The 62,498-nt window shown below is 47.6% G+C and overlaps 2 protein-coding genes across 2 annotated transcripts in view; both read left to right on the plus strand.

Annotated features, from left to right (window-relative positions):
* CCDC88B (coiled-coil domain containing 88B) overlaps positions 1-23,536 on the plus strand; it is a 34,220-nt gene extending 10,684 nt beyond the window's left edge. Inside the window, exons 8-24 of the mRNA XM_032238348.1 lie at positions 725-806; positions 2,339-2,497; positions 3,178-3,324; positions 4,118-4,250; positions 4,989-5,146; positions 6,322-7,170; positions 8,158-8,261; positions 9,859-9,940; positions 11,090-11,251; positions 12,741-12,991; positions 14,004-14,147; positions 15,615-15,801; positions 17,183-17,328; positions 18,700-18,795; positions 20,014-20,150; positions 21,615-21,899; positions 23,229-23,536. Coding sequence (XP_032094239.1) covers positions 725-806; positions 2,339-2,497; positions 3,178-3,324; positions 4,118-4,250; positions 4,989-5,146; positions 6,322-7,170; positions 8,158-8,261; positions 9,859-9,940; positions 11,090-11,251; positions 12,741-12,991; positions 14,004-14,147; positions 15,615-15,801; positions 17,183-17,328; positions 18,700-18,795; positions 20,014-20,150; positions 21,615-21,899; positions 23,229-23,275 — 3,169 coding nt within the window. The 3' untranslated portion in view covers positions 23,276-23,536. The remainder of the gene's footprint in view (positions 1-724; positions 807-2,338; positions 2,498-3,177; positions 3,325-4,117; positions 4,251-4,988; positions 5,147-6,321; positions 7,171-8,157; positions 8,262-9,858; positions 9,941-11,089; positions 11,252-12,740; positions 12,992-14,003; positions 14,148-15,614; positions 15,802-17,182; positions 17,329-18,699; positions 18,796-20,013; positions 20,151-21,614; positions 21,900-23,228) is intronic.
* Positions 23,537-31,200: 7,664 nt separating this feature from the next.
* RPS6KA4 (ribosomal protein S6 kinase A4) lies at positions 31,201-60,615 on the plus strand. Its single transcript, XM_032238349.1, is given in 19 exon segments — positions 31,201-31,457; positions 39,598-39,672; positions 40,916-41,134; positions 41,238-41,353; positions 42,289-42,396; positions 43,301-43,381; positions 44,038-44,141; positions 44,739-44,889; positions 45,999-46,011; positions 46,014-46,159; positions 48,901-49,026; positions 50,201-50,333; positions 51,929-52,065; positions 53,330-53,500; positions 54,547-54,738; positions 56,386-56,542; positions 58,417-58,503; positions 58,506-58,579; positions 59,956-60,615. Coding segments are annotated over 19 exon segments (2,346 nt in total). The 5' UTR covers positions 31,201-31,408; the 3' UTR covers positions 60,163-60,615.
* The last annotated feature ends 1,883 nt before the right edge of the window (positions 60,616-62,498 follow it).

Consider the following 62,498-nt stretch of genomic DNA (forward strand, 5'->3'; position numbering starts at 1 on the left):
TTTCTTCCTTCTTTACTTTTTCTCACACATTCCCTTCTTCCCTCCCTCCCTCCTGCTCTTCCTCCCTCCCTTCCAATTTCTCACACAAATTTCCTTCCTTCCTTCCTTCCTTCCTTCCTTCCTTGATTCATTCATTCATTCCCCACACAATTTCCTTTCTTTCTTTTCTTTTTTCTTTCCTTCTTCCTTTCCTTTTTCTCACACAAATGTCCTTCCTTCCTCACACAAATTCCTTCCTTCCTTTCTTTTCTTTTTCTTTCTTTCTTTTCTTTTTTCTTTCTTTCTGTCTTTGGCTTTCTTTCTTTTTTCCTTCTTTCCTTTTTCTCATACAAATTCCCTCCCTTCCAATTTCTCATACAAATTTCCTTCCTTCCTTCCTTCCTTCCTTCCTTCCTTCCTTCCTTCCTTCCTTCCTTCCTCACCCAAATTCCTTTCTTTCTCTTTCTTTCTTTCTTTCTTTTTTCCTTCTTTCTTTTTTCTCACACAAATTCCCTTCTTCCCTTCCCTTCCTCCCTCCTGCTCTTCCTCCCTCCCTTCCAATTTCTCACACAAATTTCCTCCCTCCCTCCCTCCCTTCCTTCCTCTTCTCCCCTCCCCTCCCCTTTCTTCTCACAAATTCCTTCCCTCCCTTCTTCCCTCCCTTCTTTCTTTTACCTCCTTTTTGGGTCTCCGTGACGCCCATCATCCCCTTCCTGAGACCTGACTTTCCAGTCCCTTGTTTCAGGGCGAGGAAGATGGAGGAGCTGCTGGATCAACAAGAGGAATCCAGGAATTTGGAGCAGCAGCTTCGAAAGAGTCAACAAGAGGTGCTTTTCTCTATAACAAAACCTCACAGGCTTCATTGGTCTGACTTTGGAATCTTAAATGGTTTAAATGATTGGTTCGTAAGTTGAGGAGGACCCAATAATGGTCTGTAGCAGAGGAGGGCTGCTGTCGGTGTTACTACATGCCTATGCGCTGTTCAATGTCAATTGTTCTTCGCGCATACGCAGAAGAACACTAAATCACTACAATCCAAAATGGGAGCAAGCGGTAGCGAGGGAACCATTTTGTGGGCGTGGCAGGCCTGGGTCGCTGCCGGTTCTGTGACCCAGGCCCGAATTCCACTAGCGGCTCAGCCGAACTGGGCCAAACTGGCAGCAACCCACCCCTGGCTTGTAGGAAGAGCCCTTGGGAGATGAAGAAGACTCAAAAAAAGCCATGGGAAAAATTGGATAAGAGGCAGATGAGCCCTCGGCTGCACAAGGGATGGAGAAAGAGGCTCAGAAGGGACCCTCCCTAGTTTCTCAGGCTGTAAAGGAGACAGTGGAGATTTGTACTTTCAGATGCGCTAGATTCCATTAATGTAGCTTTAGGCAACAGGCAGATAAGAGGCAGCTGAGCCCTGGGCTGTACAATGGATGGAGAAAGAGGCTCAGAAGGGACCCTCTCTAGTTTCTCAGGCTGTAAAGGAGACAGTGGAGATTTCTACTTTCAGATGCGCTAGATTCTATTAATGTAGCTTTAGGCAACTGGCAGATAAGAGGCAGCTGAGCCCTCGGCTGCACAATGGATGGAGAAAAAGGCTCAGAAGGGACCCTCCCTAGTTTCTCAGGCTGTAAAGGAGACAGTGGAGATTTGTACTTTCAGATGCGCTAGATTCTATTAATGTGGCTTTAGGCAACTGGCAGATAAGAGGCAGCTGAGCCCTGGGCTGTACAATGGATGGAGAAAGAGGCTCAGAAGGGACCCTCCCTAGTTTCTCACACTGTAAAGGAGACAGTGGAGATTTGTACTTTCAGATGCACTAGATTCTATTAATGTAGCTTTAGGCAACTGGCAGATAAGAGGCAGCTGAGCCCTGGGCTGTACAATGGATGGAGAAAGAGGTTCAGAAGGGACCCTCCCTAGTTTCTCAGGCTGTAAAGGAGACATGGGGAGATTTGTACTTTCAGATGGGCTATATTCTATTAATGTGGCTTTAGGCAACAGAGAGATAAGAGGCAGCTGAGCCCTCAGCTGCACAATGGATGGAGAAAGAGGCTCAGAAGGGACCCTCCCTAGTTTCTCAGGCTGTAAATTTCCTTCACTGCCGCAAGAAAGGTTGCAAAGTGGGGCAAAACTCACTTAACAATGGTCCTGCTTAGCAACAGAAATACTGGGCCCAATTTTGGTCGTATGTCGAGGACCAACTGTATCTTCAAGGACCAGTTCAGCTATCTATGGGGTCAAGAAAAGGATGGGGCTGGAATTTGCAAAGAGCCAAGACGATGTCAGAACGGCCGGCGTCTCCTGACATCATCGGCAAGTATGACATCCTCGGGATGATGTCATCTCCAGTTTGCTCCTTCTTACCCAGAACCGCACGTTGGCAGGCGAGGTGCGCCAAGCCAGGTTGTACCAGGACGAATTGGATGCCTTGAGAGAGAAGGCGTTCCGGGCGGAGCGGCTTCAGTCGGAGCTGACGGCCTTGCGGGAAAGGATACCAGCTCTGGAACGATGCCGGGCGCAGCTCAAGGTGACCATTTCATTTTGGCTTTGGGTCTGGCATGTGAGAACGACTCTTTGAGAGACAGGTGGAAGGGCTGCAGACCAGGCGGGAGACAGATAAGAGACGGCTGAGCCCTCAGAAGGAAAAGGGATGCATGGGAAATATCTCCGGAGGGACCCTCCCTAGTTTCTTGCAGCATAAAGATAAGAGGGAGGGGAGAGGGACTTTGAGATTTGCAAAATCCCGCCCCTGTAATGGTCTCTATAGGGATGTGCTCAGTGGCTAAGATGCTGAGCTTGTCGGTCAGAAAGGTCGGCAGTTCGGCGGTTCGAATCCCCAGCGCTGCGTAATGGAGTGAGCTCCCGTGACTTGTCCCAGCTTTTGCCAACCTAGCAGTTCGAAAGCGCGTAAAAATTGCAAGTAGAAAAATAGGAGCCACCTTTGGTGGGAAGGGAACAGCATTCCCTGCCCCTTCGGCGTTTAGTCATGCCGGCCACAAGACCACGGAGACGTCTTCGGACAGCGCTGGCTCTTTAGTTTTGAAACGGAGATCAAAGCCGAAGGGGGCCTCCCGGAGGCTCAGGTGCAGGAGGCTGAGTAGGCCACGCCCACCATGGCCCACGCCCACTCCGCAACCGGGCAGAGAACAGGTTGCTAACATTTTTCAATCCCACCCCTGGGCTTAAATAGGTCCTCTTGATTCTCAGGAGGAGCGTGACTTCACCAAGGCTTTGTTGGAGGCAAAAGCCATGATGGAGGAAGAACTAGACGCCGTTCACGCCCGAGACCAGCGCCTGAGTCTAGCAGAGAAAGAAAACCTGCGCCTGCAGAACCACTTGAACCAGATCCAAGAGGTGCGGTTGAAAAAGAATCTTATTGTTTGCCTCCGTATTATTGAGGTTGAAGCTGAAGTAGCTGTTGACACACAATGTTGTAGCACACAATTTTGTGTGCTACGCTTAGGTCAGACTGTAGGTGGAGTAGTTCCAGGTTGTCCAAGCCCAAAATTTCAAACCTGGTGGCATAAGGGATTCTGTTGTGAGCAGAGGAGTGGAATATGTCAGGTTTCCCAAAAATGCCCTAGTTGATTCACGAGCCTCGGAGCAAACTTCAACAGAAAATTAGTCACTTATTAGGAGCATTTATTTTTGGCAAGATCTTTTTGCAGTCGGATCTAAGCTTTGTTTGAGTTATGGCTGAACTTTATCCCTATTCCTCCCTCTCCCCTCAGTCTGTGTCATAAATCACATTCCCCAATGAGGTGCACCCCTCCCAAGCCTGCTGCGATAATCTGAGATCCGACTTTAGCCGACAGAATGCGTGGAATGCACTCCCCCCTCTTCTCTCAGGAGTTGACAGAATACTCTTCTCGTGAAATACCCCTGGACCCTCTCAATCGTAATAATATCCACTATACAATGTGGATTTCCAGGCAGACGAGCTGTATTCGAGGATTGGTCTGGCAAAGGCTTTGTATGCCCTAGTTAGCAGTACAAAGTTATTGGAGAAGAAGTTAACAACTCTTAATGCCTTTTTGGCAATGCTGTTACAGTGAGCTCTGGGGCTTAAATCGTTTGAGATGAGGACTCCTGGGTCCAAATGGGGAACGATAGACTCAACGTTGTGGTTAAAATTTCAATTCCTCAGGAATGGGAGCAGCTTTCTTGCCAATCGGAGGAGCTTTCGAGGGAGAATTTCCTCCTGAAAAAGCAGCTGGGAGAAACTTTGAAGAATGCTCCGAGAGAATCGTGGTCTGAGTATTCTCACCTGGATACAAATGGTGAGTTTTACCTGTCCCGATATTCATTTCTCCCAGATCACCCGGCCTTCCTTCCCTACACATTTGCAAGCAAAAAATTATATATACCGCGTTTTTTTGGCGTATAAGACCCTCCGAAGTATAAGACGCACCTAGCTTTTGGAGAAGAAGACAAGTAAAAAAATATCTGCCTCTGCCTTCCAGCAATTTGCCTCCTTGCAGTAAACAGCGTGTTTCAGTTTCAATTTCGGCACAGCTTGATGACCACAAGCAGCTGATTGTCGGTATGCTCAGCCTCCTGACGATCAGCTGTTTCAGGCTGCAGGGATTGTCATAGCCTATTGCCGCTTCTGCACGCCCCATTTTCAGCCTCTCCGCGCCCCATTTCCCACCCATTCCAGGTAGCAGGGATTTGGAATGTATGGAAAATGTGGCACGCGGAGGCCAAAAATGGGGCATGCAATAGGCTATGGCAATCCCTGCAGCCTGAAACAGCTGATGGTCGGGAGGCTGATCCAACCAACAATCAGCTGCTTGTGCTAATCAAGCTGTGCTGAAGCTGAAACTGAAACAGGCTGTTTTCTGTTTGCTGCAAGGAAGCAAATTTCTGGGAGGCAGAGGCCAAAGGGTGGGAGCCAGTGGGTGGGCGTGGTTACATTTGGTATATAAGATGCCCCCAAATTTTCACCCTCTTTTAGGGGGGGAAGTGTATCATACTCTGAAAAATACGGTATATTTTTTTCTCCCTCCTGGTTGCAGACTTCCCCGAAGTTCCCCTTTTGCTGCACTGTGAGATGAAGGAGTCCGATCGATTGCTAGCTGTGGAAAAAGAGAACCGGGAACGTCGTAGGATGCAGCTTACGTTGGGATCAAAGAAGATGGAAGCAGAGCTGAAGGACGCCAACCTTGATGGGCTGGTATGGAAGAGAGAGGGAGCTGTTGGACCCGGTCCTATCATTAAGGAATGGGCGCAATGGATGGTGAGAATAACCTTGAGGGACAGGAGGAAGAGCTGCAATCAAAACAGCCGGCAGATAAGAGAAATCTGAGCCCAGAGTAGAAATGTAGTTTGAGGAAGCGGCTCCGATTTTGACTCTCCCTGGTTCTCCGGAAGGCAAACACAGGGAGAAGAAAGGGGTCCCAACGGTGCTTTTTCAGGAGGCTACTGGACTTTCTTTTAAAGACATTTCGCTTTTCATCCCAAGAGGCTTCTTCAGCTCTGACTGGGTGGTGGGGAAAGAAAGGATTTATGCTCCTTGCAGACAGCTGGTCATTTGCATCCTTTTGAGAGGGTCGTTGAGGCCACTTGGAGGTTTATTTGTATCTTCTTTAAAGACCTTTCACTTCTCCTCCAAGAAGCTTCTTCAGTTCTGACTGGATGGTGGGGAAGGGAAGGATTGATCCTCCTTGCAGACAGCTGGTCATTTGCATCCTTTTAGAGAGTCGTTGAGGACACTTGGAGGTTTATCTCTTTCGCACGGGTTTGGGATTCTGCCCAGTTCGGTGAACCCCCAAAGGCCACCCTTGGCTGTCCACCCCACCAATCCCAAACCACCCTGCCACTCCCAGGAGTCTCATTATAGCCCCTTTATCATGCCAGGTATGTGCAGGGCTATCGCGGAGTTTCGGGGAGGGGGGGAAACGGGCCTCCTGGAAGTTCCAGAAGTCCAGATACGGGGCTCTGGAGCTCAGGGGAAGCGGTTTTCGCCCTCCCGGAGTCTCGAGGAAACCCTCCGGAGCCTGGGGAGGGTGAAAAATGCCTCCCCCCCCCACATCGTGGTGCAGGAGGCTGACTAGGCCACGCCCACCACTGCCACGTCCATCCAGCAACAGCGCAGCAAACCCGTTGCTGCAATTTTGGAAGCCCACCCCTGACCGGAGTAGTGCAAATGAGTGTGGAGAAAGCTCAGGCGACCCTGAGGATACAAGATAAACCTCCGAGTGGCCTCAAATGACTCTCTAAAAGGATGCAAATGACCAATCCTTTGCAAATCTACCCTCTTTTTTTGCGGGGGTGGGTGGGCAGGAAAGGCATATCTTTTGGGGCAACGCATTCAGCAGCAATCCCAACTCTCATTTCTGTCTCACTTAGCCAGAACGGCGGCCCGGCCAGGCAGAAGAAGAGAACTTCGATGATCAAGCACACAAACCAGGGATTTCGCCGCACCGAAAGACCGAAAGGGAGGAAGGCCAGGCCCCGAAACAGGAATCGGAGACCTCGCTAACTGAAATGAAGGCTGCCTTGTCCAGTGCTCAGGCTCGACTGCGGGAGGCCGAGCAGGCGCGGGAGGCTGAATCAAGACGTGCCGCGAGCTTTGAGGAGACGCTGAATGGCATCCAAGGTGCGTACGCCGAAGCCCAGAAGGAATGTGAGCGGTGGCATGCGGAGGCCGGGCGCCTGGTTGAAGAGATCCAGGCGTTAGAGCGGGAGAAGGAGACGTTAAATGCCGGATCGCGGGTTTTGCAAGAAGCAGCCACCCGCGCTGAGGTCGACTTAAACCAGGCGCAGCAAAGCCTTCAGAAGGAGCGTCTTCGGGGCGCCCAGTTAGACCAGACGCTCCGACGAAAGGACGAAGATTTGGCCGAAGCTCAACAGGAGCTACAGAACCTGCAACGGAGCGTGGAAGAGCTCAGGGTCACCTTGGCTCAGCTGGAGGTCGAGAAAGGGGCTTTGGAAGAAGCGTTGAGCCGGGCCGAGAGCGGCCGGCGGCAAGCGGAGAAGGACGGCTGGCGGCTGGCAGCCAAAACTCAGGCGCAAGAGGAGGCGCTGGCTGAGCAGGGACGCCAGCTGGCCCTCCTGGAGGCTCAAACACGCCAGCAGGCCGCAGATCACGCCAGCCTGCAAGGGGTTCTCCAAAGTCTCGGGGAGCTGGAAGAGGAGAACGTGAACTTGAGAAAGCAACTGGAGGATAAGGAGAAAGCAGCCACCATTTTGGAGCAGGTAAGCGGGACTGTAGGCTCCCCCAAAAAAGCAGGAGGCAGATTCCTGGTCCCGACAAAACCCCTTTTATGAAACGAACGGGAATTCCTCTCCTTCACTTTCAGCCAAGGCCTGGCAAACAGACTTTCAAAGGAGTATTTATGACCACAGACCTTATCTATCTTGGAAAGCTGCCATGTAAATATTGTCCAGATGCAAGGAAAGACTTGGGCACAGAGTCTCTGAGAGTCACGGACAGATCTTCACACTCCTGAAACAAATGAACGAAGGAACCAATTGTCTCCTGCAAAAAAAACCTCCCCTATCCCTCTTCTTTTATGTCCTCTGGGAGGGGCCATTCACCGTCCACCTGTGGCCTTACTCCCAAGTCGACCCTGATTTCTGAGCTGTTCTTTTCTTCTGGCAGCTCTGTGCATGCTCACACTGGGAACAGGCTCCAGCTGTTCCTCTGCCTCACTGCTGTCTAGCTCCGAAGGCAGCTGAGAACTGCCAGACGGCCTCGGCCCTCTCTCTGCCGAGCCCTCGTCCGAACCTTCCCCAGCCTCTAGGAACATGGCCCATGCTCTTCCCCAACCTCCTCATTGTCTGACTCTGCTGCCAGATCCGCTGGCCGCTGGTGGGCACTAGTCCTTGGCTTGCAACTACAACTGAGCCCCCAAACTTTCTGTTGCTAAGCCAGATAGGTTTTAAGTAAATTTGGCCCCGTGTAATGATCTTCCTTCCTTGCTCTGGTTGTTTGACCAAACACTGCTGTTGGTAAGTGAGTCATAACATGGTCGTTAAGTGGAACTGGCTTGCCCCGTTGACGGAGGTTTGCAAAAGGGGATCCGGCAGCCGTCGTAAACATGAGTCTGAATTTCAATCGTGTGGCTGCGACGGTCGTTAAGTCTGAGAAAGAGTCTTTTGTCAGCGCATTTGTAAGTCATTGAACGAGAAAATGGTAGGCCAGGCCTTTCGCTCACAGGTTGATGTCTGATTCTGCTGCAGGAGCTGGCGAGAGAAAGGGCTGGGCCCTCCAAAGGCAATGCAGCTGAGCCACAAGGCCACCCGCCGGAGGAACAGCAAAAACCTCAGCCAGAGACGGAGAGCAGGTTAGGCGGGGCTGATCACCGGAGGGGGTTTGCCAGTTGCTGGCAAGGAGGGGGCTTGGGGAAGAGGCGGCTGAGGTTGGACGCAGGGAAATTCTATGGGGATATGTAGGGGTCTGGGGAGGTTTGTCCTGGTTTTATGGCTTGGGGGTGATGGTGTTGTCATTCCATAAAATGGGCAGCCATATCAGAAGGAGGGAGGGAGGAAAGAAAAGAGGGAAAGGAAAGGAAGAGAGAGAACAGAGGAAGGAAGGAAGGAAGGAAGGTAAAAAGAGAAGGGAGGAGGGAGGCTAAGAAGAGGAGGAAAGAAGGAAGGAAGGGAAGACAGAGGGAAAGGAAGGGAAGAGAGAGAAAAGAGAGGAAGGAAGGAGAGAAGGTAAGAAGAGGAGGGAGGAGGGAAGGACGGAAGGAAAAGACAAAGCAAAAGAAAGGAAGAGAGAAAGAAAAAGGAAGAGACACACAGGGAGGGAAGGAAGGAAGGAAAGAAAGAAAAGACAGGGAAAGGAAAGGAAGAGTGAGAACAGAGAGGAAGGAAAGAGAGACGGTAAGAAGAGGAGGGAGGCTAAGAGGAGAAAGGAAGGAAGGAATGAAAAGACGGAAAGGAAGAGAGAGAACAGAGAGGAAGGAAGGTGAGAAGAGAAGGGAGGAGGGAGGCTAAGAAGGAAGGAAGGGAAGACAGAGAAAAGGAAAGGAAGAGAGAGAACAGAGAGGAAGGAGGGAAGGAAAGAAGGGAGGAGGGAGGCTAAGAAAAGAAGGAAAGAAGGAAGGAAGGAAAGAAAAGACAGAGGAAAAGGAAAGGAAGAGAGAGAACAGAGGAAGGAAGGAAGGAAAGAGAGACGGTAAGAAGAGGAGGGAGGCTAAGAAAAGAAGGAAAGAAGGAAGGAAGGAAAGAAAAGACAGAGGAAAAGGAAAGGAAGAGAGAGAACAGAGGAAGGAAGGAAGGTAAAAAGAGAAGGGAGGAGGGAGGCTAAGAAAAGGAGGAAAGAAGGAAGGAAGGGAAGGGAAGACAGAGGAAAAGGAAAGGAAGAGAGAGAACAGAGAGGAAGGAAGGAGAGAAGGTAAGAAGAGGAGGGAGGCTAAGAGGAGAAAAGAAGGAAGGAAGGAAGGAATTAAAAGAGAGGGAAAGGAAAGGAAGAGAGAGAACAGAGAGGAAGGAGGGAAGGAGAGAAGGTAAGAAGAGGAGAGAGGCTAAGAGGAGAAGAGAAGGAAGGAAGGAAAAGACAGAGGGAAAGAAAGAAAGAGAAAGAAAGAGACACACGGAGGGAGGGAAGGAAGGAAAGAAAGAAAGAAAAGACAGAGGGAAAGGAAAGGAAGAGTGAGAACAGAGAGGAAGGAAAGGAGAGAGGGTGAGGAGGGGAAGGGGAAATCTGCATCCAAAGCCCATATCTGCATTTCTAGACATTTCTAAAGTTGAGTGTCAACAAAACGGCTCTAATTAGATCCACCCTGAATAGATTCCTGGGCAAAGGAGTGGCTGAGGGAGCTCGATCCACTTTCAGCCCAGCTGGCCAATCACACCCTCAATTTTGGTCTGTGTGTGTGTGTGTGTGTGTGTGTGTGTGTGTGTGTGTGTGTGTGTGTGTGTGTGTTGCCGTTGCAGTTGCAAAGGCCGGCCTGAGGGCGCCCTCGTCAGGCAGTTCGAGGAACTGCACCTCCCCAAGGAGCCACTGCTTCAAACACAGGTGAGGCCTTCCAAAATGTAGGTTCCTTTCAGCCCGGCAGGGAAACACAGGTACTCCTCGACTTGTGACCACAAGGGAGCTTTCACTGCTAAGCGAGACCCTGGTTAAAGGGAGCTTTGCTCCTGCTTGAGCAGGGGGTTGGCCTAGAAGACCTCCAAGGTCCCTTCCAACTGTGTTACTGTCCTATTCTGCTATTCTTTTTCCTTCCTTCCTTCCTTCCCTCCCTCCTTCCTTCCTTCCTTCCTTCCTTCCTTCCTTCCTTCCTTCCCTCCCTCCCTTCCATCTAATCCTTCCTCTCTCCCTTCTCTCTCCTTCCTTCCCTTTCCTCTAATCCTTCCTTCTCTCTCCTTCCTTCTTCTTTCCCTTCCTTCTAATCCTTCCCTCTCATCTCTCTCCTTCCTTCCTTCCTTCCTTCCCTTCCCTCTAATCCTTCCTTCCCTCCCTTCTCTCCTTCCTTCCTTTCTTCTTTCCTTCCCTCCCTCCCTCCCTTCCTCTCCCTCCCTTCTTTCCCTTCCCTCTAATCCTTCCCTCCCTCCCTTCTCTCTCCTTCCTTCCTTCCTTCCCTCCCTCCCTTCTCTCTCCTTCCTTCCTTTCTTTCCTTCCTTCCCTCTCTTCTCTCTCCTTCCTTCCTTCCCTCCCTCCCTTATCTCTCCTTCCTTTCTTTTTTCCTTCCTTTCTTCCCTCCCTTATCTCTCCTTCCTTCTTCTTTCCCTTCCCTCTAATCCTTCCCTCCCTCCCTTCTCTCTCCTTCCTTCCTTTCCCTCTAATCCTTCCCTACTTCCTTTCTCTCCTTCCTTCCTTTCTTCTTCCTTCCTTCCCTCCCTTCCCCCACTCCCTTCCCTTCCCTCTAATTCTTCTCTCCCTTCTCTCTCCTTCCTTCCTTCCCTCCCTCCTCTCTCCTTCCTTCCTTCCTTCCTTCCTTCCTTCCTTCCTTCCTTCTCCATCGCTGTGGGTTTTCAAGAAGAGATTGGACAATCTTTTGTCCGAAATGGTATGTACAGGGTCTCCTACTTGAGCAGGGGGTTGGACTAGAAGACCTCCAAGGTCCCTCCCAGCTCTTATCCTGAACTAAACCCTGCAACACCCTTTCCCCTAAATGGCAGGAGAGCTTTTCAAAAATTTGGCGCGCTGCATTGTCTTTCCTGCCAGGAGGCAGTTCTCCAGGCTGAGAATTTGGCGCTCACCGGACGCCTGACCCAACTGGAGTCCCTGGCCAGCAGCCTTCAGACGGTGCTGGCAGGCCTGACGCGGCAACAATCAGAAGGCCAGGAAGGAAACGGGGGACCCCAGCCTCAAAACAGCCCCTCGCAGGTGAGGTTCAGACCAGCAAACTCAATGCGAAGGGGAAAGCTGGATTCGCTTAAGGACTGCACAATTCACTTAACAACCGCACTGATATTTTGCTTAACAACTGGAGCGAGGAAAAGCTTGTACGATTGAATGTGACTCGTTTAACGACCTTGTAAATAAATTTGAGGTGGTCCGTGACTTGTGGCCACATTTGGGAGCAGGGCTAAGCTAGGGAGTTCTAACAGCGAGATGGAGCGGCGTGTAAATTTTAGAAATTAATCGATTTTAAATAAATGTATTTATTTATAAATAAACTCAGCCCAGAGTTACCTTGAAGTAAGTAATATATTTTATAAAGATAGAGATGATAGAGAGATAGACAGGAGAGTGAGGGGGGGGGAGGAGAGAGAGAGGGAGAGAGAAAGAGAAAGATGATATGGATGGATGGATGGATGGATAGAGATAGATGATAAAGACAGATGCTAGAGAGATGATGGAATAGACAGATGACAGAACAGCGATAGATAGGTGATAGATAGACTAAAGAGATAGAGGATAAATAGATAGACAGACAGACAGATGATGGAGAGGATAGATAGATTGTTGATATATATAGGATAGAGATAGATAGATAGATAGATAGATAGATAGATAGATAGATAGATAGATAGATAGATAGATGATAGATAGATAGATAGATAGATAGATAGATAGATAGATAGATAGATAGATAGATGATAGATAGAGATTAGAGAGAAAATAGGTGATAGACAGAATAGAGAGAGATAAATAGACAGACAGACAGAGATGATGGAGAGGATAGTTAGATAGATAGTTGATATATATAGGATAGAGAGAGAGAGAGAGAGAGAGAGAAAATAGGTGATAGAACAGAGAGATACAGAGATAAATAGACAGACAGACAGATAGATGATGGGGAGGATAGTTAGATAGATAGTTGATATATATAGGAGAGAGAGAGATTAGAGAGAAAATAAGTGATAGACAGAATAGAGAGATACAGAGATAGATAGACAGACAGACAGACAGATAGATGATGGAGAGGATAGTTAGATAGAGATAGATAGATGGATGGATGGATGGATGGATGGATGGATGGATGGATGGATGGATGGATGATATATATAGAGAGAGATTAGAGATAAAATAGATAGGTGATAGACAGAATAGAGAGATAGATGTAGATATGTAGATATTAAATGGATGGCTAGATAGGAAAGAAAGAAAGAAAGAAAGAAAGAAAGAAAGAAAGAAAGAAAGAAAGAAAGAAAGAAAGAAAGAAAGAAAGAAAGAAAGAAAGAAAGAAAGAAATTCATATGCTGCCCATCTTCATGTTACAACCACCTTGCTTAGCAACCAAATTTTGGTCCCCATTCTACTGAGGACCGCCTGCATTTGAGGCTGCTGACGCCTCTTTCGCTCCGCACTGTGATTTTTAAGCTTAAATCTTTGACTCTGGTGACCTGCCTTCCTATCCCTACGTCCCCAGCGGCCTCTCCTGCTACGGCAGCTGTCTGAAGTCCGGCAGAGGTCGGGGCACCACGAGGCCGAAGTCCAGACGCTCCGGCTGGAGGCGGAGGGATGGCGGAGACGCTACGAGCAACTCTGCCTGGATCACGATCGCTTGATGCTGCTACACCGACAGCAAGGGGACGAGATGGAGAGGACGCTAAGCGAGCAAGCGGGACTGAAGGCAGCGCTGCGCGGCCTGGAGAAGGAACAGCGCGAACTGGAGGGCAGGTGCCGCCGCCGCCGCTGGGGGATTGTGGGAAATCACAGCTGGGCCACGCCAGCGATGCCCTCGTCCATTGCAGATGGACGGCAGTTTAATTAAGCCATGACAGGCAGTCCTCAACTTATGACCACAATTGAGCAAGGAAGTCCGTCAAACAGGGCGAAATTCACTTAACCAATGTCTCCGTTAGCAGCAGACATTTGTGGTCGTAAGTCAAGGACTAAATGTAACAATGCGTTGATTGCCTGAAGCTCAACCAGGAGTAATGTGGTGGCCTAGAGGTAGAACTCTGGCCTCACAATCAGGAGACTGTGAGTTCGAGCCCAGGTAGAGGCAGATATTTCTCTCTCTGGGCTCGATGAGAATATTATCTGCTGGGGAAAAAAAACACGGCTCTAGTGACAGGGACGGCATCCGGCCAGTAAACACTCAGCTCCATTCAGTTGCCCAAGACTCCACCCCACAAGGGATTATGGGGGTCGTTAAAAGGAGATGAATCAATCAGAATAGAGCTGGAAGGGACCTCGGAGGTCTTCTAGTCTGAAGAGAGAGTGGGGCGGTGGCCTAGAGGCGGAGCTCTCACCTCACAATCCGGAGGCTGTGAGTTCAATCCTAGGTAGCGGCAGATATTTCTCACTGGTTTGCTTTGGTTTGGTTTATTGGATTTATATGCCGCCCTTCTCCCAAGGACTCAGGGCAGGGTACAACATAAAAAAACACACACACATATTACAAAAGTTTAAAAAAAATTAAATAGAATATCCCAAACAAACCCAATTAGGATTAACAATAACATTTTTTTAAAAAAAATCAATTAAAATTAACAATGAGGGCACAATACTGGGCACAATAAGAATATATCTGCTGAACAAAACTCTGTACTGGTGACAGGGACGGCATCCGGCCAGTAAACACTCAGCTCAAATTCAGTTGCCCAGACTCCACCCAGCAAGGGATTATTATGGGGTCGTTAAAAGAAGATGGATGATTTGCTGAAGCTCAACTTTCTGCCTACAGGCACAACCAGCTGTTGGGACAGAAGACCAGCCTGGACCTACAAGAGGTGGCGTTGCAGGCCCAGAAGGAACGGCTCGAGCTAGCCGAGCGACGGCACCAGGATTTGGCCGAGCAATACGCCAAATTAAAAGAAGAACATGAACGGTAAGGCTGGGTAAATTTATCTGGAGGACACCAGCTTTAACAAGCCGTTTTTAAGCCATTTGATGCTTGCGGGAACTGGGCCTGGCTAGTCTAGTGAAGAGAAGGACCAGGGGAGATAGGATAGCGTTATTCCCAATATTTGAGGGGCTGATCCAGAGAGGAGGAGGGGGGTCGAGCTATTCTCCAAAGCACCTGAAGGCCGGACAAGGAAGAATGGATGGAAACATAACAAGGAGAGATTCAACCTAGAAATAAGGAGGAACTTTCTGAGAGTGAGAAAAAAATCAACCAATGTTGCCTTTGGAAGTCATAGGAGCTTCATCACTGGAGGCTTTCAAGAAGAAACTGGGCTGCCATCTGTCAGAAACGGTGTAGGTAGGGTCTCCTGCTTGGCAAGAGGGGGGGGTTGGACTAGATGACCTACAGGGTCCCTTCCAGCTTTGTTCATCTGAATCTATCTAAGATGATCAAAGGCCACCTGGAGGCTAAAACCTACGATGAACGGTTGCAGGAACTGGGCATGGTTGGTCTAGTGAAGAGAAGGACCAGGGGAGACAGGAGAGCATCTTCCAATATTTGAGGGGCTGCCACAGAGAGGAGGAAGGGGGTCCAGCTATTTCCCAAAGCAGACAAGGAAGAATGGATGGGAACTGAACAAGGAGAGATTCAACCTGGAAATAAGGAGGAATTTTCTGAACTATCAACCCATGAAACAGAAGTTGCCTTCAGAAGTTGTGGGAGCTTCATCCCTGGAGGCTTTCAAGAAGAGACTGGACTGCCCTCTGTCAGAAACGGTGCTGGGTCTCCTGCTTAGATGGCGGGGTTGGACTAGATGACCTACAAGGTCCCTTCCGTCTCTGTAAATCTGAATCTATCTAAGATGATCAAAGGCCTGGAAGTTAAAACAAGACGATGAACGGTTGCAGGAATTGGATATGTCTAGTCTAGGGAAGAGAAGGACCAGGGGAGACAGGATATCAGGCTTCCAATATTTGAGGGGCTTCTCCAGAGAGGAGGAAGGGGTCAAGCTATTCTCCAAAGCGCTTTTGAAGGCCAGACAAGGAAGAATGGATGGAAACTGACCAAGGAGAGATTCAACCTGGAAATTAGGAGGAACTTTCTGACAGGGAGAACCATCAACCCATGGAACAGGAGTTGCCTTCAGAAGTTATGGGAGCTTCATCCCTGGAGTCTTTCAAGAAGAGACTGGACTGCCCTCTGTCAGAAATGGCGTAGGGTCTCCTGCTTGGGCGGGGGGGGTTGGGCTAGATGACCTCCAAGGTCCCTTTCCAACTCTCTTTATTCTCTTTCTGTTACTCTGACTGGCAATTCCTTCGTTCTCTCCTTCGTATGATTATATTGTGTGCGGTGGATCATTGAAGTCGATTCGAGCTGCGAGGTAGGAACAGGAGCGAGGACGAGAAGTTGCTTTTTGGTAACAGGGTGGCCCTTTCCCAAATCCTGCAGGGTCCAACGGGCATTGGCCCAGACCGAACGAGGCCACGATGACCTCCAGGGTGAGCTCCAGGGGACGCAGAACCGGATGACCGGCCTGCAATTGGAGCAGGCAAAGCTGGAAGCCGAAAACGCTGCCTTGAAAGAGCAGAACCAGCAGCTGGACACGGCCTTGGGGCGCCTGAGCACCCAATGTGAGGTAAAAACTACCCCTTCCCACACATGCCCAATTTGAGTGGGGTGGGGTGGGTGAGAGAGAGAGAGAAAGAAGGTAGAATAGATCTGGGTGTTCTGGACGAGGCTTCTTGAGAGCATGAAGCCAACTCCTTGTCGTCCCGACAAAAAAAACCTTTTCTTCATTTGCTGTGAATTCTGCTCCTTCACCTCCAGCAAAGTCTTTCGAGGGAGGATTTACGGTCACAGACCTTATCTGGCTTGGAGAGCTGCCAGGCCGAGATCTGCAGAACTTGGCCAGGAGCCTCCGAGAGTCACGAACCAATGAAGCGAACGAATTGTCTCCTGCAAACTCCACTCCCCTGTCGCTCCTCTTTTGTTTCCTCTGGGAGGGGCCATTCACCATCCACCTGTGGCCTTAACTCCCAAGTCGACCCCTGTTCTTTAGCCGTTCCCTTCGTGTCTGGCAACTCTGTATGCGCACACTGGGAACAGGCTCCAGCTGTTCTTCTGCCTCCCTGATGTCTGACTCCGAAGGCAGCTGATAACTGGCATATGGCTCTGTACCTCTCTCTTCCTCCGACACAGAGCCCTCCTCAGAGCCTCCCCCAGACTCCAGCACTGGCCCAGGTTCCTCCCCAACCCTCCTCCAAGAGGCTGACTCTGTAAACCGCTTAGAGAGGGCTGTAAAGCATTGTGAAGCGGTTTATAAGTCTAAGAGCTATTGCTTTCCCCCTCTTCCTTCCTTCTTTCTTTCTTTCTTTCTTTCTTTTTCTTTCTTTCTTTTTCTCCCTCCCTCCCTGCTTCCTTCCTGCCTTCCTTCCTTTCTTTGTTTCTTCTTTCTTTCTTTTTCTTTCTCTCTTTCTCTCTCTCTCTCTCTCTCTCTCTCTCTCTCTCTCTCTCTCTCTCTCTCTCTCTCTTTCTTTCTTTCTTTCTTTCTTTCTTTCTTGCACAACGGTTAGAATGCACTGTTGCAGGCTAACTCTGCCCACTGCCCACCTCACCAGGCTCAAGTTTGACTCAGCCTGCCTTCCTTCCTTCCTTCCTTCCTTCCTTCCTTCCTTCCTTCCTTCCTTCCTTCCTTCCTTCCTTCCTTCCTTCCTTCCTTAATGTGCAGTGCTTAGAATGAAGTACTGCAGGCTACTTCTGCTCCCTGCCAACTGCCTGCAATTTGGCAGTTTGAATCTCACCAGGCTCACGGTTGACTCAGCCTTCCGTCCTTCCAAGGTGGGTCAAATGAGGACCCAGATTGTTGGGTGCAAGAGGTTAACTCTGTAAACCGCTTAGAGAGGGCTGGAAAGTACTGTGAGTCTAATATAAGTCTAAGGCCTCTTGCTATCAACTGGATATCCAAGATACACCACCAATGGTCCTTCGGGTGATCGGACCTCCGTTCTTCTCTGCAGCTCCTAGTGCAGTTGAAGGGCAAGCAGGAGGAAGAGAACAGGCACCTTCTTCTGGAGATCCAGCTGTTGAGCAGGGAGAACAGGCAGCTGTTGGAGCGCAGCATGGAAAACCGAGAACATTTTCAGGAGGAGCAGCGTCAGTACCAGTGAGTTTTGCCAAAATGGCTGTCGCGCGAGCCAAAAAGCAGCAATTCAGTTCAAACCTTGGTTCCCTCCGTGATAGAGTGTGTGTGTGTGTGTGTGTGTGTGTGTGTGTGTGTGATTGCTTGCAAAAAAAAAAACTTGTGTGCATAACCTTCCTCCTGGGTTATCCAGTTAAATGCTCAAGATTCATCGTCATCTTCTTTTAACGACCCCATAATCCCTTGCGGGGTGGAGTTTGGGCAACTTAATGGAGCTAGCTCAGGTTTACTGGTCTGATGCCCTTCCCTGTCGCCAATGCGGAGTTTTGTTCAGCAGATAATATTCTCATCGAGCCCAGAGAGAGAAAAAAATCTGCCTCTACCTGGGATCGAACCTTCTCTGGCTTGGAGAGATGCCAGGCCGATCTCTGCAGAACTTGGCCAGGAGTCTCAGAGAGTCACGAACCAATGAAGCGAACTAATGGTCTCTCCTGCAAACTCCACTCCCCGTTCGCTCCTCTTTTGTTTCCTCTGGGAGGGGCCATTCACCGTCCACCTGTGGCTTTACTTCCAAGTTGACCCCTGTTCTTTAGCTGTTCCCTTCATCTGGCAACTCTCCACATGCGCACACTGGGAACAGGCTCCAGCTGTTCATCTGCCTCACTGATGTCTGACTCCGAAGGCAGCTGATAACTGTCAGACGGCCCTGGCCCCCTCTCTGCCTCCGACACAGAGCCCTCCTCAGAGCCTTCCCCAGACTCCAGGACTGGCCCAGGTTCCTCCCCAACCCTCCTCACTGTCTGAGTCTGCATTTTTTCACACTTAGCGACTTTTGCAGCATCCCCCAGGATCAAATGATCCAAATTTGGACATTCGGCAACTGGTTCATATTTATGACAGTTGTGGCGTCCCCGGGGTGCGTGTGTCTGTGTGTGACATGATCCCCTTTTGCAACCTTCTGACAATCAAACTCAAGGATGAAAGCCAGGTTTGCTTAACAACCATAGGGATTCGGTTAATAGCTTTGGCGAGAAAGGTCATAAAATGGGGCAAAACTCAACAAATGCTTCGCTTAGCAACATAAATTTTGACTTCAGCCGTGATCGTAAGTTGAGGACTACCTGTGTTTCCCCCCCCCTCCCAAGAAGGCAGTTTTCGTCCAATATCTGACAGACGAAACATTGATTGCGATGCAAGCTTTTTTCTCAGCTCCTCCTCCAAATTTCCTGCTCAAACTGGGGTTAGACTGGATGACCTTCGTAGCCCCTTCAGACTCTACAGTTCTGTAGAGAGCCATCCAATCCAGAATCTTGGGCTAGGGGCCTTCTTTCCACTGCCTGATTATCCAGTTTATAATCCAAACACGCCCCCCCCCTCCCGTTCTTTCTCCCACAGAGACAAATTAGGCGAATTGCGTCGAGAGAAGCAGAAACTGGTTGAGAAAATCATGGACCAGTACCGGGTCCTGGATCCTGCAATTCCCCGTGGCAAGTGAGTGTGACACGCGGAACTCCTGGCCCCGATAGCTTTGAGGCATCCTGAGCACAGGAGCAGCCGTCTCTTCCTTTGAGGACACGGAAATAAGAGTATCAAATCTTAGCCAGGATTTGACAGCCGGACAGCAGAACAGGATGATGCTCCTTCACACAAGTTTTTACTGACCACAAAACCAGATTTAAATAGAACAATAGAATAGAATGGAATGGAATGGAATAAATGGAAATGGAAATGAGAATAGAATAGAATAGAATAGAACAGAACAGAATTGAACGGAATAGAATAGAATGGAATATGGAATGGAAATGGAAATGGAAAAAGAATAAATAAAGGAATAGAATAAGGAATAGAATAGAACAGAATTGAATGGAATAGAAGAGAATGGAATGGAATATGGAATGGAAATGGAAAAAGAATAAATAAAGGAATAGAATAAGGAATAGAATAGAACAGAATAGAATAGAATGGAATATGGAATGGAAATGGAAATGGAAATGGAAATGGAAATAATAGAATAGAATAGAACGGAATTGAACAGAATAGAATAGAATGGAATATGGAACGGAAATGGAAATAGAATAGAATAAGGAATAGAATAAGGAATAGAATAAAATAAGGAATAGAATAAGGAATAGAATAGAATACTTTATTGGCCAAGTGTGATTGGACACACAAGGAATTTGCCTTTGGTGCAGATGCTTTCAGTGTATATAAAGAAAAATAAAATACATTCATCAAGAATCATAAGATCCAACACTTAGTGACCCTCATAAGTTACTCATAAGCAATCAAATTATATTAGGAAACAAATAAAAAATATAAAATTGAAAGATACAAGCAACACAGTTATAGTCATAAGTGGGAAGAGAGAGGTACTAGGAAGGAAGAGAAGAATGATAGTAATAAGGAATTAGCAAATAGTTTGACAGTGTTGTGGGGGATTAGCTGTTTAGCAGAGTGATGGCATTCGGGGGGGAAAAACTATCCTTGTCGCTAGTCGTTCTGGGGTTCAATTATTTAGGAGACTTGCAGAGAAGCCTTAGGAAATTATTAAAAACAAAAATATCCATCCCAGAGCAAGTTAGCAGCCAGCTGGTCCTCTTACTAAGGTCACGACAACACATCTGGCTGTGTCCGTTCAGTTCTCTTTGACTTGGAAAGGGCTTCTAATTTCTATTTTTTTATTTTTGCCCTCTTATCCTCGTGGGCTAGGAAGAGTAACTGGATTGCTGGCAAGATCAGGAGACTGATGAAACTTCGACGGGAACAGCCGCGTCCCATGGCGGAGGGAGCCGGCAGCAGCAGCGAGAGCTTGGCGGGGCCCGAGGAACAGGGGCTTGAGAGTAGAGGTGAGATCCGGAGACATCGGAAGGGTGAAAACGGTCACAAGTCACCGTGGCAAATTTGAAGGGTCACTAAACAGAGCTGTTAAGTCTAAAGGTAAAAAGGTTCCCCTCGCACATCTGTGCCAGTCGTTCCCGACTCTAGGGGGCGTTGCTCATCTCCGTTTCAAAGCCGAAGAGCCAGCGCTGTCCGAAGACGTCTCCGTGGTCATGTGGCCGGCATGACTCAACGCCGAAGGTGCACGGAACGCTGTTCCCTTCCCACCAACGGTGGTCGCTATTTTTCTACTCGCAATTTTTTAACGTGCTTTCGAACTGCTCGGTTGGTAGAAGCTGGGACAAGTCACGGGAGCTCACTCCGTTATGCGGCGCTAGGGATTCGAACCGCCGAACTTTCTGATTGACAAGCTCAGCGTCTTAGCCACTGAGCGTCCCTTTGTTATGTCTAGGACTACCTGAATACAGGAAGCTTAGCTGGGTGTCTGATTACCCAATGCTATTTCCTTGGTGGGGATTTATTTGTCGCCCAGATGACGCAACAACTCGCCTCCGGAAATTGTGGGTTCTCCATCATGGGAGGTTTCTAAAGAGATTTTGGACAACCGTTTGTCTGAAATCGTATTGGGACTTCTGCTCGAGCAGGGGGTTGGACTAGAAGACCTCCAAGGTCCCTTCCCACTCTGCTGTTCCTTCCCTCCCTCCCTCCCATTTTGTTCTTTCCCTTTAAACCTTCATTCCCCCCTGCTTTCTCTCCCCTTCCTTCCTTCCTTCCCTCCTTCCTTCCTTCCTTCTCCATTGCTGGGGGTTTTCAAGAAGAGATTGGGCAAACATTTGTTTGAAATCGTATTGGGACTTCTGCTCAAGCAGGGGGCTGGACTAGAAGACCTCCAAGGTACCTTCCAACTCTGTTGTTCCTTCCTTCCTTCCTTCCTTCCTTCCTTCCTTCCTTCCTTCCTTCAGCAGATAGCAGATAGTTAATCTGCTCTCTCTCGCTCTCTCTCTCTCTCTCTCCTTCCTTCTTCCCTCCCTCCCTCCCTTCCAGAAAAAGATTTTAAAGAAGAGATTGGACAATCATTTGTCTGAAATGGTAGAGGGTCTCCTGCTTGAGCAGAGGGTTGGACTAGAAGACCTCCAAGGTCCCTTCCAACTCTGTTGTTCCTTCCTTCCGTCCTTCCGTCCTTCCGTCCTAAAAAATAAGGTTTTTAAGAACACAGAGTGGGCAAGCGTTTGTCTGAAATCGTATTGGGACTTCTGCTCGAGCAGGGGGTTGGACTAGAAGACCTCCAAGGTCCCTTCCAACTCTGTAATATTCTATTACGCGGACTCCCTTGGGATTCCGCTTCTCCTTCCTTCTAAACCACCCATAATTTAATTCCCAGGGTAAAACATTTGCAATCTCCTCCATTCTCAGATGCTATTTTTCTAGCTCCGCATCTTCCAAATTGTTTTTTTTTTAATCTCCCCCAAAAGTTTCCAGCACGTCCAGCTCGCCGTCTCTTCTCCGCAAAGCAAGCAGCATCGCCAGCCTCCCGGAGAGCCCGCCAGTCCACTTCCGCCGTTGCCGTCTCAGTTCCCGGATGCCCGTAACAGAACCTTCCGGGTCCGGGGACGAAGAAGGGGGCCAGGATACCCCCAGACAGCGTTTTCGGCAACGCCGACTGGGCGTCTTGTGGGGGTCTCTGGAACAGACTGGGGTCCCTGTGGAAGAGTCAGGACCCCCAAGCCAATTGTCCACAACCAGCGAGGAGGAAAGAGGTGAGGCTTGATTGATTGTGTTCTGAACTAAGCTCCTCCTGCTTCGACGACTAATTCCTCGTCCCCTTTTATTTAATTTTGTATTTGTATTTTGTATTTATTGCACATTTATAGGCCGCCCTTTTCCCTGAGGGGACTCAGGGCGGCTTACAATCAAAGGGGAAAGGGAGTGTAGGACAAATACAAAAAGAGATGTGAGCAAAGGTAAATTAAACAGTAAAACACAACATTCACTCAGCATTCGGGAGGGGCAAAAATAAGATTATCCCCAGGCCTGACGGGCTAGCCAGTTCTTGAGGGCTGTGCGGAAGGCCTGGACGGTGGTGAGGGTACGAATCTCCACGGGGAGATTGTTCCATAGTGTCGGAGCTGCAACAGAGAAGGCTCTCCTCCGAGTAGTCGCCAGTCGGCACTGACTGGCGGATGGAATACGGAGGAGGCCAACTCTATGCGATCTGATGGGACGCAGGGAGGTAATTGGCAGAAGGCGGTCTCTCAAATAGCCAGATCCACTACCATGAAGCGCTTTATAGGTGGTGAGTAGGACCTTGAAGTGCACCCGGAGATCGACAGGTAGCCAGTGCAGCTTGCGGAGGATCGGTGTTATGTGGGCGAACCGTGGTGCGCCCACAATCACTCGCGCGGCCGCATTCTGGACTAGCTGAAGTCTCCGGATGCTCTTCAAGGGCAGCCCCATGTAGAGCACATTGCAGTATTGACAGTGAATTCCTCTCCAGCGAAGTCTTTCCTCTCCCGCAGTCTTTCAAGATAAGTCACAATTACCGACCTTGATCAGGCTTGGAGAGGGGCCAGGCCGATATCTTTCAGACACCACAATACTTGGGAAGAATGCAGGAATGAACTAATTGCCTCCTGCAAGCTCCACTCCCCTTGCGCTCCTCTTTTATTCCCTATGGGAGGAGCCATTCACCGTCCACCTGGGGCCTTCCTCCCAAGTCGACCCCTGTTCTTTAGCAGTTCCCTTCGTCTGGCAATTCTGTCCATGCGCAAACTGGGAACAGGCTCCAGCTGTTCTTCTGCCTCACTGATGTCTGATTCTGAAGGCAGTTGATAACTGTCAGACGGGCCTGGCCCTCTCTCTGCCTCCGACACAGAGCCCTCATCAGACTCCAGGACTGGCCCAGGTTCCTCCCCAACCTCCTCACTGTCCAAATAATTGTCCTCTCTGTTTCTCCTTCGTTCGAGGTTACTTCTCTCCTTGATTAGTTGCCATCAATGGTGTAGGCAGAGTTTCTTGCAGGAGATTGGCTAGAAGGTCCCTTCCAATGCTGTTATTCTGAATCACGCACGAGTGTGCTTTCCTTGTAGGCCGGCCACCGGGCGAGGAGGATCCAACTTCAAGCTGCCTCTTGTGATATTCTGATGTTCCCTTCCCACCGACCAGCCACACAAACGCCGAAGCCACAACCGGATTCACAAAGACGCAGAAGCTAGCAAGGGAAGTCCCGTTTCCTGAAAGATATGCGACAACTCTGTGTGGACACGACAAGGCCATCCACTCTGGGGTGATGCCCATGAGTTGCTGGAATCTACTGGTGTTCTCACCGAGGCTTCCCGAGAGCCTGAAGCCAACTCCTTGTCCCGACAAAAAATCCTTTTATTAATTGGCTGTGAATTCTGCTCCTTCACATCCAGCGAAGTCTTTCGAGGGAGGATTTACGGTCACAGACCTTATCTGGCTTGGAGAGCTGACAGGCCGATCTCTGCAGAACTTGGCCAGGAGGCTCGGAGAGTCACGAACCAATGAAGCGAACTAATGGTTCCTCCTGCAAACTCCACTCCTCTTTCGCTCCTCTTTTATTTCCTCTGGGAGGGGCCATTCACCATTCACCTGTGGCCTTAACTCCCAAGTCGACCCCCGTTCTTTAGCTGTTCCCTTTGCGTCTGGCCACTCTGCGCATGCGCACACTGGGAACAGGCTCCAGCTGTTCTTCTGCCCCACTGATGTCTAACTCTGAAGACAGCTGATAGCTGGCATACGACTCTGGCCCCCTCTCTGCCTCCGACACAGAGCCCTCATCAGAGCCTTCCCCAGACTCCAGGACTGGCCCATGTTCCTCCGCAACCCTCCTCACTGCACGAATCTGCTGCCAATGGTGGGCCACAACAACTGGATCCTTTTTACTCTGGTAACTAAACCCCTGTGGACTTTCAACCCCCTTCTGAGACTTATTTTTTTTTTTAGCTATTTGTGGCTTCCTTCTTGTGGCAAGGAGTTTCAAAGGCTGGCAGTCAACCAGCTTTTTTGTGATCAGTGCAAATCGTACCTGTGGCAAGACGGAAGGGTGGGGGCCAAATGAATGTAATACATAAATCTTTATTTTTTTATATATGTATATTAAAAAGGATGTGTGTATGTCCCAGCATAACTCTGGAGTACCTTGAACAATTTCAACCAAACTTGGTACACAGATGACTTACTCTCTGGAAATAAATACTACTGGGGGGGGTGGGGAGACACCCCTGGTGAGCGTGTTTGTGTGTGTGTCCAGCATAACTCTGGAATGCCTGGCCCATTAAGGAGAGCAAGTGCGGTGTCCTAGAGCGGCAATTGCTTGTGATGTCATGGGAGGGAGAAGGGAAAGCCTGGGCCATTAAGGAGTGCGAGTGCGGCGTCCTAGAGTGGCAATTGTTTGCAATGTCAGTTCCTTCGCAGCTTCCTCTGGCGTGCCAGCCGTGATGTTCGCCCTCTAGTGGACCAATGGGGAAGCGCCTGATGGGTTTGGGGCAAAGTGCCAGGATCGTAGAAAGGGCGGGAAAGAGGAGCGCATCGTGGGAGAGGGAAGGGGGGAGGGCAGGGACGATGGGCATGGGGGTAGGGGGAAGAATGACTTTTTTTTTTGCCATGGTTGATTGTGGTGCATCCATATCGGAGGTTTCCAAGAAGAGATTAGACAGCCATTTGTCTGGAATGGTCTCCTGCTTGAGGGAGGGGGGGAGGGTTGGACTAGAAGACCTCCAAGGTCCCTTCCAACTCTTGTTATTCTGTACAGGTATTATTCCTGCACATGTTACCCCTTGACTTACGACTACAACAGAGCCCAAAATTTCTGTTGCTAAGTGAAACATTGATTAATGGAGGCTCCCCCCCCAACTTTGTTGCCACCGTTGTTAAGGGAATCACAGTAGTTGTTAAGTTAGTCACCACGTTGTTAATTGAATCCAGCTTCCCCATCGATTTTGCTTGTCAGAAGATCACAAAAGGGGATGACGTAACCCCCAGGACACTGCGACCGTCATAAATAGGAACCAGTTACCAAGAATCTGGATTTTGATCATGTGACTATGTTGCTGTTAGTTGCGAAGTTGTGTCCGACCCATCGCAACCCCATGGACCACGTTCCTCCAGGCCTTCCTGTCCTCTCCCATCCTCTGGAGTCCATTGAAGCTCAGGCCGACTGCTTCGGTGACTCCATCCAGCCACCTCCTTCTCTGCCGTCCCCTTCTTCTTCTTTTGCCCTCCATCGTTCCCAGCATGAGGCTCTTCTCCAGGGAGTCCTTCTTCCTTCTCATCAGGTGGCCAAAGTCTTTGAGTCTCCTCTTCAGGATCTGGCCTTCTAAAGAGCAGCCAGGGTTGATCTCCTCTAGGACTGACCGGTTGGATGGCCTTGCAGTCCAAGGGACTCAGGAGATAGATAGGTAGGTAGCAGTGGTGGGATTCAGCCAGTTCGCACCTATTCGGGAGAACTGGTTGGTAACTTTCTAAGCAGTTCAGAGAACCGGTTTTTGGAAGAAATCTTTTGTTTTTTCCTACTTTACAGGGCTAATCCTGTAAGGAGGGCAGGAAGGAAACATTCTGGTGGTGTTTCTAGCCTCATCTTTATTGCCCTGCTTACAGAAACTGCCTCTCCGGTTAACCCTTATTACCATTGTAACAACTAAGGCGAAGTGCCCATCGACCTGAGTGACATTGACTTGGCCACGCCCACATGATCACATGACCACCGAGCCCCACCTACCCAGCTGGTCATTAGGACAGAGAACTGGTTGGTAAATTATTTGAATCCCACCACTGGTAGGCAGGTAGGCAGGCAGGCAGGCAGATAGAAAGATAGACAGATAGACTGATAAATAGATAGACAGGCAGGCAGGCAGACAGACAGACAGACAGACAGACAGGTAGGTAGAAGTCCCCTTCTTCTTCTTTTGCCCTCCATCGTTTCCCAGCATGAGGCTCTTCTCCAGGGAGTCCTTCTTCCTTCTCATCAGGTGGCCAAAGTCTTTGAGTTTCCTCTTCAGGATCTGGCCTTCTAAAGAGCAGCCAGGGTGGATCTCCTCTAGGACTGACCGGTTGGATGGCCTTGCAGTCCAAGGGACTCGCAGGATGGATAGATAGAAAAAGGGATAGATGGATAGATAGATAGATAGATAGATAGATAGATAGATAGATAGATAGATAGATAGATAGATAGATAGATAGATATAGATGATAGATAGATAGATAGATAGATAGATAGATAGATAGATAGATAGATAGATAGATAGATAGATAGATGATAGATAGATGATAGATAGATAGATAGATAGATAGATAGATAGATAGATAGATAGATAGATAGATAGATAGATAGATAGATAGATGTAGGTAGGTAGGTAGGTAGGTAGAAGTCCCCTTCTTCTTCTTCTTCTTCTGCCCTCCATCGTTCCCAGCATGAGGCTCTTCTCCAGGGAGTCCTTCTTCCTTCTCATCAGGTGGCCAAAGTCCTTGAGTTTCCTCTTCAGGATCTGGCCTTCTAAAGAGCAGCCAGGGTGGATCTCCTCTAGGACTGACCGGTTGGATGGCCTTGCAGTCCAAGGGACTCAATGCAGGAGTCTTCTCCAGCACCAGAGGTCAAAGACCTCCATTCTTTAACACTCAGCCTTCCTTATGGTCCAACCTTCACAGCCCTCCGTTGCAACTGGGGAAACCATCGCCTTGACTAGATGCCCTTTTGATTGGCAGGGCGACGTCTCTGCTGTTTAGGATGCTGTCTAGCTTTGCCCTTCTGCCAGTTTATGCTGCTGGAGGGTACAAATGTAGGGGGATCGGGTGCAAATCCCCTCTTTTCACTTGTCAAGTGCAATTAAGGGAAAGACACAGATCTGAGCCGAGTTTGATTGACAGGAGATTTTATCTAAAGCTGCACCCGTTTCCCTTCTTAAGTTGCTGTGCCTAAAGACTTAGGGGAAGGTAATCAGTGAAGGGACGGATAACTTAAATAAGATTTTTCTGAAGTCTAGGAAAGAGGAAGCATAAGAAGAAGAAAGTTACTTCTGAAGGAACTCTGCTTTAATTGCAGCGTGTCCTTCTCAGAAACACTTCCCATCACCGACTTTAGAAGAGGGGAGATGTATCTGCTGTGTTTTTGTTTTTTTTCTTGCACAAATAACTTCCTTCCTGTTTTAAGAAGCGTCGCAGTTCGGAGGATCCTTGCAGCTGCTCTGCAAATTTCTCCCTGGCCTTTGCAACCACAGAGAACGGGGAAAAAACGAAAGGGCCGCTTCGTTTTTTTTTCTAGGGCGGGGGAAATGACTTCTTTTTTCAGAAGTCAACTTTGCACTTAAGGGAGCGATCTCGTTCGAAGGACTTTGAATTCCTGTAATATTAACAATGTGGAGATGGCGATGTCTTTTCTCTGCTCTTCTCTATTTTATTCTCTATTCCATTCCATTCCATACAATTCTATATTTTATTCTCTATTCTGTTCTGTTCTATTCCTTTCCTATTCCATTCTCTCTTCTATTTTATTCTCTATCCCATTCTGTTCTATATTTTATTCTTTATTCTATTCTATATTCTATTCTCTGTTTTGTTCTATTCTCTATTCTGCTCTATTCTATTTCTTTTTTAAAAAAGTTTTTTTTTATTTATTTTCCATTTTTAAAAATATAAACATTTCATCTCTCCTTAAGCAGTGTGTTCGCCTGGGTTCAAATATTTCTGTGCAACATCCTTCCACAAATTATATACATTGAACAATTATGCCATATGTAACTCTTCATTTTCTTCATGTATCTTCTAATAAAAATACAATAACACTAAACATGATTATTCTACTGCTCTATTCTATTTCTATGCTATTCTATTCTCTTATTCTATTCTATTCTCTTATTCTATTCTATTCCAATTCTCTATTCTAAGTTCTCTATTCTATTCTAAATCTCTATTCTATTCCAATTCTCTATTCTATTTTATTTTTTATTCTATTTTATTCTATGCTATGCTATTCTTATTCTATTCTAATTTCTCTATTCTAATTCTCTAATTTCTCTATTCTAATTCTCTATTCTATTCTATTCTATCCTATCCTATCCTATTCCAATTCTCTAGTCTATTCTTTCTCTATTCTATTTTAATTTTTCTATTCTATTCTGTGCTATGCTATTCTATTCTTATTCTATTCTAATTTCTCTATCCTATTCTAATTCTCTTGTAATTTCTCTATTCTATTCTAATTTCTCTATTCTAATTTCTCTATTCTATTCTAAATCTCGATTCTATTCTAATTCTCTATTCTTTCTCTATTCTATTTTAATTTTTCTATTCTATTCTATGCTATTCTTATTCTATTCTAATTTCTCTATTCTATTCTAATTCTCTATTGTAATTTCTCTCTTCTATTCTAATTCTCTATTCTATTCTAATTTCTCTATTCTATTTTATTCTAATTTCTTTATTCTATTCTAAATCTCTATTCTATTCTGCTCTGTTCTGTTCTATTCTAATTTTTCTATTCTATTCTATTCTATTCCCCACCTCTCAAACAAATGGAAGAAAGTCATAACATTAAACACAGCTTCTAGTTCTATACTGTACCACTTTGACTTTAGCAATCCTCGGCCGCCAAATACATATTTCAAATAAGGACCCTATTCAGATTTAAAAAAAAAAAATTACAAGATTTTGAATTGGACTTGATACCTGGCGTTTGAGCGAAACCAGCTGAGACTCCAGATGGCACAAAGTGAGCATGGCCATTATTTCTTATTCTATTCTATTTCTATTCTGTATTTTGCTTATTTATTTATCCTATTTATTCTTTATTTTGCCCTGAAAGTGAGATGATCAAATTGTCCAGCATCTGAGGTTTGACAGTGAATTCTTCCCAAACTTTCAGTAGAGTGACTTTGTTGGAAATTTATTCTACCTTATTTTTATTTTTATTTTGTATCCAACCTTTATTGTTTTTACAAATAACAAACATATCTATCACATCTTCCTCCTCCCATTTGCCTTCTCCCGTTTGACAGACACAACCTTGGGAAGTGGGTCGGGCTGAGAAAGGGATTGGCCCAAAGTCACCCAATTGGCTTTCACGACTAAGGCGGGACTAGAACTCCCAGTCCCCTGGTGATTGGCCCAAAGTAACCCAGGTGGCTTTCCTGGTGAAGGCGGGATTAGAACTTGTTTTCTTGCAGATGTTTCTTTACCAAACATCATCAGTGCTACAGGAAACACTTGCAGCAAACCCCACCAGCACTGATGACATTCCCTAGTTGGGTCATGAAACGTCTGGAAGAAAACCATCATTCTCAAGAGAGAATCAAGGACCCCTCAGCCCTCCTGCTCTTCCATCTCCTTCTCTCTACAAACCCCCCGTCTCTTCTAGCAGTGATGACATTACCTAGTTGGGTCACAAGACGCCTGCAAGGAAACCACCAAGCTCAGAGAGCACCAGTCCTCATTTCAACCCTAGGCTGCAAAATATTCTGTTTCATCAGCACAGTAATAATTATTGATCGTGATGTTTTTGGATGGGGAAACAAAGGCACTTTCTAAGAGTCGAGAGTCAGTGTTTCTCAACCTTGGCAACTTGAAGATGTCTGGACTTCAACTCCCAGAATTCCCCAGCCAGCATTCGTGAATGCTGGCTGGGGAATTCTGGGAGTTGAAGTCCAGACATCTTCAAGTTGCCAAGGTTGAGAAACACTGGTCTACTCTAGACCAACGAAGCTTTCTGCAGGTCTCCTGAAAGCAGATACCCCATTCTCTGGAAATCCACTGGAATTTCAGGATCGTTCCAAGGATCGATTAATTTCATTTGTGATCCCGGCTTCTCCCCCCCCCCCTCCACGCAGTGATGCCCCCCTCCCCTCTCGCTTCTGTGGCCTGCCATTCACCCGATTGTAGCTTTAGTGGGCTACATCAACCAGATTTTCTGTTATGTGAGTGTGGGAAGGGTTAGGGACATTGGAGATTGAAAAAGATTATTTCGCACCCTCCTAAATTCCCACTTTGAACGGAAAGAAGAGGATTCCCGGGGGGGGGGGAGAGGCAGCAGCCCCCTCTCCAAATCCGGACCTCCTCCCAACCTTCTATGACTAATAGATTGCTTTCCAGAAGTTGTGGGCGCTCCTTTCCTGAAGGCTTCAAGCAAGGGGTTGGACTAGAAGACCTCTAAAGTCCCTTTTGGCTCTGTTATTCTGTCATTTTGTAAGGGTCTCCTGCTTGAGCAGGGGGCTGGACTAGAAGACCTCTAAAGTCCCTTTTGGCTCTGATATTCTGTCATTTTGTAAGGGTCTCCTGCTTGAGCAGGGGGCTGGACTAGAAGACCTCTAAAGTCCCTTTTGGCTCTGATATTCTGTCATTTTGTAAGGGTCTCCTGCTCGAGTGAGGGGGGTTGGAGTAGATGACCTCCAAGGTCCCTTTTGGCTCTGTTATTCTGTCATTTTGTAAGGGTCTCCTGCTTGAGCAAGGGGTTGGACTAGAAGACCTCTAAAGTCCCTTTTAGCTCTGTTATTCTGTCCTTTTGTAAGGGTCTCCTGCTCGAGCGAGGGGGGGTTGGACTAGATGACCTCCAAGGTCCCTTCCGGGTCTATTCCGATTGATTTTTAAGAAGAGATTAGACAACCATTTGTCTGAAATTGTCCAGGCTCTCCTGCTTGAGCAGTGGGCTGGACTAGGCGACCTCCAAGGTCCCCTTTCCAGCTATTGTTATGCTGTCATTTTGTAAGGGCCTTCAAGTGTCTGTCTTTTTAGCCCGTATCCAGGAGTGAAGCAGACCCTTGGCGGCCCACAACTGCCCCCCCTGCCCCCCCCCAGGAAGGAGAGGGAGGGGGGCTGCAGATGGGAGAGGGAAGAAGCCCTCCGATTGCCCCCACCCTCCCCAAACCTGCAAAAGGAGGGGGGGGCTTCTATGAAAAAGCGCTGCGCTTTTTTCTTCTTCTCCCCTCTACGGCGGGTGACAACTTTCGGGGAGGGTTGGTGGGTGGCAAGAAAGGGGGTCCCGTCGGCCTTCCCGGGGCGGCTCCCCAGATTTTGTGCCTTGCGCTTCCTCTCTTCCTCCTCCTCCTCCTCCTTCTCTCGCGCATTCCTGCCTCTTGACTCAGGCCTGGAGAAGGAGAAAGAGAAGGCGGCGGCGGCGGCGGCGAGCGCTCGCTGGCTGCACCAGGAAGCCCTGTGCGCGGCCCGCAGCATGTAAGGCGAGCGGAGGCAGCGCTAGACAGGCGAGGGAAGGAAGAAGGAGGAGGAGGAGGAGGAGGAGGAAGAGGAGGGAGACGGCACGGCCATGGAGGACGGCACCGAGGAGGAGACGGTGGAGCTGCCCCTGACCAACGGTACCCCGAGATCCAGGCTCCCCGCACCCCCCAAACGAGGGCTCCCCACCCCGCGGGCGCGCAAGGGGACCTTGGAGACGTCAGCCGCGCCTAGGGCGCACCGCGCGCCCTTGGAGCCTCTCCAAGCCTCTCCAAGCCTCTCCATGCCGGGGCGCGGGGAATGGGGGGTCCCCAATGGGCTTGGGGGGCTGAAATGTCAGGGTGACAGCCGGATCTCCCCCCCCACTCTCCCCATATTTGGAGGGCGGGGAGGCGGCCGCGCGCGGAGGCCCGCGGAGTTGGGGCCGAGACGGGGCGCGCCCGTGGGGTGCGGGGACAGCCTTGGGGTAGTAGGGGCGAGTTGGGTGCCAGGCGCTGGCTCGGGAAGGGGGGGTCCCTGGCTGCCCCAGTAGCCGAAGAGATATTGGGGAGGGGGTGTTTGAGAGAAGGCAGGGCGCGGGCATCGTCTCTGGGGAAGCTAGGAGCGCAGGGAGGGGTCGCTCGCGGGACCCTCTCCCCATATCCGGAAGGCGAGCCACCAGTTGCTTATCTAACTCCTGCCCCCCCCCCCACCAAATCCCTTTCTAGCTTTGCAAAACAGGAGTGGGTGCGCAGAGCCGGGCCAAAACAGGGGGGGGGTTGCCTGCCTGGCAGTGCCAGCCCGGGCTCGTCGGGACCCCCAGAGCCCAGCCAGACGACCCCCCCTTTGCAAAGGCAAGGAGCTGGCCAGGCCTGGCCAAGTGTTATTTTTCAAAGTGGGGGAAGCCCCGCCTCTGAATGGAGGCAAGCCCCGCCTCTCCGCCCAGCTGGAACTGGGGCTCTCGCGTGCGTGTGTGTGTGTGTGTGTGTGTGTGTGTGTGTGAGAAAGAGAGGGGGGGTTATGTGTGCCTCTGAATCAGCAGCCCACCCCCGCCGGGATTGGCACGTGTGGGCGGGCTGGGGGCTCGAGCCAGCGAGCAGCCGCGGCGCCTGCAGGCAGGCGACAGGTGGGTGGTGGGAGGGGGCTCAGAAAGCTTGTTTCTGGGGTGGGGGGGTGTTTCACGGCTTAACATTCTCCCCCCCCCACACACTCTGCCTTCAGCATCTGAACCTCCTTACAGTATTGAACTGTACCGTAGGTATTTCAGTTTAATCAGAATCGAGCTGGAAAGGGGACCTTAGAGGTCTTCCAGTCCACCCCCCACCCCCACCTCCACCCCGGTCAAGCAGGAGACCCTGTGCTATTTCAATCAATCAATCAGAATAGAGCTGGAAAAGGGACCTTGGAGGTCTTCTAGTCCAGCCCCCTGCTCAAGCAGGAGACCTTATATTGTTTCAATCAATCAATCAATCAAAATAGAGCTGGAAGGGACCATGGAGGTCTTCAAGTCCAGCCCCCTGCTCAAGCAGGAGACCTTATATCGTTTCAATCAATCAATCAGAATAGAGCTGGAAGGGACCTTGGAGGTCTTCTAGTCCAGCCCCCTGCTCAAGCAGGAGACCTTGTATTGTTTCAATCAATCAATCAATCAGTCAGTCAGAATAGAGCTGGAAAAGGGACCTTGGAGGTCTTCTAGTCCAGCCCCCTGCTCAAGCAGGAGACCTTGTATTATTTCAATCAATCAATCAATCAGTCAGTCAGAATAGAGCTGGAAAAGGGACCTTGGAGGTCTTCTAGTCCAGCCCTCTTGCCCAAGCAGCAAATCCTATACAGAGATGGCTAACTTTTTCCGGACGGAGGGCCTAAAGCATGCACGCCTGAACCCCCCAAAATGTAACGTGCACCCCCCCCCCGTGCAAGCGGGGCCCCCATGCATACACACACAGCTCCCCCCCCCCGCATGCACATCCCCTCCCCGGTGGCCGAGGCCTGAAAACCAGCTGGCCGACGAAAGGCACGCCCGCATGTGTGGCACAGATGAATTGGGCCGAGAGGGTTGCCATCAGGGTCCTTCTACTGTTCCAGAAAAGTGGCTTCTCCAGTCCCTTTTTAAAAGCCTCCAGGGATCGAGACCCTACTACCACTTCTGAAGGCAGTGTTGCAATGGTTTAATTGTTTGGAAAGAGGGAGCAAGGCACACCTTTAAATTGCAGGTATGGGGCGGGGGGTGAACTGGGGCAAACAAGGGTAGGATCCCCCACCTACCCTCGCTGGGCTGGGGTCAAGCCTCCCCCTTTTTTTGGCTGCCAAGGGATGAAGATTAACGTCGTCGCTTTGTCCCCATTTTCCAGTTGGACGCCTCTGTATAACCCTGGGTGATCTTGGGATCACCTAGATGTCTGCGTTTCCCAAAACCTGGCAACTTTGAGAAGTGTTTGGATTTGCTGGCTGGGGGATTAGAATTAGAATAGAATAGAATTTTATTATTTGTATGCCGCCCTTCTCCGGGAGGACTCAGGGCAGCGAACAATTCAAGGGGGGAAAAAAGGGGAACATAAAAAACAAAATACAAATAATAAAAGTAAACAACAGTCGCACAACCACACAAGTCGAGAGGGGAGGGGAACTCATCACCCCCAGGCCTGCCGGCAAAGCCAGGTTTTGACGGCTTTTCGGAAGGCCTGGCAAGAGGTGAGGGTCCGAATCCCTGCGGGGAGTTCATTCCAGAGGGCCGGAGCTGCCACAGAGAAGGCCCTCCCCCGGGTAATAGCCAGGTGGCATTGGCTGGTAGATGGCACCCGGAGGAGGCCAACCCTGTGAGATCTAATGGGTCTGTGGGAGATTCTGGGAGTTGGAGTCTATACACACACACACACACCTCTTTAATTTGCCAAGTGTGAAAAACCTGGACGGATAGCACAACTCAGCGTGAAAGGAAGCCACTGTCTTGTCTTTCCCAGCTGTCAAAAGCCTAGTTAAATTGATTCATGTTTGAACGCAGTTCCTTGATCGTTGCGTGGCCTGGTTGAATACATTATCCGAACCCGGGTGTGGGTGTATACAATGCATAGCCCCAACCCCCTCCCCGTTTGCCTCGCTTGTCAATCAACACCCCCCCCCCAAAAAAAAGCAGGATCTTCCTTTCCGCTCCTTAATTACCGTAAATCTAGGTCATACAGCGATGTGTCTCCTGAATGCGCTTTAATGTACCCTTTAAGCCAAGGCTACAGGATATTCACATTTGTCAGTCGAGATTTCAGAAATGGAGCCTCCAGCTAGCAGGGCAGTCTACCTTTGAGGACAGCATGCCCGGGAAGACGTGAGGACAGGAGTTTGTTCTGTGGGACGTATGTTTGCTGAGTGTCTGGTAGGAGAGATGGATTGACGGAACACAAAACGGGGGCCAGTAAAGTGATTTCTTTCGAATTTAGGGTTTTCTCCTTTCAGTTGAATATTTTTTTTAAAAAAAATCTATTTTTGCCAACCGCAATGAGAAAAGAGCAGCTGAGGTAAGGTAGGATGGAATAGAATAAAAACTTTATTGTCACTTCAGATGTACGCTAATCGGCGTGCGTTAAAATGAAATTCTCGCTGCGTTCGCCGCTCTCAAAAGATTACGATGCGCCATGCGCCCACAGGGAAGAGGCGTATAATGTGCGTGCGTGGGTCTGATGGCTTTTAGCGTGGATGAGTGATTTTACTCAAGGGACCCCGGAGGAGAAGGAAATGGTTTTCAAATGGCCCTATTTTTTAAAAATATAATTTTTAATTTGAACCACGTGGCGCGCGGCCGAAGCTGATTTGAACGGCCGATGTTGTGTGATCGAAGAAAATAGTGGGGGAAACGCCACGGCTCCCTTTGGGATCTCACCAGCCGAGGAAGATTTAAGCGAGGGCCGTGTTTTGTACGTGCGGTTGGAAAAAGAGGCCCTCTGGGGATGGTAGTCTCCCGGGCAAGTGTGGGCACGCTTCACTACCTGTTGGCTAACCTGTGATTCACCTGCCCGGAAATGGGGTGACTCCCCAGAGAATTGGGTGGGAAGGTGTGACTTGTGCGTGAGCAAAGATTTCAGCGACGAGGCCGTGAGAGGGTCAAGATTGCCCCTCGGATGCCTTGGGATGCCCTGGCACAACCTACCTACCCCTGTTTTTCTCATGCTCAGCAACTTTTAAGATGGGTGGACTTCAATTCCCAGGATTCACCAGCCACATAGTCTTAAGTGTACTGGATGGGGAATTCTGGGAGTTCTTTCATTCTTTCTTTCTTTCTTTCTTTCTTTCTTTCTTTCTTTCTTTCCTTCCTTCCTTCCTTCCTTCCTTCCTTTCTTCCTTCCTTCTTTCTCTTTCTCTCTGTTTTCCTTCCTTCCTTCCTTCTTATTTTCTTTCTTTCCTTTCTTCTTTATTGGCCAAGTGTGATTGGACAAACAAGGAATTTGTCTTTGGTGCAGATGCTCTCAGTGTACATTAAAAAGACAAGATAATGTACCTTGCCTTTTGTGTCTTGTCTTTCGTCAAGAATCCTAAGGTGCAAACAATTAATGATGCTCAGAGGGTACAAAATAAGCAACTAGGAAACAAACAATATCAATATTGGGTACTTGAGAGACCGCCTGCTGCCAATCACCTCCCAAAGAACCATTAGATCACACAGATTAGGCCTCCTCTGGGTTCCGTCTACTAGCCAATGCCATCTGGCTACTACCCGGGGGAGGGCCTTCTCTGTAGCAGCTCCGGCCCTTTGGAACAAGTCCCCGCAGAGATTCGGACCCTCACCTCTCTCATTTAACGGCTTCCGAAAAGCCGTTAAAACCTGGCTGTGTCGGCAGGCCTGGGGTCGATGAGTTCCCTTCCCCTCTCGAATCGTCTGGCTGTTGGTTGTTTTTAAATGCCCTGTACTTTTTGCTGTAGTTTTTGTGTTTCCCTTCCCCTCCTTGGGTTTGTGCGCTGCCCTGAGTCCCGCCGGGAATAGGGCGGCATAAATAAAATGAACCTCGGACCTCGAATATAAATCGTAAGGATACAAGCAGCAAAGTTATAGTCCTGCGGTCATAAGCGGGAGGAGGTGGGTGATGGGAACGATGAGAAGACTAATAGTAATAGTAACGCAGCCTTGGTGAATAGTTTGACAGTGTTGTGGGAATTATTTGTTTAGCAGAGTGACGCCGTTCAGGGAAAAACCATCCTTGTGTCTAGTTGTCTTGGTGTGCAGTGCTCTATAGCGTCGTTTTTGAAGGTAGGAGTTGAAATAATTTACGTCCAGGATGCGAGGGATCTGTAAATATTTTCCCAGCCCTCTTTTTGACTCCTGCAGTGTGCAAATCCTCAATGGAAGGCAGGTTGGCAGTAATTGTTTTTTCTGCAGTTCTGATTCTCCTCCGAAGTCTTGTTGGGTTGCAGAGCCAAACCAGATAGTTATAGAGGTGCAGATGAGAGACTCAATAATTCCTCTGTAGAACTGCATAATTGGACAGTTTGAAGTCCACATATCTTAAAGTCCACTGGCTGGGGAATTCTGGGAGTTGAAGTTCTCATCTTAAAGCATGCTGGCTGGGGAATTCTGGGAGTTGAAGTTCTCATCTTAAAGCATGCTGGCTGGGGAATTCTGGGAGATGAAATCCATTCCTCTTAAAACATATTGGCTGGAGAATTCTGGGAGTTGAAGTTCTCATCTTAAAGCATGCTGGCTGGGGAATTCTGGGAGTTGAAGTTCTCATCTTAAAGCATGCTGGCTGGGGAATTCTGGGAATGGAAGTCCATCCATCTTAAAGCAAATTGGCCCGGGGATTCTGGGAGTTGAATTTCACCCATCTTAAAAGTAAATCGGCTGGAGAATTCTGGGAACTGAAGTCCACGCAGCTTAAAGTTGCTGAGTTGAGAAACACTGCCTCTTACGGACTACCAATTAGAGCTGGCCATCCCTGCTTCAGTTCAAATAAAATGAAATAAATTAAACTAATAAATCAAGGAAGTGGGTTAAAGGGTTATGGAAAAGATGGTCTGATGCTGTTAACATTTTTTTTTAAAGTGTTGAAGCTAAAAATTACAGGAAGAAACAACAACAGTAAGATACCTAATAAGAATCTAGATGTCTGAAATAGGAGCCTGTATAATAAGTTTAGTCTTCTGAAGCCAAAATCCCAGCGCTGGGCAGTCAGATAGCCTCTAAATCCAGTAAAGTTTTTTTTAAATTAATTAGTAATTAATTAGTTAAGTACCATGAGCCTAAAGAGTGAGAATTACTGGGGGAGTTTAGGAAGTTGCAGGGGACACCAAATGTATTTATTTATATTTAGTTGATTGACCGAACTTATAGGCTGTTCAGATCAGCATTCACCAGGAATGAATATCAGGAGTATGTTATTATTATATAAAGCCCTGTTGTTATTTGTGGCTATTGTTATTGCTGAAGATCCATTCTTTTGATATATTGTTTTCAAGAGGCCTTGTTGGTAAAGTGATCTTTATCACTTGTTTGTATCTTAGGATGAATGATTGTAACTATGATTTAAGATCTATGACCTGTCACTTCGTTGTTTGCATGTACAGTGAGAGCTTATTATGCACCAGAGACAAATTCCTTGTGTGTTCAATCACACTTGGCCAATAAAGAATTGAATTCTATTCTATTCTGTTGTTCTGTTCTGTTCTATTCTATTATTATGTTCTATTCTATATTCTATGCTATGCTATGCTATGCTATGCTATCCGTGTTTTCCCCAAAATAAGACAGGGTCTTATTTTCTTTTGACCCCAAAAATAAGCACTTGGCCTTATTTTCGGGGAGGGCTTATTATTTTGGGGGTACAGGAGGTGGCGAGCATGGCCACCTCATGGCTGCTGCTGTGTTGCAATATTTTAGGGGAGGGCTTATTTTAGCGCATGCGCTCAAAAACTTGATTGGGCTTCTTATCCGGGGAGGTCTTATTTCTGGGGAATCAGGCTATGTTCTATTCTGTTCTATTTTCTGTATTCCGTATTCTGTTCTATTTTTTATTCTATTCTATTCTATTTTCTATTCCATTCTATTTTCTATTCTATTATACTCTATTCTATTTTGTTCTTCTATTCTACTCTATTCTATTTCCTATTCTATTCTATTTTCTATTCCAATCTACTCTCTATTCTACTCTACTTTCTATTCTATATTCTACTCTATTCTGTTCTATTCTCTATTCTAATCTACTCTACTAAACTCTATTCTATTCTTCTATTCTATTCTCTATTCTATTCTCTATTCTATTCTATTTTCTGTATTCTGTATTCTGTTCTATTTTCTATTCTATTCTATTCTACTCTATTCTATTTTCTATTCCATTCTATTTTCTATTCTATTCTACTCTAGTTTATTCTCTATTCTATTCTATTTTCTATTCTATTCTATTTCCTATTCTATTCTTTCTATTCTATTCTATTTTCTATTCTATTCTACTCTACTCTATTCTGTTCTATTCTCTATTCTATTCTACTCTACTGTACTCTATTCTATTCTTCTATTCTATTCTATTCTATTCCATTCTATTCTCTATTCTATTCTCTATTCTCTATTCTATTCTATTCTATTCTATTCTATAGTGTTTGTTTTCATAACTGTTTTTAAGGAAACTTTGTTTCCCTTACTTTAGAAAGCTTACTATTTCCCCTGCTTTGGCACTCTTCTCATGCATAAATAAAATGTTGCTTTTAAAAAGAATGTTTCGCAGTTCTCTTGAAGGCATCTTTTCAAATCATCCAAACCAATCTTTGTGCTTAGGGGGATAAAAGGGGATAACTCTGCTGCCCCCCCTTAAATATTTTCATTTTTCCCCCTTCTTGCAATTGGTTATTTTGATTTCTCTGAGCTCCCCAGAAGCCTTGAGGATTAGGATGGTGTAGGGTTTCCTATCTAAGCAGGGGATTGGACTAGAAGATCTCCAAGGTCCCTTCCAACTCTGTTATTCTATTATTCTACTTGTTCTCTTGTCTCTTGAATGGTCAAATCGATTTTTTCTTTCTTTCTTGAGACTACAAATTCTGGAGCTGCTCCTTGGAACAGCCACAGCCTGAAAAAGAAGCTGGGTCCAAATAACATTGGCAAAGATTCTAGTCCTCAAACCCAGGCTGGGAGCTCAGAGACAATCTTGCCCTGAAAAACAGGAGAGGGTTGGGCTACATGACCTCTGTGCGTCCTTCCAAGGTTAAGATTTTGTGCATGGAATATAATTTGGGTTTAAATTCTCTGGCTGGAATTAATAATAGTCTGGATTTCGAATTCTTTTATCGGCGGGATAACACGTGCGTTTTTGTCTCTCTTTCCCCGCTTAGCAAATTTAACCGGGCACGATGAGGAGAAAGTGGGGATGGAAAATTTCGAACTGCTCAAAGTTTTGGGAACCGGAGGTAAGTGCAAACCAGGTTTATACGGTTTTTAGCTAGCATTCCCCTGTCTGTCCCTCTTTCTCTCTGTCTTTCTGTCTCTCTTTCTCTCTGTCTCTCTCTCTCTCTCTGTGTGTCTCTTTCTCTATGTGTATGTCTCTCTCTTTCTTTCTCTCTCTGTCTGTCTTTCTCTCTGTCTCTGTGTGTGTCTCCCTCTTTCTCTGTCTCTCTCTTTCTCTCTCTTTCTCTCTGTCTCTTACTCTCTCTGTGTGTGTCTCTTTGTTGCTCTGTCTCTCTCTCTCTTTGTCTCTTTCTCTCTCTGTCTTTCTCTCTCTCCCTGTCTTTCTCTGTCTCTCTCTCTTTCTCTCTCTGCTTCTCTTTCTCTCTCTGTGTGTCTCTCTCTTTCTCTCTCTCTGTCTTTGTCTCTTTCTCTCTCTCTTACTCTCTGTGTGTGTCTCTGTTGCTCTCTCTCTCTCTTTGTCTCTGTCTCTTTCTCTCTCTGTCTTTCTCTCTCTCTGTCTGTCTCTGTCTCTCTGTGTGTGTCTCTCTCTCTTTCTCTCTGTCTCTTTCTCTCTGTCTCTCTCTCTTTCTCTGCTTCTCTGTCTTTCTCTCTGTCTCTCTCTTTCTCTGTCTCTCTCTCTGTCTTTCTGTCTCTTTCTCTCTTTGTCTTTCTATCTCTCTCTCTCTCTCTGTCTCTCTCTCGCCCTCCCTCCCTCTGCCTAATAATAGACAGAGCATTCCCCCCCCCTTTGGTAAAAAAAAAAAACCCATTAAGAATCTTGAAATTGCTGCTAATTTTCACTCTTGATTCACGGGGAGGGATTGAAAAGCGGAGCTGGAAGGGAAATGAAATACGAGGTAGTCCTCAAATTCCAACTGCCGCTGAGCCCTAAATTTCCGTTGCTAACCAAGACATTGGTTAAAAAGTGAATTTTGCCCCGTTTTACGACCTTTCTTGCCACCGTTGTGAAGTTGAATCCCTGTCCTAGCTTAGTCACACGGTCGTTAAGTGAGCTTGTGCATGTTAGACGGTTGCAAAACGGGGTCGCGTGATCCCGGGAACTCTGCGGCCGTCGTAAATAGGACCCCGGGTGCCAAGCATCCTAATTTTGATCCCGGGGATGGTGCTATGGCCGTCAGTGTGAGAAACGGTCGTAAGTTGCTTGTTTCAGCGCTGTCGTAGTTTCAGTCACTAAACAAACCGTTGGAAAGCGAGAAACACCCGCTACGTCCAACCCTGCTTATTGCGTTTCCTTCTGCGCTTCAGCCTACGGGAAGGTGTTCCTGGTCCGTAAACTAACCGGGCACGACACCAGCAAGCTTTACGCCATGAAGGTGCTCCGCAAAGCGGCCATCGTCGCCAAAGCCAAGACGACCGAGCACACGCGGACCGAGCGGACTGTCCTGGAGCACGTCCGCCAGTCGCCTTTCCTCGTGACGCTGCATTACGCCTTCCAGACAGACTCCAAGCTCCACCTGATTCTCGGTAGGTGGGGAGAATCGGGGCCGGAGGAGAAGGGGGAAGGTGGGATTGGGAGGGAGTGGGGGACCTTTGCCAGCGCTAAGGCTTCAATCCGAGCCTCTCCTAGATTACGTGAGCGGAGGGGAGCTGTTCACTCACTTGTACCAACGGGACCATTTCTCGGAGGAGGAAGTACGGTTTTACAGCGGGGAGATCATTTTGGCCATCGAACACCTCCACAAGGTGAGAGCTCTTTCGTTTGCCCATTGCTTAAACCTTCTAGGCCGCCCGTCCCCCATGAACTAAAGCACAGAACATAAAATAGAATAGAATAGAATTTTGGAATAGAATTTTGGAATAGAATTTTGGAATAGAATTTTGGAATAGAATTTTGGAATAGAATTTTGGAATAGAATTTTGGAATAGAATAGAATTTTGGAATAGAATAGAATATAATTTTGGAATAGAATAAAATATAATTTTGGAATAGAATAGAATATAATTTTGGAATAGAATAGAATAGAATTTTGGAACAGAATAGAATAGAATTTTGGAATAGAATTTTGGAATAGAATAGAATATAATTTTGGAATAGAATATAATTTTGGAATAGAATTTTGGAACAGAATAGAATATAATTTTGGAATAGAATTTTGGAATAGAATAGAATAGAATTTTGGAATAGAATAGAATAGAATTTTGGAATAGAATATAATTTTGGAATATAATTTTGGAATAGAATAGAATAGAATTTTGGAACAGAATAGAATAGAATTTTGGAACAGAATAGAATAGAATTTTGGAATAGAATTTTGGAATAGAATATTTGCCCCTGCTTCTGTCAACCTAGCAGTTCGAAAGCACGTAAAAAAATGTGAGTAGAAAAACAGGGACCACCTTTGGTGGGAAGGGAGCAGCGTTCCATGCACCTTCGGCGTTGTGTCATGCCGGCCACATGACCACGGAGACGTCTGTGGACAGCGCTGGCTCTTCGGCTTTAAAACAGAGATGAGCAGCGCCTCCTGGAGTCTGGAACGACTAGCACATCTGTGCGAGGGGAACCTTTTACCTTTTACCTTAGGGAAATGAATGCCAGTCCTGGGTGGGGGCCTTGTCTGATGATTGTAGTTTTGTTGTTGGCGCAAGGAGCCAAAGAGGTTGCCTTTCTCATTCCTCAGCTTGGCATCATTTATCGGGATGTGAAGCTGGAGAACATCCTGCTGGACAACGAGGGTCACGTGGTGCTGACCGACTTCGGCCTGAGCAAAGAATTTGTGACGGAGGATGTGAGTTCGGATTGTCCGGAAAAGCTCCCTTCTTCCCCTAAACGGCATCTGTGATTGTCTGGTTCCTGGGAATGGGGTGATGGTGGTGGTGGTGAGGTGGGGGGGGGAGGGTTGAGGCTTTGTCGGGGGGTGGGGCATCAGGCAGTAAAGACCAGCTTTAGCCAGCAATCGAGAAGATGTGTGGACTTCAATTCCCAGAATTCCCCCGTGGCTGACTGAAGAATTCTGGGAGTTGAAGTCCACAAGTCCCCAAATTTGGAGACCCCCGGATGAGATAATCCTCAGTTCTGATCTGGTTGCTGCTTTCTTCCCTTCTTTAGGCTGCCCAAAATGTGCCTCTTTATTGATTGTCGTCAAAACTCATTTTTCCCTTCCTTCCTTTTTCTTTCTCTTGCCTTCCTTTCTTTCTTTCCTTCCTTCCATCCTATTTATTTCTTTGCTTACTCTTCCTTTCTGTCTGCCTTAATCTTTTCCTTCCTTCCTTTTTCTTCCTTTTTCTCCTTTCTTTCTTTCCTTCCTTCCTCTTCCTTCCTCTTTTCTTCCTTTCATCCTATTTTTTTCTTTTCTTACTCTTTCTTTCTGTCTGCCTTAATCTTTTCCTTCCTTCCTTTTTCTTCCTTTTTCTCCTTTCTCCTTTTTCTTTCCTTCCTTCCTCTTCCTTCCTTTCTCTCTTTTCTTCCTTTCATCCTATTTCTTTCTTTTCTTTCTCTTTCTTTCATTCCTCTTTCTATTTGTCTTTGTCTTTCTCTTTTCTTTCCTTCCTTTTCTTTTTCTTTCTCTCTCTCTTTTTTCTTTTTTCTTTCTTTTTCCTTCCTCTTTCTTTCTTTCTTTCATTTTTCTTTTCTTTCTCTTTCCTTCCTTCCTTCCTTCCTTCTATCCCCTTTTTTCTTTCCCCTTGCCACAGAAAGAACGGACTTTCTCATTTTGCGGCACCATCGAATACATGGCCCCCGAGATAGTACGGAGCAAAAGTGGACATGGCAAGGTGAGAAGCTTGATGTAAAATTCTCTAAAACAGGCCAGAAACCAAATTTCACAAGTATTGAGAGAAAAAAACGGAGGCAGCATTAATTTATCTGCGCAGAAGCTTTGGATAAAAGCTTTTTCTAGTAGAGTGGGAGACACACTTAGGGGGAGCAAGTGGAAGACAGCAAAGTAGAATACAGGTAATCCTCGACCTTACGACCAGAATTGGGACCAGCATTTCCATGGCTAAGCAACACAGTTGTTAAGCGAATCATCGTCCCAATTTTATGACCTTGCTTTTGCCAGCTGTTAAGCACATCACACAGTTAAGGGAATCATTCCATTGTTAAGTGAATGCAGATCCCCCTTTCCCTCCCCCATTCATTTTGAGTGTCGGAAGCCAGCAGGGGGAGGTTGCAAACGGGGATCATGTGACACCCCCCCCCCTGGCCTGAATTTTCACCATGTGACTATCCACGTCATGCCAGTCGTAAACGGGAGGACTGGCTGTCCGTCTCCTTTTTTCAATGCCGTTAGAACTTCAAGCAGTCGCTAAGCAGATGGTCGTAAGTCAAGGACTGCCTGCATTCTACCAGTTCAGTCCCGAGTTGACGTTCTCTCTCTCTCTCTCCCTCCTTCCCTCCCTCCCCCCCCCTCTCTCTCCCCCCTTCGCAGTCTGTGGACTGGTGGAGTTTAGGAATCCTGGTATTTGAGCTTTTGACGGGTGCGTCCCCTTTTACGCTCGAAGGGGAGAAGAACTCGCAGGCGGAGGTCTCCAGGTGAGGCGGGGGCGAACTGGAAGATTTGGGGAGACGGGAGGGGGGGCAGGTAGCCGACGAAATGAGGGGCAAAACCGATCTAGATAACAAGAGCGACGGAAGTTCTTAAAAGGAATTTGTCCCTGCTCCTTCCAACTTCTCGAGCCTTGGTGGCGCAGTGGTTAGAGGGCGGTACTGCAGGCGACTTCTGCTGCCTGCCAGCTGCCGGCAACTTGCCAGTTCAAATCTCACTAGGCTCAAGGTTGACTCAGCCTTCCGAGGTGGGTCAAATGAGGACCCAGGTTGTTAGGGGCAAGAGGTTGACTCTTGCTTGGAGAGGGCTGTAAAAGCACTGTGAATTCTTTCCTTCCTTCCTTCCTTCCCTCCCTCCTTCCTTCCTTGTGGTTAGAATGCAGAATTGCAGGCTAACTCTGCCCACAGCCAGGAAGTTCGATCCTGACCGGCTCAATGTTGACTCAGCCTTCCGTCCTTCTGAGGTCGTTAAAATGAGGACCCAGATTGTTAGGGGCGAGAGGCTGACTCTGTAAACCGCTTAGAGAGGGGCTGTAAAAGCACAGAGAAGCGGTATATAAGCCTTGAGTGCTGTTGCTATTCTAGACGGATCCTGAAGTGCAGCCCCCCTTTCCCGTCGCTCATCGGCCACGACGCTCGCGACCTCCTCCAGAAGCTCCTGTGCAAAGACCCCAAGAAACGCTTGGGATCCGGCCCGATGGGGGCCCAGGAGATTAAAGAGCACCCCTTCTTCAGGGTAAGGTTTGCGAGTCCTGCGCCCCCCCCCCCCCTTGGAGACGTTGGGCAGGGTGGATTCCTGGCCAGCCTTTCCCTCCAGAGTCCATTTCCCAGAGAAATTGTGCCTGCAAGGATTGGGAGAACCGATTATCCCTGCACAATGCCTAGTTTATTCTGCTTTGTTGGGATTTTATCTTTGTTTCGAGCCTCAGTGACTTTTAAGGTGTGTGGATTTCAACTCCCAGAATCCTCTAGCCTGCATTTTGGGAGTCAAAGTTCACCCATCTTCAAGTGTGCTGGCTAGGGGATTCTGGGAGTTGGAGTCCACCCCTCTTAAAGCATGCTGGCTGGGGGATTCTGGGAGTTGGAGTCCACCCCTCTTAAAGCATGCTGGCTGGGGATTCTGGGAGTTGGAGTCCACCCCTCTTAAAGCATGCTGGCTGGGGGATTCTGGGAGTTGAAATCCACCCATCTTAAAGCCTGCTGGCTGGGGGATTCTGGAAGTTGAAGTCCCCCCATCTTAAAGCATGCTGGCTGGGGGATTCTGGGAGTTGAAATCCACCCATCTTAAAGCAGGCTGGCTGGGAATTCTGGGAGTTGAAATCCACCCATCTTAAAGCCTGCTGGCTGGGGGATTCTGGGAGTTGAAGTCCCCCCCTCTTAAAACATGCTGGCTGGGGGATTCTGGGAGTTGAAGTCTATCCATCTTAAACCTTGCTGGCTGGGGGATTCTGGGAGTTGGAGTCCACCCATCTTAAAACATGCTGGCTGGGGGATTCTGGGAGTTGAAATCCACCCATCTTAAAGCATGCTGGCTGGGAAATTCTGGGAGTTGAAATCCACCCATCTTAAAGCCTGCTGGCTGGGGGATTCTGGGAGTTGAAGTCCCCCCCTCTTAAAACATGCTGGCTGGGGGATTCTGGGAGTTGAAGTCTATCCATCTTAAACCTTGCTGGCTGGGGGATTCTGGGAGTTGGAGTCCACCCATCTTAAAACATGCTGGCTGGGGGATTCTGGGAGTTGGAGTCCACCCGTCTTGAAATTGTTGAGGTTGAGCAACACTGAGTTGGTTTATCTCTGCAGCCTAGTTATATCTTCTCCCCAATTATTTTTTTTCCTCCCCTCCAGTCCTTGGACTGGGATGAATAGCAGCACGCCGGATCAGGCCGCCGTTTAAACCCCTCATTCGTCACGAGTTGGACGTGCGAAACTTTGCCGAAGAATTCACCAGCTTGGAGCCCATCTACTCTCCGGCGGGCACCCCTCCCAGCCTAGACCGTGTCTTCCAGGTAGGTCCCCCTACAAATGCCATATTTTGCAATGGTATTGCAGATGGCAGCCCTCATTTTATGATTTAAAAAAAAAATACCCAGCACTTAGTAAGCATTACGGCAAAATTGCGGCGAAAGTAACAAAAATAACAAACAATGGGTTCATTGGAACCACTGCAGCATTCACAATTACAACTCACTTAACGGCCACCGCAAAAAAGCACCATAAAATCGGATGTTATTATAACCGGCATAGGCAGGCGGTCGTAACTTGAGGACTCTCTCAGTCATTGGATAGGGTTCATTGAAAGAAAGTGTTGGTGAAAAGATTTAATATTGCAGTAATCGGTTGGTGATCTGTTAATCCTGGCAGTCATGTTCTATCAGTAATAATATTTGTGGCAAAATGAATTATTATTATTATTATTAATATTTTTTATTATTTTATATCATAAATTTCCATTTCTAGATTGAACAGTGTATTTTCTAGGTGCCAACGTGTTAACTTATTAACATCATCATAATCATTATAATCATGCACATATAAGCATATATACAATAATATCAATTGTTGAAAAGTATATTATCTTCCATTATAATATCAATGATATAATCATCAAAAAAGGTGGCTCAGTGGCTAAGATACGTGTTCAGAAAGGTCGGCAGTTTAGCGGTTCGAATCCCCAGCGCCGCATAACGGAGTGAGCTCCCGTTCCTTGTCCCAGCTTCTGCCAACCTAGCAGTTCGAAGCAGGTAAAAAATGCAAGTAGAAAAATAGGAGCCACCGTTGGTGGGAAGGGAACAGCGTTCCGTGCGTCTTCGGCGTTGAGTCATGCCAGCCACATGATCACGGAGACGTCTTCGGACAGCGCTGGCTCTTCGGCTTTGAAACGGAGATGAGCACCGCCCCCTAGAGTCAGGAACGACTGGCACATATGTGCGAGGGGAACCTTTACCTTTACCTTTAACCATCAAATATTTGCTAATCATTTTTTCTTCTCATCTACTCCATATTTCACATAAATCCACTCCTCTAACCTCTGTATCTGTCAACTAACCATTTGTAGAAAAAGTTCCCAGGTCACAAAATATTCCGAGTTTCCTTTTTCTTGATTTTTAGAGTTAACCTATTGACAAAATGAACTTAAGGGTAGGGAAAACATCAGGTTAATCAGTCTCGTCCCAGAGCAGGCACCTTGGGAAGTTGTAAAGTTCAAGGCAATAAAATTTAAAATTCATTGGTCCAAATTGTCATTTTGCTGCGTTGGGATTTTTCTACGTATTCAAACGTCCTGGATGAGGGACCCTCAAATAACTGGAACGAGGGAGAATTAAACCAACTTAAGCCACAGAGAGAAGGAAAGCCATCGGAGAGATTTTGAAAAGGAAAAAAAAAATCTTTCCGAGCGGTTTAAAAAATTGCCGCCCGAAAAATTGTGGTTTTCGCTTAGAAACCAGCTGGGTTTTGTTTGTTTTTTCGCGATCTAAAATCATTTCAGGAAGCCCCTTGCGCGCACTTACTCATCTGCGAAGACGCTGGAACAGAATAACAGTGCAGTTTTTTTTTTCATGGTGGTGGACTAGATTCTTCTTTTTTTTTGCTTGGCGAGTTTCAAAATGTTCTTTTAACTTCCTCCTTTTTCTTAGCAACCAGCCAGCGACGGTGTGTGTAAGTTTTTTTTGCAGCCAGGGTGAAATTTCTTTGGACAAAATGACACCCCAAGAACTGGAGTCCTCTTAATAATTCAAAAGAGATACTCACCTTCTACATGAAAATGTTTCTCAACTTAACAATCATATATTTAGCAACTGTTCAAAGTTACAACAGGCCCTCAAAAAAGTGCATATGATGGGCTGACGAACTATTGCAGCTTCCTTGGGATGGGGGGGTGTCATGTGAACAAAATATGGGTGCTCCATTCACTTGAGAGAGCCGAGGTGGCGCAGTGGTAAATGCAGCACTGCAGACTAATTAGCAATTAGCAATAGTTAGACTTATATACCGCTTCATAGGGCTTTCAGCCCTCTCTAAGCGGTTTACAGAGTCAGCATATTGCCCCCAACAACAATCCAGGTCTCATTTTACCCACCTCGGAAGGATGGAAGGCTGAGTCAACCCTGAGCCGGTGAGATTTGAACAGCCGAACTGCAGATAACAGTCAGCTGAAGTGGCCTGCAGTACAGCACTCTAACCACTGCGCCACCTCGGCTGACTGTTATCTGCAGTTCGGCTGTTCAAATCTCACCGGCTCAGGGTTGACTCAGCCTTCCATCCTTCCGAGGTGGGTGAAATGAGGACCCGGATTGTTGTTGGGGGCGATATGCTGACTCTGTAAACCGCTTAGAGAGGGCTGAAAGCCCTATGAAGCGGTATATAAGTCTAACTACTATTGCTATTGCTATTTGAATTTGATTCTCCCAACGAAAGACGGATGGGTCAGAAAAATAAATGATGGGGATGTGTTCTGACGAAAGCCGAGACAAGCGTAAAATGGAATGTCCTTTAATAACAAAACCAGAATCTCGGTGGCTGAAAGCCAAGTAAACAAACAGATAAGGATCTTGGCAGCAAGTCCGACACTTTGGCAGCAATTCAAACTAACTCTGGCAGCAATCCAGCCTGCCAAGTTAGTTTCTCTTTAGTCCAAGCGTTGACTTCTGCAAGAAGGGCGTGGCACAAGCAGTCTCTTTTATAGTCTGGAGAGGAGCTTAATGACCATCAGCCGAGTGTAATTACCTCCGGTTTTTCTCTCCAAAAGGGATACTCCTTCATTGCCCCGTCAATCCTCTTCAACCGTAATGCTGTGACTGCTGACATACTTGAAGCAGCGTACGACGGAGAGCGTCCCGGAAGGTCTGCGGTGGCCCGCAGTGCCATGATGAAGGTAAGGGGGGGGGGGGGGAATTGTCCTCAGAAGGAGAAGCAGGAAGCCATAGGAGAGGGGGACTGCAGACTCAGACAGTGAGGAGGTTGGGGAGGCACCTGGGGCAGTCCTGGTGTCTGGGGAAGGCTCTAAGGAGGGTTCTGTGTCGGAGGCAGAGAGGGGGCCAGGGCCATCTGACAGTTATCAGCTGCCTTCGGAGTCAGACATCAGTGAGGCAGAAGAACAGTGGAGCCTGTTCCCAGTGTGTGCATGTGCAGAGTTGCTAGACACGAAGGGAACAGCTAAAGAACAGGGGTTGACTTGGGAGTAAAGCCACAGGTAGACGGTGAATGGCCCCTCCCAGAGGAAATAAAAGAGGAGCGAAAAGGGAGTGGAGTTTGCAGGAGACCATGAGTTCGATTAATTAGTGTGAAGATTTGTACGTGACTCTCCTGGCGAAGCATTTTCTTGTACAACGTTTGGAAGATATCGGCCTGGCAGCTCTCCAAGCCTGATAAGGTCTGTGGTTGTAAAAACACCCTTAAAAGACTGTTGGCTGGGACTTTGTTGGACGGGAATGAGAGGAAGTCACATGAGCTTAATCAAAAGGGGTTTTATCAGGACAAGGAGTCTGCTTCATGGAGCAGACAGTGGCTGTGGCTCGAATTCGGTTCACACAACTTGCTTCAAACCCTGCGATGGGGATATCCAAACGGGGGCCTCAAAAAGTTTCCCAGATACAGGTAGTCCTCAGCGTATGACCGCAACGGAGCCCCAAATTTTTGTTGCTAAGTGAGACGTCGGCTTTAAGTGAATTTTGCCTCATTTTTATGAGCTTTCGTGCCATGGGTTGTTAAGGGAAATCACTGCCTTTAAGTTGTTAAAGAGAATCTGACTCCTCCCCCCCCCCCCGTTGATTTTACGATTTGCTTAACGACTGCCAGGGCTTATGACTGTAATTTTGGAGTGATTTATGGTCGTAGGTCAAGGATTATCAAGATCAAGGAAGTCAAGGAAGTTGAAAGTCAAAAGTTTTCACGATAGTCCAGGCATTAATTGGATCCACAGAGTTTGTAAGCATTTGTGGTCATTTAGAAGCCAAATTAAGTGATTCTACTTGCAATGCTAAGAGCAAGAATCACCCGTCTCACTTACTAACTTCCCTGCTTCTCTCTCTCCTTTCTCTCTCTTTCAGGATTCTTCGTTCTTCCAAAAATATGAGATGGATTTGGTGGAGCCCCCACTGGGGGAAGGAAGCTTCTCCGTCTGCCGCCGTTGCCAACATCGACAAAACGGGACGGAATATGCGGTCAAAATCATCAGCAAAGGTAGTAAATTTTTATTTCCTTTCTCCAAAGGGCTTTTTGCCACTCGCTAGCCTCATCCATCCAGAAAGGTTCTACTTTATTATTTATATTTATTTTTTATTTTATTTATGTATTTATTTCATGTTTTATATTTATTTCATGTTCGTATCTTTTATATTTCCCATTTCAGATTTATCCATATTTATTATTTTATATTATATTTTATAATATAATATTTAAAATGTTATATTTTATATTTTATAATATTTTATAACATACATTTTATAACATTTTATAACATTTTATAATATTTTAACATTTTATAATAATATTTTATAATATTTTATATTCTATAATTATAATATTTATATTTATAATATTTATAATATTTTTAACATTTTATAACATTGTATAATATTTTATAATATTTTATAATATTTATATATTATATATTATTTACATTTCATTTTATATTTTCATCTTTTATGTTTTAGATTTATTTATATTTCATTTATATTTATTTTATATTATATTTTATTTATTATTTTATTTATTGTTTTATTTATTATTTTATTATTTATTATTATTATTTATTATTATTTTATTTATTTATTATTTTATTTATTTGTTTAGTTGTTTTGTCATTTTATTTTATTTATTTTTTATTTTATTTTTGGTTCTTTTTATGCCGAGTCGATCTCGGGTTTCTGACCCCAGAAACTCCTGTTTGGACGCAGCACGCAAAATGCTCAGGGGAGTCGGTGAGCAGGGGCATTTATACATGTGGCCTCAGTCAATCAGGAGGGACCGATGGAAGCAGCCAATCGGAAATGCCTTCTATCGCTCCGCCTTTTAAAGGGGCCTTTTGTCCCTATCCCAACCTGCGACAGCCGAAATTCATCTCTACGGCTAAGAACTCAGTCCAATCTTGAGCCAGATTTAAGTGGGTGGCCGGGCTATTAATATCAGCCAGCAAGGAAAAAAAATCCATTTTCAGTCCTGTTTCTCCCCCGCGTCGAAAGAGAAACCGATGCAAGGTGTGGGGAGGACTGAGAAACTTTCTTGCTCCTGATGGGGCTGTGTTCGAATCCCTGAAATCAACAATTCTCCCCTTGGCGAGGTCAGCGGTGCCACTAAGCTAGCTGAAGAGGCCGTCACCGGGTTAAAACTGACGCTGCGTGAAAACGAGGGAGGATGATGGGGTGCGAAGGCTACGAGATTGGCGGGGGGAGGAACTTTATAGTTGTGGAATGGGACATGGGGGCTCAGTGGTTAAGACACTGGGCTTGTCGATCAGAAAGGACGGCAGTTGGGTAGTTCGAATCCCTAGCGCCGCGTAACGGAGTGAGCTCCCGTGACTTGTCCCAGCTTCTGCCAACCTATCAGTTTGAAAGCAGGTAAAAAATGCAAGTAGAGAAATAGGGACCCCCTTTGGTGGGAAGGGAACAGCGTTCCGTGTGCCTTCGGCATTGAGTCATGCCGGCCACAGGACCCAGGAGACGTCTTCAGACAGCACTGGCTCTTCGGATTTGAAACCGAGATGAGCACCGCCCCCTAGAGTCGGGAACGACTAGCACCTATGCGGTAGGGGAACCTTTAGCTTTACCTTCAGTCAGCTGCGATGGAAAGTGGCACCTTTCTCCTCCTTTTCCCGGTGCAGGATGGAAGTCAAACCCAGCGTGAGGTGGCGGCTCTGCAGATCTGCGAAACCCACCCGAACATTGTCAAACTTCACGATATTCATCACGACCAGGTGAGGATCCTCGTTCTTGGAGAGGAAGCCCTTCGAGAAACGCAATCTAGTTAAGGACGAAGAGGTTGGAGGCTGAGATTTGTTTTGACTCCGATCCCAAACAACGACAAGCCCTTTGTAGTTAACGAAACGTTCCCTTTATTAGGAGCACTGACAAAAAAGTTTCTCTCTCACCGCAGGCTAACGAGTCTGGCCAGCAGGGAGATGAATAGTTCTCTGCCACATCTATTCATCTCTGCCCCTGCCTTTTATCCCCAGAGCTAGGGTGGGGCTTCGCTAGCAGCGGTAGTTCTTCCGTCCCGAGGACCGGCCCATAGATTTCCACTGTTTCTCTCCTCTACCATATCTATTTATCTCTGCCCCCTGCCTTTTATCCCCAGAGCTAGGGTGGGGATTCGCTAGCAGCGGTGGCTCTTCCGTCCCAAGGACTGGCCCATAGATTTCCACTGCTCTCTCTCCTCTGTCATATCTATTTATCTCTGCCCCCTGCCTTTTATCCCAGAGCTAGGGTGGGGATTCGCTAGCAGCGGTGGCTCTTCCGTCCCAAGGACTGGCCCATAGATTTCCACTGCTCTCCTCTCCTCTGTCATATCTATTTATCTCTGCCCCCTGCCTTTTATCCCCAGAGCTAGGCTGGGGCTTCGCTAGCAGCGGTAGATCTTCCGTCCCAAGGACCGGCCCATAGATTTCCACTGTTCTCCTCTCCTCTGTCACATCTATTCATCTCCGCCCCCTGCCTTTTATCCCCAGAGCTAGGGTGGGGCTTCGCTAGCAGCAGTGCCTCTTCCGTCCCAAGGACCGGCCCATAGATTTCCACTGTTCTCCTCTCCTCTGGCTTATGCACATCTGTGTGTCAAGCATTGGGCCAAGCTGTTCCTCCTCTTCCTCATCGGCCACCTCCAGACCTGGGGGCTGTTGACTCTCCATCTGAGAGCTGACGGACGGCCCAGGCTCCGCCTCTGTCTCTCTCTGACAGCTCCATTCCCTCTTCCGCCTGCTTTCTTAGTTGTTCTCGTCTTCTGGCAGCTCTGCACATGCACACACTGGGAACAGGCTCCAGCTGTTCTTCTGCCTCACTGAGCTCCCACTCTGCCTCTGACGCAGAGCTGTCCTCAGCCCTCCAGGACTGGCCCATGTTCCTCCCCAACCTCCTCAATGTCTGACTCGGCTGCTGAGCAGAGCTGGCCGTCGGCGGGCCTCAACAGCCGTTAAGTACCAAGGCGCCGCTGTTATGTCCCCATTTTTTGTCCTTCTTTATCCGTAGTATCACACGTACCTGGTGATGGAATTGCTGAGGGGCGGGGAACTCCTGGACCGGATCAAGAAGAAGCAACACTTCAGCGAATCGGAAGCCAGCCAGATCATGCGCAGCTTGGTTTCCGCTGTCAGCTTCATGCACGACTCGGGAGTGGTACATCGGGACCTCAAGCCCGAGGTACGCTAGGAAAAGGGGCGGGCTGGGCTCCCAGGGAAGATGCTTGGTGAAAGAGCCCAAAATTGCATTTCAAGAGGTTTTCCGTTTTTAACCCGTCAATGTTTGGTTTAAAATTGAATTATAAGATAGCAATGTGTCCTGACCCCCCTCCTTGCTCGTTCAGAAATGACAGCCAGACAGAACTTCAAAGTTTACCAGTCCCGGCTCGAGCTGGCTGCGAGCCCAAAATAAACATAGGTAAATTCTCTGGCAAAACGTTAAACAGCAAATGCAAAAACAAACTCTCACGGCAAACCAGGTTTACCGAAAGCAAATCACTTATCCAAGTGCTTCTTTGAATCATGAATATGAACAGGAACGGAACGGAACTAACGAACAACGTTGACTTCTGCAACTAAGGCGTGGCACCATCAGTCTTTTATCCACAGGAGGAGATCCTAAACGAGCCCCAGCTGCTTGTTATCTTCTCCTGTGAGCATCCTGAAACCACTCACAGGAGATTTCTGTGTCCGTCTGATAGCAGCAATGGCACTTAGATTTATATACCGCTTCACAGGGCTTTACAATCCCCTCTAAGCGGTTTACAGAGTCAGCCTCTTGCCCCCAACAATTCTGGGTCCTCATTTTACTGACCACAGAAGGACGAATGGCTGGAGATGTTACTACTTGGAACTTTGACAGCTTTATGTTGCTAAGTGAGAAAGTCCCTAAGTGGGTTTTGTCCCCTTTTTGACGGCTCTTCTTGCCGCGTGGGCTAAGTGAATCCCCGTCGTCGTTAAGTTAGCAATCCGGCTGTTAAATGAATCTGGCGTCCCCGTTGACCTGGCTTGTCGGAAGGTCGCAAACGGGAACGGCCGGACCCCGGGGAACGCAGCAACCGTCGTAAATGCGAGTCAGTTGCCAAGCGCCTGAAGATAAACCACGTGACTGTAGCGATGCTGCAACGGTCGTTAAGTGTGAAAAATGCCCCCTCGTCGCTTTCTTCGGCGCTGTTGCCAATTCAACGTCGAGGGCTACCTGTAATTCTGTGGTCCCTTTGCTCCTAGAATATTCTCTACGCAGACGAGTCGGAGGGCGCCCCCGTGAAGGTGATCGACTTCGGCTTTGCCCGTCTCTGCCCTCAAAATTCGCAGCCCATGCAGACCCCCTGCTTCACCCTCCAGTACGCGGCCCCCGAACTTTTGCAGGACGGAGGCTACGATGAATCTTGTGATCTCTGGAGCCTGGGGGTGATCTTGGTAGGTTGAGCTTGTCGAAAGGGATGGGGAAAGTTGTTCCATAGGCTGATAGGTTATAAATGAGGGGGGGGGGGGTCCTTGGTGGTTTCTAAGATGGCTTGTTTTCTTGCAGACGTCTCGTGACCCAACTAGGTAACATCATCAGGGCTGGAAGGGAATGGGGATTGCGGAGAGGAGATCCTTGGTGCTCTCTGAGCTTGGTGGTTTTCTTGCAGATGTTTCTTGACCTGTTTCCCTGAAAATAAGCCCCCCACCCCTAAAATATTATGATGATTAGGGGGCTGGAGACTAAAACACATGAAGAACGGTTGCAGGAACTGGGTAGGTCTAGTTTGATGAAAAGAAGGACTAGGGGAGACAGGATAGCAGTCTTCCAATATCTCAGGGGTTGCCCCAAAGAAGAGGGAGTCAAGCTATTCTCCAAGGCACCTGAAGGCAGGACAAGAAGCAATGGGTGGAAACTAATCAAGGAGAGAAGCAACTTAGAACTAAGGAGACATTTCCTGAGAGTTAGAACAATTAATCAGTGGAACAGAAGTTGCCTCCAGAAGTTGTGAATGCCAACACTGGAGGTTTTTAAGAAGTATTGGATAGCCATTTGTCTGAAACGGTATAGGGTTTCCTGCTTAGGCAGGGGGTTGGACTAGAAGACCTCCAAGGTCCCTTCCAACTCTGCTATTGTATTTGTATTTAAAGGAATGTGCAGCAATTTCTTGGGGGGGGGGAGGAGGGAGAAGGGGGCAACATGGCCCACATATCCCACATGGATGGCGCCTGCCATCCACATGGAATGACCTCCCGGAAGCCGCTCTTAGTGGCGGCCGCAAAAATAGCGGCAGTCCCAGAGACGCTAGGGCTGGCAAGAGTGTGTCAGAAATAGAACTTTCTGCCCTCTCTGGACCAGCTGATCTGTGGGCTGCGGGCCGAGGTTAAGGGGGCCTCCTGCACCTCAAAAAAAATAAGACCTCCTCCTCCTTCTATACTGATGATGTTACTTAGTTGGGCCATGAAACGTCCGCAAGGAAACCACCAAGGTCAAAGAGCACCAAGGACCCACAGTTGTCCTCTTCCTCCTCCTCCTCCTCCTTCTACATTTTACAACAAACCCCATTCCTTTCTAGCCTGATGATGTTCCCTAGTTGGGTCATGAAACGCCTGCAAGAAAAAAAATCCAAGCAAATAGCAATAGCAATAGCAGACTCATATACCGCTTCATAGGGCTTTCAGCCCTCTCTAAGCGGGTTACAGAGTCAGCTTATCACCCCCACAGTCTGGGTCCTCACTTCACCCACCTCGGAAGGATGGAAGGCTGAGTCAACCTTGAGCCGGTGAGATTAGAACCGCCGAGCTGCAGATAACAGTCAGCTGAAGTGGCCTGCAGTACTGCACCCTAACCACTGCACCACCTCGGCCCCAAGTTTTTGTAATTGTTTGGGGGGGGGGCATTGAGGGGAACCAGGGGGTCAGGACAGTCAACGGGCTGAAGGCGCCATTCAGCCAAAGCGGGAAATCACCCTGTTTAATCTTCTTGGGGGGGGCATCCCTTTTACCACCACCCTTCGAGGTAGGACAGGCTGCAAGTCATACAGGGGAGACGTGATGTTGCTGTGTGTCCCCTTCTGCTCATATGCTCCTCCTCCCTTCCAGTACACCATCTCTGGCCAGGTCCCTTTCCACAGTAGCCAGGAAGGCAGCGCCATCAGCCACGCGGCCGACATCATGCACAAAATCAAGGAAGGGCAGTTCTCCCTGGAGAGCGAGGCTTGGAAGAACGTGTCCGAAGAGGCCAAGGAACTGGTTCGAGGTGAGGGGGGGGATGGACAGCCGGGCGTGGGAATGGGGGAACCTTCCGGGGGGGGAGAGCATTGGGGGGTCCTACGTTCACACAACACCACGCTTAAATCAGGTCAGGTCAATCAGGCCTAATGCCCCTAGTTAAGGATTTGATGGAATAGCAATAGCTCTTAAGACTTATATGCCGCTTCGCAGTGCTTTACAGCCCCTCTCTAAGCGGTTTGCAGAATCGGCCTCTTGCCCCCAACAATCTGGGTCCTCCTTTTACTGAAGGACGGAAGGCTGAGTCAACCTTGAGCTGGTCAGGATTGAACTGTTGGCTGTGGGCAGAGTTTGCCTGAAATGCTGCATTCTAACAGGGAGGGAGGAAGGAAAATAGCAATGGCCCTTAGACTTATACCGCTTCACAGTGCTTTACAGCCTCTCTAAGCGATTTACAGAATCAGCTTCTTGCCCCCAACAATCTGGGTCCTCATTCGATCGACCTCGGAAAGGACGGAAAGCTGAGTCAACCTTGAGCCGGTCGGGATCGAACTGCTGACAGGGCAGCTTGCAATACTGCATTCTAACCACTGGGAGGGAGGGAGGGGGGAGGGAAGGGAGGAAGGAAGGAAGGAAGGAAGGGCAATAGCATTTATATACTGCTTCAGTGCCTTACAGCCCTCTCTAAGCGGTTTACAGAGTCAGCCTCTTGCCCCCAACAATCTGGGTCCTCATTCTACCGACCTCGGAAGGACAGAAGGCTGAGTCAACCTTGAGCAGGTCGGGATCGAACTGCTGACAGTGGGCAGCTTGCAATACTGGATTCTAATCACTGGGAAGGAAGGAAGGAAGGAAGGAAGGAAGGAAGGAAGGAAGGAAGGAAGGAAGGAAGGGCAATAGCATTTATATACCACTTCAGTGCCTTACAGCACTCTCTAAGCGGTTTACAGAGTCAGCTTCTTCCCCCAACAATCTGGGTCCTCATTTGACCCACCTCGGAAGGACGGAAGGCTGAGTCAACCTTGAGCCTGGTGGGATTCCAACTTCCAAAGTGCAGGCAGCCGGCAATCAGCAGAAGGAGCCTGCAGTACCGCCCTCTAGCCACTGCGCCACTGCGACGTTTGCTGTGCAAACCCAGCCCGTTTGGGTGACTTTTAGGATTAAATGTGTGTGGTTGAGATGTAGAGAAGAGGTTAAGTGGGTTCGGGCGTGTTGTGTAACACCGCCTGTCCATCTCACGGCGAAGAAGGGAGCAGAGGTTTCACCACCGGAGCAACTTCTGCATTGTAGCAGCGACGTTGTTCCAAGTTTTTTTTTTAGCACAAGTCACGAGGGTTTTCAATTTTACCAGATAATCCTCACCTTACAGACATCCATTTAGTGGCCGTTCGACGTTATGGCGGCCCTGGGAAAAGGTTGTTCGGCGAATCCCGTGTCCCCGCTGACTTGCCTTGTCAGAAGGTCACCAAGGGGGGATCATGTGACCATGGGGGGGAGGAGAGAAAGCTTGCAAGGGTCGCAAGTGTGAAAAAACGACCCTTGCTCGCTTTTTCTAGTGCCGTTGCAGCTTCGATCGGTCGCTAAATGGACATTTGTAAGTCGCAGACTAATTGTACCGTGTTTCCCGAAAATAAAACAGGGTCTTATTCTTTTGACTCCGGAAGAAATGCTTGGTCTTATTTTTGGGGAGGTCTTATTATTTTTGGTGTGCAGGAGGCAGAGAACGTGGTCACCGCATGGCTACTGCTGCGTTGCAATATTTTCGGGGAGGGCTTATTTCTTTGGGGCGGTCTTATTTTCAGGGAAACAGGGTAGTGAAATAGGGGAGGGGGAAAGACACCGTTGCGTTGGCCGAGGAGGAGGCTTTTGTGATTTTAATCTCATCTGTCCGTGTTTGGCCAGGTCTCCTGACGGTCGACCCCGCCAAGCGGTTGAAAATGTCCAACTTACGGTACAACGAGTGGCTCCAAGATGGCAGCGCCCTCTCGTCCACACGCTCATGACACCGGACATCCTCGAGAGCTCCGGGCCCGCCGTGCGAACGGGCGTCAATGTGACGTTTATGGTGAGAGTATACGGTTTTGAGGCTGGGGGATTCGGTTTCCCTCCCCCCGAGGGGACGGATGGGATGGGACAAGGTGTGATTGTATGGGAGAAGGTTGTTGAGTGCCATCTAAAAACTATCAGCCCCCACCCCACCCCCTTCAAAGCAATCTCTGGATTGGGGAAAAAACATGATTTCTTAGCCTTTGGAGAAGGCAAAAATGAAAAAAAATATTGGCTGCATCTTAAAACAGGCTTACCCAGTTTATATAACTCAGTGTCCTATATTTATGAAATCAATCATATCATCTATCTATCTATCGCTAGATGATATATAGCTAGATGATATATAGATATAGATATAACTGGATGATAGATATAACTAGATGAGTTATATCTATCACAAGATGATAGATAGCTAGATGATAGATTAGAGCTAGATGATAGATGATAGATAGATAGATAGATAGATAGATAGATAGATAGATAGATAGATAGATAGATAGATAGATAGATAGATGGATGGATGGAAGAGATGATAGTTGATAGAGATGATGGATGGATGGATGAAAGAGATAGATAGATAGATAGATAGATGGATTGGTGTATGGAGTAGATAGATAGATAGATAGATAGATAGATGATAGATAGATAGATAGATAGATAGATAGATAGATAGATAGATAGATAGATAGATAGATAGATGATAGATAGATCAGTGTCTATATCTATGGTTGAGTGTCCTATAGAGAGACGTGGTGGCTCAGGGGATAAGACGCTGAGCTTGTCGATCAGAAAGGTCAGCAGTTCAGCGGTTCGAATCCCTAGCGCTGTGTAGCGGATTGAGCTCCCATTCCTTGTCCCAGCTTCTGCCAACCGAGCAGTTCGAAAGCACGTAAAAAATACAAATAGAAAAATAGGTGGGAACAGCGTTCCATGCGCCTTCGGCATTGAGTCATGCCGGCCATATGACCACGGAGACGTCTTCGGACAGCGCTGGCTCTTCAGCTTTCAGAGATGAGCACCGGCCCCTAGAGTCAGGAACGACTAGCACATATGTGCAAGAATCTTTTCCTTTACCTATATTAATTTTTGCTTCAAAAGATGCATTAGGAATTATTTTCCATTTAGGTCTTGTTTTCAGGGAAATACGGCACTGAATGCATCCATCTGATTGACAATCTTAACTGGGGCTTATTTGGGGGGTAGGGCTTATATTACAAGAATCCTGAGAAATCATGCGAGGGCTAATTTTCAAGTCTTATTTTGGGGGAAACAAGGTATGTAATGTGAAAATATATAAACAAAACTATATTTTTTTAAAGGAAACAGAAGGCAATCCTTTTTTTGATATATATAAAAAAATTAAAACAACATTTTCTCTCTCTTGTCGTCTAGGCCTTCAATAAGGGAAAGCGCGAAGGTTTTTTTCTGAAAAGTGTGGAAAACGCCCCTCTGGCTAAACGGCGCAAGCTGAAGATGTCCAGCACCGGTGCTGAGGGTCGCCGAAGCAGCAGCTCCTCCTCTTCCTCCTCTTCTTCGGGGTCCTCCTCCCGTCCCCCCAAAGCCAAGATCCCCACCATTCGCCACGACCCCCCCTCGTAGCAGCCGGAGGGGGGGGGGGGCGGGAAGGGGGCGAGCACTGAAACGCTGGATGGGAAAAGGGGTATTTATTGTCTATGTTTGCTGTCTGGGGAGCGTCGGGAGCCCGGCTTCCACTTCCCCATTTCAAGCCCACCCACCCGCCATGATGTGACACTTTCATTCAGAAATGGGGCAGGGGGGGGGTTGATTACCACGAGGACGCAGCCAAGGGAGGTTTTGCTACTCCGAGCTGTTTTTAATGTGGAGAGCGTCACCATTTTATTTCCTACCCAGTCTGGCGCTTTTCTGCATGCCTGTTTCCCCAGCCCTCCATTGGGAATGAAATTAAGACTGTTGTAGAGACAGGCTGCCATTTTCCAAACTACCAGCAGAGGGCAGTGGTCCTCTTCGATGTCCCCACCCCACTGGTGGTGAGCTGCGTTATTGCAAATCCATACCTGGGATTATTTTAAGACAGACAGTTACTTTAATGGGATTGTTTTTTTTTAATCAGGGTCGGTAGCATTTAATTTTTTTTATAAGATGTTAATAGGAAGGGATTTGACCTTCTGAGGCCAAAACTGCATTCTGGAGAAGGAGAATATTTTCTCCCGCTTTACAGGTAGTCCCTGATTTACAACAGTTCATTCAGTGACCGTTGAAGTTACAACACAGGGAGAAAAAGGATTTACGACCGTTTTCAAGTTGCGGCATCCCACGGCCACATGATTCAGATGCTTGGCAACTGTCTCATATTTACGATGGCGTAGTGTTCCGGGGGTCACATTTTGCGACCTTCTGATCAGCACAGGGGAAAAGCCAGATTCGCTTAACAACCATGTTCGTAACTTAAGAACGGCGGGCATTCCCTGAGGATGTGGCGAGAAAGGTCGTCAAATGGGAACTTCTCTCTTAGCAACAGAAATATTGGTCTCAATTGTAGCCGTAACCCGAGGACTAGCTGTACTTTATCTTTCTTTTTAAATTCCGTACACTCCTGTGTCCGACATAGAACTTTTCATGGCAAATCTTCGCGCCAAGGTATGTTTGGGCTCAGATGTTACACTAAGCCATTCCAACTAGGATTAGGGGTTAGTTTGTGTGTCACACTAAGGCAAAAACCAACTGGGTTACATGATGGTTGGTACAAGGCTTAAATCTGGGGCTACAGCTCTCGCTGGGGGGACTCCTGAACCTCAAATCTTTTGTATAAAAAAAAACCAAACCAGGAGTAAAATAGGATTTTTAATTTTAAACAGGTAAAACTCTAAAACTCATTCTGAGCAGGACGCTAGGGTTTTAAAGGATAAGGAGGCCGTCCTAGACTTACAATTGTTCTATTAGTGACCGGAGTTACTGCACCGCTGGAAAAAAAAAAGCCACGTATAACCAGTCCTCACGCTTATGACTGTTTTTTCTTTAGGACCTCTACGGTCCCGGGTTCAAAACGGGCGCTTGGCAACGAGCGTCTTGTCATTTACAACTGGGTGCAGGTTGGGGAACGCAAAATTCCCATGTTTTGCGACGTTCCCAGCTGGCTCTCAGATTCGCTTCATGACGTGATTCGTTTTAACAACCGCAACGAATCGCTGAAGAACCGCGGCAAAAAAAAAGGAGACACTGCTTCGCGGTGAAAATTCCGGCCCTCACTGTGGTCGTAAGTCAAGGACTACCTGTGTGTATGTATGTATGTTATATGCGTAAGAGAAACAACCTCCCCAACAACACAGAATAAGAACATCGATCTGTTTATGTGTCGCGGAAGAAAGCCAAATAGGAAATTTGTAGGAAAATGTTTTTTGTTTTTGTTTGGGGGGGAAAGCGAGGGGGACTTAATGTCAACCTCCTCTTGAATCTTGAGAGATTCTTATGGACGGGGAGGGACATGCCTTAGGATCCAGTCGGATCTATTTTTCTGGGTGAATCCAATAAGCTCAGGCAGTTTTGGGGTGGGGGCAAAAGGGGGAGAGAGTTATATTTTAAGAAAGTAATTCCTGTCTGTCTTTCTTGTTTAAATTATATATTGAAAAGGCAAGCATGGGAGTGAATGTTTGTGCAAGGCAGCGTCTTTCAGTGTGGTGTGTGTGTGTGCACGCGAGAAAGGACAGAAATCCAGTTCAGTAGATTTTAAAAAACGACGTTGAAATATAGAACAGGGGAGAAAGAGCACCACATCATTAAGAATTATTCTGTTTGCCTGTTTGCTTACAGAGATTAGTTTTTATTTACATCCTTATTTTAGGAAGAAACACCTTTAAAAAAAAAGAACCCAGGGAATTCTACTTGGGTCCTCCGTTAATTTAATGGCATGAAAGACGTCGAATTCTTAAGAGGTGGATGACCGTGTGGAAGTTGTG

The sequence above is a fragment of the Thamnophis elegans genome, unplaced genomic scaffold (genome assembly GCF_009769535.1).
Source record: "Thamnophis elegans isolate rThaEle1 unplaced genomic scaffold, rThaEle1.pri scaffold_128_arrow_ctg1, whole genome shotgun sequence".
Classification (NCBI taxonomy): domain Eukaryota; kingdom Metazoa; phylum Chordata; class Lepidosauria; order Squamata; family Colubridae; genus Thamnophis; species Thamnophis elegans.